The 71920-nt window shown below is 41.2% G+C and overlaps 1 protein-coding gene across 5 annotated transcripts; it reads left to right on the top strand.

Annotated features, from left to right (window-relative positions):
* The first annotated feature begins 27363 nt into the window (after positions 1-27363).
* On the top strand, positions 27364-71355 carry TAB3 (TGF-beta activated kinase 1 (MAP3K7) binding protein 3). 5 transcript variants are annotated; one of them, XM_038156244.1, is made up of 8 exons: positions 27364-27680; positions 53072-53260; positions 56193-57324; positions 57469-57642; positions 60670-60830; positions 62935-63028; positions 64583-64666; positions 66831-71355. In XM_038156244.1, exons 2-8 carry the CDS (start codon positions 53159-53161, stop codon positions 66977-66979), a joined length of 1896 nt encoding a protein of 631 aa, XP_038012172.1. In that variant the 5' UTR covers positions 27364-27680; positions 53072-53158; the 3' UTR covers positions 66980-71355. The 5 variants fall into 5 exon arrangements, with proteins under 5 accessions (XP_038012172.1, XP_038012201.1, XP_038012182.1 ...); XM_038156273.1 differs by having other exon boundaries at positions 27365-27680; positions 56193-56430; positions 57565-57642; XM_038156254.1 differs by having other exon boundaries at positions 27365-27680; positions 57565-57642.
* Positions 71356-71920: the final 565 nt, after the last annotated feature.

Genomic DNA, 71920 nt, shown 5'->3' with positions numbered 1-71920 from the left:
GGTGCATAAATCATTAGCACATTAATCTATGCAATAACTTCATATTTACTATAGCTGTCTAAGGAAGCTTAATTTATTCTCCTTTTGCTCACAGAATAACAACAGGTTTGGCCACAGGTCTTTCTCATCAGTTATCTGCATTTGGTTTAACTTATTATCCAGGAATATGCTCCCTGATACAAAATGGCCAACCCCATTTCTCCTCTATTTTTAATACATTTTTTTCAAAGGAAACTTGTCCCTGTGAGAAGATCACCCAGCAGCACCCAAACCAACAAATACTACTGAGCTGTCAGGCTTGACACCCTCCTTTGGTCTTTCCCATTTCATCCTCCCCCAGCTGTTTTCCCTAGTGGTGTAATGGACAGGCCAATTGATTTTAGTTTTAGTTTAATTTCCTTGCAACTGCTGTTTTTAAGTATGAATTGGTCACTGAAACCCAAGGTCATCATTGTGCCCAGCAGTCCTTCCTCTAGGTAATGTTGCCAGACTTAAATGTCTTTTTCAGATGCATTTAGTAAGCTTTAGCATTTGAACCAAAAATTTCAAGACTCAAGGCTTGCTTTGAGTTGTCATTATTGTTGATTTTAAGCTTAAGTCACTGCGATCCAGCTGTTTCAGGGAATTAAGGGAAAGTGTTGGTTGTAAAAAAAAAATGAAGTATGACAGAAAGGGTCATTCTGGTGTCAGCAGCGTGTCCTGATCACTGTCAGGAAAATCTACCCACTCAAGTGTTGTAAGTGGTGAGCATTAAAACAGCAGAGTTTGTTTATAGCTGATGAAGACTCATTAGGAGGTTAACAGTGAATTTTCCAAACATGATTTAAACATTTCTGAACAGTCCATGGCAGCAACAAATTAAACTTTTAAGTGGAAGAAGGGAAGAAGGAAAGATAGAAAAACAGAGGTAGAGAAGAAAGATCCTGGTCACCCCCAGGGTTCCAGTGCTGTCTCTGGTCCACTTCCTCTGGATGGTGGGTACACACACAGCCCCCCCAAATAACCCCCTTCTGCTATTTTCAGCATATGCACATTTTGTTATTCTTGAACCTGGAAGGGGGTTGGGAGCTGCTGTGGTTTAAATTCCCCCCCTTCCTGTCGGGGAGGCAGATGCAATGCTGTCTCAAACTTGTTTTTGGTGATAGTTACCAAGGAAGTTGGTCCCCAAAAAATGCTATCCCTACCTCCACAAGACTCTCTTTTCTAACCCCACTTTGTCTGATTGGTGTGATAACATTCCCTTTCTCTTCTATGAAGTGTTTGAGGCATTAATTCCTTCAAGTTTACATTAACTCTTTCAGGTTTTCAGTCTCTCACAAATAGCACATCCACGACGACCCAGTATGCCCAGTTTCACTTGACACCATACAGCTGAGAACTGCTGAGTGTCAGTCTACTATCAGATTTTCTTTTATTGAAGACAAACTATTTTTTGCAAGGAGTCAGAAACGTCAAGTAAAACTGAAAGAGAAATAAAACACAGAAGGGAGTTGGGGAACATACAGCGTGCATTAATGCTTTATGTCTTGCCTTGGATTCCACTTCAATTCATGGGAAACCGTGCTACAGCCTCAAGGTGTCAGGGAAAAGGGAACAAACTCTGCAACTACACGTATGATTCCTCACAAAAGGAAGAATTCTTGCTCCAGAAGCTGATCCAGTATACTGATGTGGTCCAGCAGGACGAGGCAGCCAGACAGCACTGGCAGCTTATGAAGCTTTTCAGAGTTTGGCACTCTGGTTTCTGTCAAGAGACTGATTAAATTAGGGGTGAGCACACATGAAGCTCTTCAGAGGTGCACTGCACAAAAAGCACTGCCAGCACCTTTTCACAGGAAAACACAGACAGAAAAGCACATTAGGACTGGGGAATGATCCTCTTGTCCGGCTCAGGAAATCCAGACTGTACTCTCACTGACTGCTCTCTGCCCTCAGTGGCTTCTCACCTGTGAAACTGAGGCAATGCTGCCTTTTGGCAATGTGCTTTCCATGTGAAAGTGCTGCCAAAGAGCAAGTGATTATTATTTATTGCTACTCACAGTTGATACACGTAATTGGGGAACCTGAGAAATGAGCACATGGATGTGTGGCCAAGGAGAAAGCTAAACTTCACCCTGTTTGGACCTCCACTCCTGATGTGGGGCTTGGAAGATGTGGCCAAACACACTCATCCAGTTTCAGATGAGTCTGTGTAGCAACTGGCCTCAGCCTTCCTCCCTGATAATTGAGACATTTTTTAGAACTGAATTTCTATAAATGAATGGAACTTCTCCAAGAGTACCAATCTGTCTCCAAATGCTCAGAATTGGACACATGCTAGAAATGCAAGTTGTGTAGACTTTCCACTGTTAAAATAGATAAATAAGAATCTAAAAGTAAAAATGCTTTCCCATGTTAGGCATTTTCCTTAATATTGTTCTGAAAGAACAGATATACGAAATGAATTTATGCACCTTATTGAAAGTGTCTGAAAAATGTCACTGCATGCCACCAATTCTGTCAGAAGCACCCAGGGAGCAGAGATTGGATGATTTATGTAATGTACTGACACAGATTGCAAAGTACATAGCACAAACATCAGTTTAACAAAAGATGTTAAAACTGTCTTCTAATACAGTTTTCAGGTGAGACTATGAATAAGACAGCTAAATAGAAAAAAAAATAATCAAAAAAAGGTAGAGTGAAGGCAGGTAATACGGAAAATTCTTTTTTTACTTAATGTTTTTCATTTAGTAATTAGAGATCCGTGTGCCTCTTAAAACAAGATAAAATGTATAAAAGCAGCTAAAGGAGTCATCCTATACTGATGTTTTCATGACAGTGAAAAACAGTGTTTTTCATGACTGAAAAGGCTGTCGCTGCTCTCTCCAGGAGAACTGAAGGCGCAGGTTGAGCCCAGGTGAGAGAGAGCTGTGCTGGACAGAGCCCTTTGCAGCAGGGCCGTGCAGCCGCCGCAGCGCAGCCAGCACAGCCCCGCCGGGCGCTGCCCGTGGCCCGGCAGCCGGGCTGGCTCAGAAAGGCAGCGCGGCTTTGGCGTGGGCCAGGAGCAAGGGCTGCTCCTTGCCGCGCTTGCTGGGCCTGTCAAGGTGCTGCCAAGGCTCTTCTCCCCATTCTCACTTCTAGTTTGCACACAGAACATCGCCCAGAAGGAACTTGCGGCTGCCCCTGTGGCTGAAGCCTTGCCCCCTCTGCTGCCCTGTCCCTGCCCAGGGCCCGCTCAGCAGAAAGCAGCTGTGCAGTCACTTCTGGAGTCCCTACAACTTCTACACAACTCAGCGGCTGGGGTCGGCAGGGACCTTGCAGCTCATGGAGTTCCAGCTGATTATCTCCAGCTCCGTGTCTCCTCTCTCTGACAGGAGCTTCCTCTTTCTTTCTCTCTCCCTTCCTCACACTTCTTGGGCAGTCAAATCCGTATGGGTGAACAAAATCCCTCTGTTGCCACCCCATGGTCTCAGTTGCCCCTTAACTGGGGCAGAGCCATCTCTCCCTCATGGCATCGTGCATCGTGACACGTGGGCAGGGACACCTTCCACTATCCCAGGTGGCTCCAAGCCCCATCCCTGGTTTTTGTTGCTTTAGGATAACCTTCCTGCCCAGAGGAGAGGCCTGGGGGCCATCAGGTGTGGTCCCACCTGCAGCTTGGCACTTCAAAACTGTGCCAAGAGGGGAAAAGCTGTGCCAAGAGGGGAAAATTGGAGAGAAAACAGATTCTCCAGAACCACCCTTGATCTGTCTCCTCTCACTCATCGCACTTGGAGGAGGCTCTGGATAATTGATGCAGGGCAAGCCGAGGAAATCAGGAGGAGCTCTGGTTTTACTCCTTGTGTGCCGCCATGCAGCCTGGGAAAGGACAGGTGCTTTGTGCACGGCTGAAGGAATAAGAATAAGAATTTAAAACTACTTAGAAGCAGCCGAGAAGACTAGTAAGAAGAAGAAGAATTTAAGAATAGAAAAATGAAGAGAAAATTTAATGAATTAGTAAAACTAACAAATAGTTTATTTTTATTCCATATTGCATATTTACATTACAGTCTATGAATAAGCAATGTGTTGTAATTACAATACATTATAATGTCGTGACACTGGTCCCGTTATTGAAGAATATTTTTATTTTCTAATAAAGTTTGTAAGGCGCAAGAACAGAGTCCCCACATTTCATTTCCTGTCTCTCAGCGGTGCTGATGCATTTTCACACCCCGTGCCACTGAGTCCCTGGTGAGCAGTGACTGCTCAGCCCCAGCCCAGCAGGAGAGTTTCCAGCAGGGCTGGCACAGCTAGTGCTGAAGGTCACTGCAGGCTTACTGCCACTGCCACTGAGAGGAGGATTTGGTTAATGAGACCAACTACTGGACTCTCCATTGTTTCTAATGCTTTTCAGTTCATGACTCCTTCACTAAAATGAACTTTCCGAAGACAGGGTGAGGATATTCTTTTTCAAGATCTGACATTTACTCTTCTCCTCTTCCAATACACTGAAGTAATCTCTCAGTGGAGATCACAACAATACACAACTGGATAACCCAGCATTTTCTGCCGTGTTCTTCGTTTTCTAATTCGTTTTTGCACACGCCTGAACTCAAAAAGGTCAGCTCATGAGCACTGCACACTCCTTTTGCTCTTCAGAACCAGGCAGGTTTGGAGTGCTGAGCGCAGGTTGAAAATGGGCAAATGTGAGCGACATTGCAGCTGCATGGGGCAGCTGGGCACTTGTCCCCTCTGATGTCACCAGAGCCTCCCAGTGACAGCTTGGGCTCTGGATGGAACTCAGGTGGAACTCACATAGAACCAGATAGTTTATAACCTTTGGAAGAAGGGACAGCCACTTGGGAAGACTACACAGCCTTTGTGGTGTTGGGCAGAGAGGAAATCAGAAGGGCCAATGTCAGACTGGAAGTTAATTTGGCCAGTGACCTAAAAAAACAATAAAAACTCTTTCCATAACTACAATAGCAACCAAAGGAGGGCTCAGGAGAACCTTCAGCCTTTACTGGGTGGGGGAAAAGTGACAGTGAGAAAGGAGGACGAGGAAGGCAGTGAGGTACTTAATGTAAGGCCTGCTACAGTACCCTGATCTCCTCCCAAAACAAGATGACCCACTCAGCAGATGAGAGAAAGGCTGAGAGTCTCGATTCCCTGGAGTTTAGTCAAGTCTTAAACACTGCTTTTAACAGCAACCTCCTGGAGGAGCTGACTGCTCATGGCGGTGCTCTTTGCTGGGTAAAACACTGGCCATGGGCTGGGCCCAGAGTGTGGTGGGGAATGGAGTCACATCCAGCTGGGACAGACACCAGCAGTGCTCCCCAGGGCTCAGCATTGGGGCTGTTTTATGAGGAGTGACTGAGGGAGCACAAGGGGTTTAATCTGGAGAAGAACAAGCTCAGGGATGATCTCACTGCTCTTTACATCTTGCTGAGGAGGGGAGGTGGAGAGGGAGGTGCTGATCTCTTTTCCCTGGGACCCAGGATGCAGGGGAACACTCCACCTGTTCCTCTCTGCTGCTCCATCTTCATCATACTTGTCCCCTGCTCTGGCATGGGGCCCCTTCCAACGGCTGTAGTGCTTCAGGAAAACCTGCTGCTGCAGGGGCACTGCATGGGCCACACGTTCTTCAGGAAATGTCCATGTGCTCCAGCACAGGAGCTCTGTGACAGATACACAGATCCCTACTCTGGTGCAGGGAACACCTCATCTTCCTGCTCCTCCTCCTCCTCCTGCTCTCAGGTTGCTGTTGGCAGGGCTGCTCCTTACACTTCTTTCCTCCCTCCTCACTCCCCCTTACAGCATTTTCCCTCTTCTCCCAGCCTCTCCTGCAGCTCCACCTCTGCCAGGCTTGGACACCTGGGCCAAAGACACTCTTGGTCAAAGCTCTCTGCCTGTGCCAAGAGTGACTTCCCAGAGGCCTGGGAGACACAGGCAGGGCTCCCACTTTGGAAGGGGAGTGCAGGGAGAAAAGCAGAAGGTCTGTGTGCACAAGGGGGTCACCCAGCACCCATCAAACCGTGTCCAGAGGTGGCTGAAGCTTCAGCTGTGGGTCAAGATCTGATGATCGGAAACAGGTGACACAATGGTCTCTGCAGGCCTTTGGGTGTTCCAGTTTATGGGACCAGCCTCCTAAAAGGAGCAGTCTGAAGGGAAACAGGGGATCCCCATGATGGAACAGCCAATTACAGCAGCTGGAGCATATCCAGAGAAGGGCAACGAGGCTGGTGAAGGGTCTGGAACACACACAAGGTGAGGGAGCTGAGGGTGTTCAGCCTGGAGAAAAGGAGACTCACGGGAGACCTCATCATACTCTACCTCATCTTCCTCCTCCTCCTCCTGCTCCTCCTCCTCGTCCTGCTCTCAGGTTGCTGTTGGCAGGGCTGTTCCTCACACTTCTTTCCTGGAAAGGAGGGTGTAGCCAGGTGGGGGTCAGTCTCTTCTCCCAGGCAACCCGCGAGAGGACAAGAGGACATATTCCTAAGGTGCACCAGGGGAGGTTTAGGCTCGACATTAAGAAAAAGTTCTTCACAGAAAGAGTCATTGGGCGTCAGGGTGGGCTTCCCAAGGAGGTGGGGGAGTCACCATCCCTGGAGGTGTTTAAGAAAAGACTGGATGTGGCACTTAGTGCCATGGTGTCTAGTCAAGAAGGTGGGGTTAGGTTAGGCAATCTTTGACTTCTACTCTGTCGACAAGGAGTTAATTATCTGCTGAGTCTCGAGGACCAATTAAAAATGGACAAATTAGAACAAAATGTGGCTGCAGAGGAGGAGTGTGCAGAGATAGGGCAGCATTTTTCTATGAGGCCAGGAAAGGAAGGAAAGCAGCTGAATTATTACTGTTACTGAGGCAGGTGCAGAAACAGTTACAGGAAGAAATTGAGAAAAAACAAAAATTGAGAAAAAAGGTAGAGATGATGCTGAAGCAGACAGATAATCCCACAGCACTGTCTGGATTAAAAAACTAATTACATCTCCTGAAGGAAATGGAAAGGGAAATACAGAGAGTGATGCCTGTGATAAGGAACTAGGGGAAAATGATCCTTTATCTCTTTCAAATCCCCCCTGCCACATGCATGAAGCCAGATCCACTACAAAATCTTGGGGTGGATGGGGACACCAGGAAATTACCCAATTCAGGTGGCTGATTTGCAGGAGCCCTAAGTCAGCCAGGACTAAAATCCAGCAAATGGAATCCTATCAATGCAGACATAATAACAGCCCATACATTCAGATTCCAATTGGTTCCTGTCAACAATAAAATTTCTAACAACAGATATAGCAGAACAGCACTTAATGCAGCAGGATGCTGAGAAGTTGGGTGTATGACCCAGATAGCAAAGAGTTAAAATCCCTGGAGTCAAGGGAGCAGGAGTCACCTGATGAACTGCAAACTTAGGGCTCCTGGGTGAGAGCAGATGTCTGCCACCCACTTTGCAATTCAAGATCACAATGAAAACACTGGGTTTCAGTGTTCTGAACTATGGAGCCTGGCATCTGCTGGACAGCAGTGTGTGGTCCTTCAGCTTGGTGTTAACTCTGACACTAAAAGAAATCCAGAGGCTGCAGTGCACCTGCTCCATGGGGTGCCTGTACTCTCTGGTTCAAGGACTGTGGGTGCATCACAGTGCTGGATTTTGTTGTGGTGCAAGACAGAATTCCTAAACCTGATTTAGCCCCACTAACAGCTGCAGTACCAACACTGCAAACCTAAACCAACAGGCACAATAAAAGCAGCCAAGTGCTGGGGCATTGATGGGGGGGTACCAGACTGCAATACAAGCTGTAAAGAACGCCTTGTCTCTGAGAATTCCTGTTAAACCTGAGATGACAGACAGAAGCAGTCACTAGAGGGAGACAGCGCAATTTTATAGAACAACTCCAGAAAACTTTTCAGTTGGAAAATTACTAAAAAGCCAGAAAATCTATGCCTGTGGGTCTCACGGGTTAATTCACTGGTATTACCTTGCCTAGTGAACTCAGAACTACAGGATCAACAGCAATATTTGCCCATGTTGGAAGAAGATAATAGATATTATGAAAAAAAAAAAAAAAGAACTAGCCTGTCCATTTTTCTGTCACAAACAGTATTCACTTTTAAAACACTTTTTCTGAGAGGCTAAGAGAAAAGATTGTCATAGTCTTTGTACCTGTGTATCTATTGCATGACTAAAACCTCTTCCACCTCAAGTGATAATTCCTTTTATTTTGCTTTTTTAGCCTCTGAATTCATTACTGTTCATTTAACCATGAAGAAATTAAAGGCCCTGGTATACATTTTCCTAACTCCTACTGACTTCTGATCTATGAAGTACTTAGTGGTGTACAAATTTATTTGAAAGAGAGAGACAAGCTTCTTCAGAAACAAAACTTTGTGACCTACTAGGAATCGAGGAAACATGATGAGGCACTGATGGAAATATATTTGTTATGTATTGGATTTAAAATACATTCAATTTTAAATTTTAAGGTTGAGGCAAGAAAGTTTACAAATTCACAAACTTCAGTCGTTCCTCTTCTTCCTTCTCAACTCCTCCCTGTAGCTCTGTTTCATCCCTTTCCCCACTCTTCTTTGCCTTATGTTGCCTGTGTCAGCCTCAGCGATGACCTAAGGTTTAGCCTTGTGCATACGTCCAGTTACAGACTGATCAGATGAGTCTAATCAAAGATGCTAAGAGAGAGGCAGTACAAATGATGACCATTTCACAAACAGCTTCATTGAGACTGGATAAAGCAAATTGCTTGCTGGATTCTTTGCCAAGAGTTCCTGGGTCAGTGAAGTCAACAGGTTTAACAGTAATGAGGAAATGCTGACAAAACACTGAGTGACGATTGGCAGTAAAATACTTGTCCCTGATAGGGACTGTAAAAGGACTGAAGGTACATTTGCCTCCAGGACCTCCTCACACTTCTCAAAAGTTTTTCCAATACAGAAAATTCCTATTAGTTGAGCTGTGCTGAGTTAACAATATCCTTCCATGAAAAAACTGTTCATGCTAATCTAATCACTGTTAATCATTTACAACAGTATTTACACCAGGGCCTACCTAGCAGGGCTATTTCAGTTTTTATGAAAATAATATTTAAAATGACACAAACATGACTTTAGATGGACCTAGCAGTATGCAAAATCAGCACTGGATGCACAGGGTGCTAGTCCAATACAAGACATTTGCAAGATACTTTACCAATATCTATAAGTGTCATTTATGGAGCAAATGCTGCTGCCCAAGGCCTGATTTCTATCTGTCGTTCAGACACTTTTGAGAAAAACACTAAAGCATAATTAGCTCTAAACTATTTTGTGTCCTTCAGGGGAAATAATAATTCTACATGCTTCTCCTTCTGCCACTCATGATAGCACTGAAAACATCATCCTTGCTAGTTCTTGCAGCCTCCAAGGGCTACCCTTGAGTGTGATGACAAAGAATGTCTGTTGTTTTCCTTTACTAAAATCACAGGTTTACCTTTACTGTTAAAACTTCAGGAAAAAAACCCTTATCCTCTCTTCAATCCTTTCATCTGCTTAAATCTTATCCAAATGACAAAGGTAATAACATAAATTACAGACAGTGAAAACCGGTGTACTCATTTACTCAAAGCTGAAAATGAAGGGAATGAATATTCAAAGCAGTGTGATGTCCCACTGTGTGAGGGGAAAAAAACACCTCAGCAAACTGAATTAACTGTTTATTGGCAGCGTCTTCGAACTGCATCTGGCTTTTATGAGAAATAATGTCACTTGCCACCTAGTTCTCACTGATGTCAGCAATCAGATGGAAGAGCGAACTGCCAGCTCCTGCCTTTCACCAGAAGCAAAATCACACAGAGGAGTCTCCCTCCTAAATGCACAGGATCTGGACAGATTCTGTAAGAATGAACAATATTTCTTGTGGAAACACAGTTTCTGCTAAGTTGGGTTTTAGATGCACTTCTGCCTCAACCCCATGTACTACACATTCTCAATACATTTTTAAAAATTCAAAGAAAAAGCACAGTTCAGAAACTCCGCAGTTGGCATGCCTTAGTGGGTTTGTTTTTTTTTTTCCTCAAATCCTTGCCCCTTGTGATAATATTGTGCATTTTTCTTAGTTTGGAAGATCACTGTGGTGCTGCCTTGGATGGAGAGGTGAATTCACCTGCCTGATCCAACACAAAGAGCATGAAGGCTCTATGATGATGGGTGTGATTTTTGAAGGAAAAACAAGGTCAGCTAAGCCACGAGTGAGTGGTACACTCCTGAAGCAGTAAGGATTGGAAATCCTCTGCAAAACAGACCTTCCTTGTCTCCGAGGAAGGATCTCTTGCTCTTTTCTCCTTGAGCTCTGATTTGTGGTTTTGCTTGAGGGAAGAAGTGAAGAGAGGCTGCTTGAATCATTTCAACAAACTGGTTTCCATGCCTTTAGAGCTGCTAGAACAGGCTTCTGTGCCATTTCCAGGACTCTGCCTGTACATATTTTACACCAAAAATTCTTCAGATGGGAAAGCAGATCAGATTTGGGTGAGAGTTTGCATGAAGATCCTAAAGCAGATGAACAAGCTGTCCACATGAGTGTGCAATCCACTGGTTATTCAGGCATTTGGCTCTGCTCCTGTTTCCATCTTTTTAAAGCCCTCTCTTCATGGGTGCCTCTTTGGCACAGTAATAAAATTTTACTCACAGAAATACTTTCAATGTTTATTTCAGAGTAACCTTACTGGATTTACTTACTTTTGGACAATTACTTCAGGGGCTTCAAAACAGTTTTAATAACTCAGATAAGTAGCAAGAGAAATGCATCATTTATTTATATTCACTTGCTACTCCAACTTATTTCAAGGTGTCATCTACAGATAAAAACCACTGTCACTAATATCATACCTTCTGTATGACATGGTAGACATTTGGAGAGATCATTAGGCTGCCAGTCTCTGTATCCCATGTTAATTCTGGCTTTTCATTGCTTCTGAATGCCATTCATTTATTACTGTGGATGCAGTTTCTGAAAATGCATTTGTGTTGGAAATCCCTAGATTGTTGTAAATTAGAAAATAACCCTTTTTTTTCCAACAGGTGTTATTTGAATGTCATTACAAACCTCTATATCCCTGTTGCAAACTGCAACATATTTTTTCTCATTATTTGAAGGTATTTATCCAAAATTCCATGCTACCAAACATTAATTTGTTACAAAACCAGTCCGGTTTTCTTCTACCACAATGTTTTGTTTAGTCATTGTAATGAATACTCATATCCTTGCCCTAATTACCATTTACTAACATGGCCTCATATCCTCACTGCTAATGCTCCAGCTACCACATGCAGAATAGCTGCTCTCACCAACAGGTAGTTACACTGCTTCGTTGGAAATTGTTGTGCTCAGAATTGCACTAGACCACTTCAAAACCCTTAAAACGAGGCATCAATCTAGCTTTTACCAGAAGTGCTTCTGAAGTGTTTCTTTTTTTTTCTTTTTGTAAATTGTTTCTTTTCTCTTCTGGTTCTTCCTGAGTGGGAAATTAAAAGCAAGGAAGCAGCATCTGCGGCCCGTTCTGCAGTATCTGCTGCCCTCTGATGGGTGCAGTGATAGAGCAGCTTTGGGAACTCCTTTTTACTGATTTTACTGCGTTGAGTTAGCTCAACGTGAGGGATTGAAGCCCCTTTTTCTGCTCCTCAAGTGAATACTAAGCAAATACAAGGGAATACAAGAGTTGCTGTTTGTGTCCTCTCTTTCTCAGGTGGTCATTTGTATTTGGGTAAAGGAAAGGAAAAGAAAATATAGCCATTTGTTTCTTTAAGAGAAGAAAAGTAAAAATAGGGGATTTTAGGTTTCAGTTTTGGCATGGCTCTTACTTATACTTCAGCTTCAGTGTGTGGCCTCTCTGAAATCAGTCTAAACATGGTGCACCATAAGATTAAACACTGTATGCTTGCTCTCCATCACAGAGTAACTTAGCAGTTTCAAGCTGCCCTTGTTAGGTTTGAAGCCTCCCAAAGACACTCTTTTTTGCCACACTTTTTCAAATGGATCTTGCTCCTGTTTTAAAGTCCTTGCTCCTCCTAATTGCATGTGTTGTAGGGGCCAAACTCCTGTCTGCAACACGAGCCTTGCACCAAGTGTTGATCCACTGAAGGCTCCCACTCCTGCCCAAACATTTCCCTCTCCCTGAAAGGGCTGAGAACTCCACTCATGCCCCCTCCTGCACCATATTGGTAGTTACTGCTGGTAAAAAACCACTTTTCTTTTTTTTTTTCAAAAGCTACAGACTTTATGCTGCATCCTTGACCAAGTCATGTATATAAACTCCTTCATGAAAAGACTGGGTGCCAAAGCCCCAAAAAAAAAAAAAAAGCTGTAACGCTAGTGGCAAATTTCATAAGCATCAGCAAAGACAACTGTACGTTAAACATGATCTTAATTTGTGACATGCCTTTGAAGCTATGCTACATGCTGAGAATGCTGACACCATATACGTGGCATGTTCTGTGCCCTCATCTGCACTGCCCTGCACACAGCATCAATGGGCAGTGTTGCTCAGCGTGGACAGAATCCAAATCTAAGCCAAGTCAAATATATATATTTACTCATATCCCTGATGGAAATTACCAGGGTAAGAAAGTTTAGAACAGCAAGATGTCTTCCTTCAAAATAAATAAAGCAAATTTCCATGGTTTACTTTTAACATATTTTCGTTCTCTTGAAGGACTTCTAATAAGGCTTTTCAATGAAATCTCCTGTTTGCTCTTATGTGACAAGAAGTCAAGATTTCTCTCTGCGACTCATTACAGTAGCCAAGCCTTGGTTCTAATTATGACAGGTACAGTACTTGCTGCTGATAGCTCTTTTAGTCCATCTGGATTTCTGTTAAAGCCAGTGGCAAGGATTTATTTAATTAACTTTCTGGACACCACTTTCAATGACTCAACTGTAATTACTCCAATCTAGACAAAGACTTTACCTACAGAATGTACTAAAAATTATTTCTGTCTGATAACTTTTCCTCATCTCAATCAGCTTTAGCTGGTAATCTGTATATAGTTGTTTACTGTGCTGCAATTTTTCCTTCTTTTTGGTTTTTAAATTCCTTTGCCATGCTTGGGATGTGTTGAAGGCTTCAGAGTAAAATGTTCTGGCCTGTAATGAACTTCTTTCAAACTTGATGGGTATATAAAGAGAAGACAGGATACAACGAGAGCCAGACAGTTATTAATACAAGTTAGGTTGGTTGTTTTTGTTGTTTTTTTTTTTTTATTTCCACCACTGAAAAACAGAATATAATCAAGGATATTGGTATAGCCCAAGCAATCTTGTATGTTGCCCACACTTTGACCATAAAAAGAATCACCATGTTCACAGAAGCGGGAAAAAAAAAGGATTAAGGCTTTTTGATTTGCAGTTAGAAACCTTACACTACAAAGAGGTAAATGAAAAGGAAAGTGAGCTACTATTTGTGTATAAAGAAGATGAGATGGTGCCAAATATGGAAAGATTCTTGCAGTGAAGAGTCCAAGTTTCACACTAAAGCAACTAAAAGCAACATTTTCAGTACTTCTAGAAAACTTTGGAAATCAAAACCATACAAAACAGGTGAAAGATTCTTAGTGGCCTTCTGAAAATGAAGCAGCTACTGAAGGACACCATAACACAAACACAACCCTCTTTAAAAAGCCCTGGGGTGGAGCTAGGAAATTATAGGCCAGTTTGACCTTGGTGGTAGGCAAGATCCTAAAGATGTTAATAAGAGATGAGATCACAAGGAACACAGACTGGGCAAAATGATTAATGGACATAATCTACTTGGATTTCAAAAAAGCATTTGACATAAAAGTGTAAAGTAGATTAATGCACAATGGCAGCAAGCATAACATAGAAGGTGTCATCCTTGCGCGACTAACGAGAAGCACAGGTACACCATATACGCACCCGTGCCATCTGCACTCTTGGAGGAAGTATGATAAAACATCATTCATTTAACATACAGACTGCAGACTGAGGATAATTTGTTGTTCCAAGGCTGCTGGTCTCTTAAAGATATAGGGGACACATTTTCTCTCAGTGTCACAAGCACAGTCTCTAGAGACTTCCCACAGTGGGTGCTGGAGGCTATATATATTCTGTTAGGTATCATAGATTCCTGTCAAACTAAATTATTTTGATTAGTTGTTATGAGTTTGGGTTCACAGCAGTGGAGATAAGTATTTAGCCCTTCTCCCACAGCATTGAGTTCTTTCATGGTCACTTTTAGGAACCTGATTTGGTATCCTTTATTTATATCAATTTTAATCCTGGGCAAACCCAAGGAAGCTGTTCCATTAAAATGAATTAAAAAACCTAGCACTGAAAGCATTGTATTTGTACTTTGGGCCTGATTGTCTGAAAAGTCAATTGCATCAACTACAAGAGAGAAATTGGCTTATGTAGCTTCTTTACTGCTGATCCCTTGTAATGCCAAAAGGAAGTTGCAACCATTTACAAGCTGACGTATATAAAATGTGAATCCACTGGGATGCCGTAAGTCTCCTTTGGAAACCCTGTCACCATCAACAGCTCAGGCTAATATCAGCAACTGCCGTGATAGTTGTTCAGAACAGTCATTCCTTTTCCAAAGTGTAAAGTTGAAATGGCAAGATGAAGTGTCTGCTTACCCTCGTGTTGTTGCTTCAGCCAGTTATATTTATCCCATTACTACTGGAGAGCTTGGCAGGCCGCTGAAGCATCGTGATGAACCGAAGTTAATGATAGCAGGGAAGCCAGCCCTGTTCCAGATTTGTCATGTGGACGTGATGCCACGTGCAGTGGGCCGCAGTATCAATGAAAGGATCAGAAAGGAGTCAGCTGATCGCTACAGATTCAGTCCCTGAAACCACCCCACATCCACAGCCTGAGTCTACCTAGGGCAACAGGCAATCCCAATATGTACCTCTGGAACTAGGAGGGACTGCCAGCGGGAACCAGCCCAGAAGGGTGTGTGTCCAAGTGGTGATGGATCTCTAAGTTCAGCTGGGTAATTGAGCACGAAATTTGACTCAAATCTGCTGACAGCCATTCGTGTGCAAGTCACAGTGGCACTCAGATGCATTCTCTTGGAAGTTTGGGTTATTTTGGTGGTGGTGATGTATCAGAACACCTTCTGAATTTGGTGTTGGGCTCTAAAGTATTATCAGCATTTGAAAGTAAAAAATTTCCAATAATTCTCTCTACATCATAGACCTCACACAAACTCAGTCCCTAACTTTGCAAAGTTGCACAACCTGGGTTGGGAAATGAAGGCTTCAGCTATTTACATCTACCTTTTTGCTAACAATGGTCACCTTTTGGATCTCTACCAGGTGAGAATTTCACACATACCTTGCCAAAAGGAAGAGAAAGCCACAGAAACAATGTATTCAATTTGCTTCTTGTCCACGCCACAGATTTCTTATACAATTTGTTATAGGGTGCCCTAGGGTGTGCAATCCGTGGCACCCTTTCTTGTGAACAAAATACACTGTAAAAAAGAACCTTACATTTTTTTTCTTTATTACATCTTCAGTCTTCATCAGAATAGTCATGAACTGTTGTAATTAAAAGAACGAATCTAGTTGCCAAGAGACTTTTGGAGATGACAAATAAAATACTCCAGTCTTTGCTCCCTGCAAATATTAAAAATGTCCAAGAGAAGTGTCTCTCTATACTGAAGGCTGGTATTTCAGTCTCTTCACTGGAAGCCTGGCTAGTTTCTTGGCTACTGTTCCTCTCAATCCTCCTCAGCATGTCCTTCATCGATACTTTGAGCTTGGGTCATTCTGATAGGGTGGATTAGAAATACCATGGAAAGGAACATGTATGTGTAGCAACTAATGTGACAAAGGAACTTTAAAAAAATGTAATTATGATGCTTAAGAAAGATTCAAAATCTTCACTACATGACCTAAAGGAAGAGGAAAACCAAATTCACTGAATTTTTTTAAGCAGAGAGAAAATGACCACTGGACAAAGAAATGGCACAACATTTATCCACTATGATACCTGCAAACACAGAGAAATCAAATAAAGCCAGAAGGAATCAGGTTTACTGTAATGATTCATGAGTATCAAAGGCCTGGGGAATGCAGGAGCTGGCACAGAATATAAGACGTTTCTGAAGAGTCATGGCTGGAACAATTTGTTTTCCCATGCACAAATAGACTTTTCTTCTCTTTGGGCAACACAGTTCATCACAAAGAGTTATCAAAAATATAATCAAAAGTGACTGTTGACCCCATGACAAAAGCATTGTACATTAGTGCCAAGCTCTGATAAGTTTTATTTTTCTTACACGGATTCTAAATTTGATACAGTTATGACTTTAGACTCTTGAGCTTTGAGGCCTGGAGCAAGGAGACCCAATCTAGCCCAGAATTCACATAGCACAGCGACAACATGAAAATACTTCTGTCCACCTTATTCTCTGCTGGAGCCTTGTGCCAGGCTAAACACAAATGGTCCATTGTTCTATATGATCTGAATTAGAATCGTTACCAAACTGACAGTCACTTAGGAAATATGTTCTTATTGAGAGTATTTCTGTTAAAACATTTAGACATCAACAATGTAGATAGATTAGCAAATGAAATGCTTTTCATCTGCATTCACTTAGCAATTTTATCAGGAAAAGGGTGCTAATCTCTAAACAGCTTACCCATAAAACATTTTATTGAATGAAAATTATCAAACTGCATCTTTTCATGTAACACATTAGAATACAGCAGTTACTCAGAAGTCAATTCTGCTGAGCCAAACCCGCAGTTTCAGATTCCTGCAGCACCATGGCCATAAAATCACCACAGCTAACCAGCAGGAGGGAGAGGCTGGACTTTTCCAGAGAACACAGAGAAGCCTGTGATGGGGAGAACAGGGATGTCAATATCCTGAGCCTTCTGTAAAGCTGTGGAAAAAGATACACATGGCTAACAGATCCCTCCATCTTCACAGATGCTTGCCCCCTTTTGCTGGAAAGTAATGACCGTGGAATTGCTCCCTTTTGGTGTGCTATCTATAAATTGAGGGCTGTGTTGCTGCGCTGGAGGTTTAGCCCTAAGGATACTGTGCTTTCTAAGTCCTTATGAAGGATTCCAGTGAGCAAGGGTACTCCAAACCACGAGTCTGCCTGAATCTGTCTGTTCAGACTTGTGACTAATTGAGCATCTCACAAAATGAGGGAAACCGAGGGAAGGCGGTACCAACCAGGCATGCAAATTAAATTGTTCCAAAGATGTGTGTTGAACAACTTCAGATAAAATGAATCACATTACTATGAAAAATTATAGGCTGTACAATTACAGAGACTGAAGATACTTTTAATTACCCAGTGTTAATTATCTACTTAAAATACTTTGGGAAGGATGAATAGGAGATCCGCTAGGAAGTACATTTCTGCTGCTTATTGTTTAGGAAGCAATTGTTGTATATAAACTAAACTGTCTGCTTTAAATGAACACTTAGAAAACAAAAAGCAAACAAAAAAAAAAGGTGTTTTGTATTTTGGAAAGCAAATGTCTCAATAAAACTATTTAACTGTACAGGCAAAATCACAAGCAAAAAAAATTAAACTTCCTCACAATTTCTAAGCCAGTTTCAGGATTTGGTGACAAGGATTACAAATGCTATGGTGGAACTGGTGCAGGTACTTTTCACCCTATTTAAGGAAAAACCATCCTGTGTATTCTTTTTTGCCAGTGTTAAATGGCTATGAAATTTTTCTATTCCAGCCCCATACACACTTTGACCCTGCTCTTTCCTCCTCACTTGGTTTCAGGGTATTAGACTGCCATAGTAAAATCTAGATAAGACTCTCAGCTTTCAATGACAACTGAGAGGGCTGAAATGGAAATACAAATTGGCAGTACAAGTTTCTCTGGTGTCTGTGGCTCCTGTCATTAACAACCAAAACTCACACAGCAAGGAAAAGCTGCACATGTTCTTAACTCACAGAGAAGAAAGCCCAGAAAAAAAAATTACTTTTAGGAAGAAAGATTTTGCATGATTAATTCTCTTTCAACTGAGTATATCTTTCTCTTGATTCTCTTCTCAGATATTAAGGGTCTGAGTGCACATCAAATCAGTGGAAAATCTTCTAGCTGTGTTAGGTTTAAATGTGCTCATTAAAAAAAATCCAAAAATAAAACCAGCTGTGATGGACTTAAAGAGTTAATTTCTGTCCACAATGTGATTTTTCTACAGTTACTTGAAAAATAATTAATGCTGGTCCCATTTGAATATTGTCTTCAAACCTGCCTCATCCTCACACAAAACCAAACCAAACAGCAAACCACACAGCTTTTACAAGTCCTTGCAGGCTTATTGTCTTTGGTAACATTTTTATCTGACTGAAGCTGCAGCGCTGACAGAATTCAATAGCACAAACTCACTCCTGGAACTACACCAGCTCCCTCTACGTGCACCTTGGCAGACACATCTTCTGGCTGAAGGACTGCAATGAGATACGAAACAGAAGCAGTAACGCCCAGCCCCAGGCTCCCCCGTGCTGCTGGCTTCCAGAAGATTGCTGGCGCTGCTGGGCAAGGCGCGGGGCCAGGCGCACTGGAGCCCTGTCCGGGGACACTCGCGGAGCTCCGTCTGCGCCTGGGGGCTGGCTGCCTTCCCATGCAAACCGTGCATGAGGATTAGCTTCCGTGCCAAAGGAAGCGCTGATAATTTCGCCTTGACTTGAATGTTAACAAGTAGCAGACCCTGCGCGAGTGAGGTTTGAAAAGTCATTTTTTACAGGCAGCTGTTTCTTTAAACTCCACTGTACTTTCCAATTAGGGGAAAACTGAATGGCTTTCACTGGAAACCACGTGCAATATAGTCTGGTAACTCTGGTAACAGTTTTGGAGTGGAATCCTTGAACCCAAGCATGAATAACACCGTTCCAGCTCTTATATTGCTGAAGGTACGTGTTCAAAGGCATATGCAGATTCTGAAACAAAGCATTTCCTTGGGGACAAGACAGACAAAAAGGTAAGTTTTGAAACCTACAATAGTAGTGGCCGTCAGCTGCTGTCTGATGTGGAAAAAGTCAAGAACAAGCTTTGTGTTTTATTGCAATAAAGGATTGTGTGACAACATAAATTAAAAATACATAGTTATCTGTCTTTGGAAATGAGCGGCTGCCTTGTTTCACATATAATTGGAAGTGTTTGTTAAGAAAACAATTCTTGCAGATGTTGAAAAATATGATTTTTTAAAGTCACGCTATTATTAGTGAAAAGTTAAATACTTACTGCTAAGTTAAATTCGTTTACTGATTCACTTCATTCCCTGATATTATTTGACTGAAATATGAAGTATTTACTTTCTCTTCTCCATTAATTTCATCGTAATAATGAAGACTTTTATTCTTTTTAAATTGCATTCACTGTGTTTACTATTGTGTTGGCACAGATTTGACACAAAGGAAAATACATTGCTTGGAAAAGATGTTCAGTTTCTGTGGTGGAAAGCTGCATGTCCAGTTAAAGGCCTATTTAAAAGGTGTTGGTTCCCTGAGGTATTTCTCTCTGAAAGTCAGCATTCATATTGTTTTCTTTTTTTCTTTTTTTCTGGTTGATTTTTTCCTCTGCCCCCTGTGAACTTTGCCTATCTTTTCAAACTACTGGCTTGAAGAAAACCCACCCATCCAGATTTTGCCTGGTCATATAACTCAGGAGAATTGCTGGAATTTTCTGCCCCTTTTTTTGCTTGTTCTTATTCTTGCAGTACCTGACAGAAGGTTAATCAGAACTTGTTTTCATGCTCTGATAACCCGAGTAGAAAAAAATACAGAAGGCTGGACTATGAAAGTCTTGATTAGTACAGAACAAATGTATTTGAAGCTATGCATGTTAGAATAGTTGCCCAATTTTATAAAATTTAAATATTCCATACAAAACTGGCAGCAAGAAGTTCTTCCTTGTCTTCAGAAAATTTACTTCTATTCATTAAGGAGAAAAATGGTGGAATGAATTTCAGGAGCGTGTATTTTCAAAGAGAGCAGAAGGTGTTGAATCTTTATTATTAGTGTCTCAGGGACAACCTTTCTGCAGACCATCTGGAATTTCCTAAAAAGGAAACATTAATCTAATTTCACCTGATGACAGCAGGATTTGTTTTCTGTTTTCATATGCTTTATAGTAGGTCCTGTAACTGGAAAAAGCCAATGGTCTGTGGATCAAAAGACAATCATAGTATTGATACTGTGTGGCTTAATACTTAATGGATTTAAAGTTACTACCAAGGAATCAATGGCAGCTAGCAAAAGGACCTCAGCAAAAAGACAGATGTAAGAAGTTTTTTTTTCATCAGTTGACTTCCCATTCCACTTCAATTATGGCTCACCTCACCAGAAATGTTGGAAGCACCTGCTACTATTGACACCAGCACCACACAAAAAGAAGGGCCAGTGCTTTTCAGCTGGCTGGAGACAAGAGAAGTCCCTTGCTTATAAACTAGTGCCCCCAGCAAGCAAGTTAACCTAGCAGCAAAAACCCCACACATGACCTGGTGTCACTTTGGAAACAGAAGCTGTTTGTCCCCAGCGCTCCCGTGAGAAGTGCCTGCGAGTGACTCTGCAACTCTCCTTGCTGCACACACCAGTCCAGGGCGTTCCAGCTGCAAAATCACCGAGGTCATGCTGTGCACAGTCCTTGTGCAGCACCAACACTGTCTTGTGCTCTGCCCTGGCCTTACATTATCCTTACACCTGTAAAACATGGCCCAGGCTGCTGGAAGTTCAGTACTTTACTGATTATTGTCCTGGCATGTGAGTTTGGAACAGGAGTCACAGATGCCTTCAGAATTGTTAGTTTCTCAAGAATTGAGGGGAACTGTTTCAATAAAGTGTTGCAGCACAAGCTGTGTTTTAGAAAACTTCTTGACCTCAGCTATTCCCTGAAGTACCAGTGCTCTTCAGCCACCTCAGTCTTCCTCCAAAAGTGGTGCAGCTGAGTTACAGAACTGTTGTAGGCTGTTCTGCACTACTGCAAGATGTCATAAGCTGCAAATCAAGAGCCAAGACACTTTAAAATATTTAATTATAGGGCTCTACCTTAAAGCTTCTTCTCCAAGAAGTTACATGCTTTGCCCAGTGATTTGAGACAAAATTCTCCATTACTATTTAGGAACATACGTAGGTCATAAATTACATTAATCTCTGGCTACTAATCCAGTCTGTACTATGACACCACTGCAGCCTCTCCGCAGATGCCACTGCCACAAGAGCTGGTTCTGGTGTAATGGGCACACTCACATGAACTTTCATTTACTTAGAAACAGCAGCACACACTACATCACTGACTCTACAAACCTGCAGAAAACCCTAAATATATGGATATATAATATATATATATGAAGTCTGTGAGCCCTCACTAGAACCTACAGTGCTGCATTTGAATGATTGTCAAACTGCATGCTAGCTGGATTAAACTTGGTGTGGTTATGCCCATCATTTACTGAGTAAAGATACTCCGAGTGCTGACTCAATAGACTGATGCTGAAAGTGTTTTTCACACAACTTACGCTCTTTCTGCTGGCCCAAAATATTTCAGTGTGGCTGAAATTAACTTAGCATAGCAGGCTATAAAATACAACCAAAACAATCACAGAATGAGATCTGTTGTATTTTCTATAATAGGAATCTTGCCCAAACCTCATGTAAGTAGCTGGTTTTCACTCATATCCCGCAGCAGGGTTGCACCTTTATGTGGAATTACAGAGCGTGGTTTGAAAATCATTTTCTATTACACTTGTGCATCTTTCACAAGGAATATAACAGAGAATAAAAGGAAGTATTCACTTCACAGTCAAAACACACTGCTCCTTCCCTCTGGAACAACTTACAGGGCTGTAACACCCCTTGTGTCTCTCTTACCCAACAAATGAGTAGGAAAGCAAGAAAGAATGCAAAGAACACTTGATCCTTAGGCAGTAATGCTTTCTTGCAGAATTCTCTTGCACTCCCATAAGGAGGAGTATTTTGTTTCTACACACAGTTTTTTTCTGCCCCGATCATTCTGACTGCTTTCACTAGCAACCATATCTGATGTGATGTGGTGCTCTGCTATCTGCCCCCGTTCCTGTTCACAGGATCAGCCAGCACTGAGCAATGGCTGCGCCACGGACAGTATGTGATGATGAGTTTGGACAAGCAGTCAGTACAACTCAAAAGCATGATCTCCTTTTCAAATGTCACACTTGGGTGAAAAATCTAGGAACTGGAAAAAAAAACACCCTGATACTGTTAGATCTGATCACAAGAACTGAGGCAAAAATGTTGCTCTCATCCTGAGGGAATTGCAAACCACCAAAGCATCCTAAGTTAAGGAACGAACAGAGAGTCTTCTATTATGGTAATCTGCAAATGTGTTTCTTTTATTGGCAAGAATTTAAAAATCCTTAAAAGCAATTTTAGAAATCAAACTCCCCAGTCTAGGTGCATCTGTGTAAGACATAAAGGGCACAATGGACTCACAGCAGGGGCATTGTGTGCGCTGCGGAAGGACAGCCACACCTAGGATAAAACCGGAAGCTCATCTGATAGAATACACTAGTCCCACACAATAGCACTGGCACAGAAGGAGTAAATGATGTCACTCATCTAAATTTCTGCTACCACAGGGGAACTCTAGGTATTTAGAAACTACATCTGACCAGAGGACCGAAATTAACAGCGATGAAAATCACCCCCAAGGGAATCAAGTATATTTATATATTTAATCCAAAAGAGAAACGCAGTCTTCATGTCACTTCAGGGGAAAAAAAATTAGAAATTCTGTTTGAATTATTACTAAAGCCTTTGAACCCTAACAAAAGTGCATGTTCATGAAAGGCATACACACAAGGATGTCTTTTCACTTTCCCCACACTACATATCCCATTCAAACACTGAGAAAACACTTATGCCCCAATCCCTTATATGACTGATTTAATTCATCAGTCTTTCAGCACCAGCTTAACAGCTCTAGTGACAACAACTATGCCAGGACTGCAGTTGGTAAGGAGATTCTGAAAAGGAACACTTGAAATGTTCCTAAGTTCTTAAGCATGCTTTTGAAGAATCTGTTCTTTGAAAAGTCTAGTTCTTCCAAGTCACAGACTAATCTGTAAAGCGGCAAACTTAATTACAGAAATTGCAAACTAAAAGTGATGACTGCAAGCCAAAGAAGAGGTGAGGGCTGCACCCTGGGGGAGCAGCTCTATGGCTCTTCCCAGTGTCTGCCTTGTTCTCCAGATCAGAAGACCATTCCCAAAGAGCAGCAGAGTTCTGTCCCTGCCTGCTGGAGTCACTCACAGAACTGCAGAGTAAAAAGGCATTCCTTGAAAATGTTCTGGTACAAAAAGAGATGTGACCACAGTGCTTTATGTCTGCAGTGGAGAATAAGGGGAAAAGGGAATAGTGGGGGATAATACCTTATCCTTCCCTGGACACGCATGCACACTTAAACATCCACCAACAGGTTCCCCAAAGCATGCCAGGTGACCTTTCTTAGGGTCTAACAATATGCAGATATTTAGATCTCCACTTCATAAGGCAGCAAAAGATTCCACCTCAAGATAAAGCAATAACATTTTTGACTGCTCTTGGGAATATTTTCCATTTTCTCAGAGGTTTGACTTCTCAGTTTCAATATTGCAGTGCTTACTAGTAAGTTCCAAGATATCTTCTTTGAGCTCAACTTCTTGATCCACGAATCCTATTAAAACAAACATTTTCTGCTGCTACCTTAGTGACATGGCTGACACCAATCTGAAATGAAAAAAAAAACCAGGGTATCCAGCAGAGTCAAAACAGCGTTGTGACAGCTTTGCAAACAGCTTTAGCAGAAGGAAAAGTACAAAGGATGATGTGTAATTCCAAAAAGTTTTGATTAAATTTGGAATCTTGTAGAGGAATTGTGCTCTAGAAATTGTTTTTAGGGCATAGAATTCACCTTAAGTTGAGGAAAGGCCAAGGATACATTCTTTAAATGTAATGAAATACAGAGAATTCAGGCACACTTACAAACCAATGGCACGGGACTTGTTAAAGAATAAGCAGGCAGAATTAAAATTATCATAGAAAGGATATCCTTGACTGTCAGCTCCAGTTCCATAGGCTCCTACATAATCCTGCTTAGACCCTCAATTCTGCAATTTCTTGAGTACAAATTACCACAGGGGTCAGCAGGACCTGACACCAACACAAAGTACTACCACAGACCTACACATGACTGCTTAGATTTTACCCCTTGGTGATTTCCTTCCATAAGGAAAATAGTATGAAAAAAATGGTACCTTCTTACTCTAGGCACACATTCCTGGGTTTTGGTTTTTTTGCTGTTTTGGTTTTTTTTTTTCATGATAGTGTTAAATACTTAAAGTACTTTAGGACCAAAAAATATAACTTTTTTTTTACTAAAACTCTGACAAATGGATGCACTCCATTCACACATGGCAGGACTGTATTCCCCTTTAGGCATCACCAAATAAACTGATTTGGTGCATTTCAGTGACAAAACACCGACCATGGTGTAACAGGGCGATTCAAGACTCAGTTTAGAGTGCTTACATTGAAAATCATGCTTTGGATTTGTAAATGGAACTGAGTGAGTATAGGAACTGTTCAGAGAGAAAAGGTACAGCAGGGCCATTTTACCAAGATGTTTTTCTGACTGCAATTTCTAGGCACAGACATGCATAAAATTGCTTTCTTCCAAAACAGGAAAATGGGTCTCTTGGATTGTTGCTCATAAAGAGAAAAGGGGAGCAGAAATAACTCCATTTTTGTTCTGCTTAAAAATGAATGTAGCATGGAATTTAAATCCAAACCTGAGGCCTTTCAAAAATGGGCAGTACTAACTGCCATAAGCATTAAATAAAAAAAAAAAAATCACACAGAACCCAGGGGCATTTTCATCTAGAAGTTATTACAGAACTGGATTTAACAATGAATTCCATTTGACTTCGAGTTAACTGTCTGAGCTGCAAGTATTGAGAGCTAGCTTACAAATTCTTCCTTGCATATATTGCATATTTTAAAATACAGGGGGAAAAAGGGTGATTTATTTCAGAGCCCTGATACTCTGGTTCCCACACAGCTGTCTAAGAACAGCCCTGATTACTCAGTGCCAGCTCTCCTTGTTTCCAGCTGCTAAATCCCATTAGAAGCAGCTAAAAATGCATTAAGCGCTTTCCTAACATTCCTTTTCCGTATAATCAATTTTTGTAGTTGTCACATGGCTAAGAGACAGAAAAGCTGGATCAGCAATAAAATTAACTGCTTTCAGAGATGTGTTCAGCAGAGTCAGAACATACACAACCTTTGATTTCTGGGGTAATCAGGCACCTAATAACCATAAGGATTTTCTCCCTTAAATTCTTGAGCACAGCCCTGGCTGTGCTGTGATTAATTGTGAAGTTTCAAGACCGATTAATTTCCCAGTCTCACAATCCTGCTCTCAAGCCTACAACTAGCTAAGGGAAGATGAAAAATTCTGAGTGCCTGCAATTTCTGTTGGAACACTCCTGCTTTGAAAGCGGGATAAAAGTCAGGCAGTTGCTGGATTACAGTCCTCCGCTAGTCCCTTGCAGAGAATTGCAGAGGAAAAGCATCATTTCCAAACAAAAACAAAGCACTGGCTGCTTGTGAAGTGGAAAGGAGCCGTGGAGCCCACTTGTATGAAGCCACAGTGGTTTGCCAGGACTCACCGGAGCTGTGGCACGAGGACTTCACAGAGGGGCAGTGACAAAGTGACTCGGATGCTGATTTGGAAAATCTGGAACCAGCAGTGACAGGATGAATTAAGACAGTAGCTGGAAAACACAAAAAATGCTGAAGAAGCCAGGGCCAGCATGTGTAAGTCAGGCCACAGAGACTGCCATGTGCACAACATCAACAGCTGTACCAAGGGCTGCTTCTTACATTTTAAGTGAAACTACATAAAGCTATGGGAACTATTCATTTGCATTAACAACACACACTTATATTTGGAAATGATGGATTTTTGCTGAGGAATATGCACTTCAGCACCTTGATAATAGCTCCAATCAGAGGATAAGAATCAAACTCTTTCAGATAAAAGTATTGTTGCACCGAGATCCTGTTTACTTCCAGTTTTGCATCTTGCTTCTCCAGAAATGTTAGTCAGGCTTGGCATGTTTCCGATGTGGGGATCAGAATACAGGAATTCCTTAATTAACTTCACACAACCTCTGACACAGGAGCCGAGGCCTCTGCACACGGAAAATGACGTGGAGAGTTAGTGATGGCAATACAAGACACACGTCCCCCCTGCACCTCCAACCCTCTACCAGAGAGAGACAGAAGGTGGTTACAGGGCTCTGCATCTGCTCCATCAGTATCAGTGCAATGGCGTTTCTGTGGCTCTGAAACTGTAAAAAAAGACAAAAAAGTAAAAAAAGATGAAAAAACTACACAAGACAGATGCTGTTTAAACAAAGAAAAATACCTAAACACACACACACACAAACCCTGAAGAACACAAATAATAGTCTTTATGATTTGTGAAAAGATGCTTTAAACCAGTTTATGCTGGCATACAAACCGAATGTAATCTCAAGGCCCAGGATGTGGATGAAAAATCAGTGTACACCCACTAAACCATCTGCAAGGCTCTGCCTCAACAGGAAGATTTCAGCCTCCGGAGATGTCAATTAAAAGTTCACACTGGATCAATCCATATTAATCATAACAGCCTCGAGTCCATCCTGCAAGCAGGGGGACCAAAAATATTACTTGGACTGGCACAGGATCATGAGACATTTGGGTGGGAGCACAGCACACCAGCGTTTTTCTGCTCATAGCTGTCCTGTGCTACCTAAGAACACGCGCTGGAACAGATCGTCCATGGAGAGTCCCCCTCACTGGAGACATTCCAGCACCGTCTGGACACAGCCCCGAGCCGCGTGCTCTGGGATGGCTTTGCCCGAGCCGAGGGGCTGTGCCAGATGTCCCACTGTGGCCCAGCCGGACCCGTTCTGCGATCCTGTCAATGTGCCGGAACCACTGCGGGCACGCACCGTGCCGCTGCTGCCAACACTCAGAAACACCTCAGTGCCCGTCACTGCCCAGCCACGCTTCTCCAGAGGGGAACCCTGGGACGAGGGTCGCCAGCCACCTCTAGCACGCAGCGCTGGGTCCTGTCCCGGCTAGGGGAACGCTTCGTTTAAAGGCGCTGGGTAACCCCGGGCGCCGGGGGAGCGACATGAGGGAGCGACATGGGGGAGCGACAGGGGGGAGCGACATGGGGGAGCGACAGGGGGGAGCGACATGCGGGAGCGCAGCGCGGAGTCCCCTCACGCCGCCCCGGCCCCGCCCCCGGCCCCGCCCCCGGCCCCGCCTTCCCCCGCTCGTTGCCTTCGCTCCCCCGCTCCCCCCCTCCCACCGCCGCCGCTGCCTCCGCCAAGTCTCGCGAGAGCCGCGCGGTCCGGCGCGCGCGGGCCGCGCCATGTCGGATGCCGTTGGGCGCAGCCGGGGCCCCGCCCCGCCCGGCGGCCCCCAGCGCCCCGCACTGAGCCCGGAAGCGCTTCCCGGCCGCGCTCTGCCCGGGACCCCGCGCCCCGCGCCCGCCTCCGCCTCCCGCGCCCGCCGCGGCACAGCGCCTCTCCCTCTCCCCTTCCTCGGGAGGAGCGGGGGGGGCCCCCGCAGCGGCGCCCGGGGCAGAACCGGGGGGCGGGAATGCAGCCGCCGGAGCCGCAGCCGGAGCCGAGCCCCCAGCGCAGCACGGTGAGGGGGGGCGGTGGTGAGGGAGAGCTGCGGGGGGTGAATGGGGGAGCGGGCGGGGCCGCCCCGCTGCCGGGGGGCAGTGAGGGAGGCTCGGGTGACACCCCCCGCTCCCCCATCCCGCCGGGCTGGGGGTGTCCCCCCCTGCCCGTGAGGGAGCGGCTGCAGCCGTCCCGGGGGACGCGGCCGGGCTGCCCCGGGGAGCAGGGGCTGTCCTGCCCTGCGTGGGCCCGGGTGTGGTGACGGGAGGCGGCTCGTGTTGATCCTGGCTCCTGTTTTGCTGCCGCACTCCCACGCACCGAGCAGGGAAAACTTTGGTCTTTGTTTTTGGAGCCCTCTGCGGAGCGGGGCGGGCGGACTGCCCGGGGATCCCGTGCGGGTGTCCCCTGAGCGGGGGCTGTGCTGCGCGCTGGGCCACCGATGCTGCTCTTGCTGCCTAAAAATCAATTAATTAATGAGAAGCGAATGGATTCACAGGTAAACGCTGCCACTGCCCCTCGGACGTGACTGCAGCGCGATGCTGCTGCTGCTGCTGTGCCTTGGCTCTAGAAACAGAAGGCCCCCAAAGGTAGCGAGGCCTTGGCTGTGCTCTGTCCAGAGTCTTGGCTTCAGGTCGGGTTTGAGATCTTATCGGCTGCTCGTATTGGCTCTGAGGAAGATTAACTCCAGTTTCGTTTTAGTTGGGTTTTTAAATGTAAGTGGATATGGTGGATGGATGCAGCTCTTATTTATACCGTTCAGTGTTAGTGTAGGACTGTGCAGTCGCTGTGCTTTTCCCCTTGTTCAAACATTACTTGTAACATGATATTGGCCCTTGTTTCCCTGGCTTTGGCAAGGAGAAAACAAGGAGAGGAAAGACAATTGCTGAGATGGTTTGGGAGTGTCTGTACTTCAGGTTTTGGTTGAGATTCCCTGTGTTCAAAAGAATTGAATGGCTTAGATATGCCACACTTGGAAAGTAATGGAAAAACTTAAAGTAAGAGCCTGTGTTGAGGTAAACATGCATAAAACTGCTGTGGAAGGTCTCAACGCTAACAGGTTTGAAGACACTGTTCTTCAATTCTAAATAAATCTTGAGAGTGGTCAGGTCAACCTATCCAGCTGATGTGTCAATATGTGTTTGTTATTTTTAGTGCTGTTTACTGTGACAAAATTGAGTAGTATTCCTTTATGGGCTTATGTTCTCTAGCAGGTCCACCTGATCACTAATATTTCCAGAGGACTTAGTATGACAGAACTCTTAAGACTTACAGGTAAAGCTTGCATGGTCAAAGGCCAGTCACTGTTCTGGTAACTTTAATTTTGTTTTCTAGCTCTGCAAGAAAAGCAATACTTTCTTCTGCCCCTCCTTGAGTATATTTGCAGTTAAGATCTTCTGTGTAAAAAGAAGAAATGTTAAATTCATTTCCTCTTTGTAGAGAGAGAGGAACAGGATTCTTAAAAATAAAGTATTTCACAACATTTGTTAAAGCTTGCACTTTGTCCTGCCTTATGAATGGTGTCTGTTGACAGCAGCAATCTGAAGGGTTCCTTAACAACCTGTATTACTGTATATACAGACTGTCTCTGTTTGTCCATAAAATTACCATCATACCAAATTGTGCACACATTAGTAAAGAATAATAAAATCGGCATTTAAGCCTGCCTTTAATCTTGAATATTTCGATTTAAACACAGGTAGCCAGATAAGTATGATGTGTTCTTATTATGAAATTGTGCTTTTGTGGTGTATTTTTTTTTCAGCTTGCCTCATAACCTTTGCATATAATGATGGCAGGTAAATGTAATGAGGGTATTTTGAGATCCGTGTCCATTCTTGTTTCCTGAATCTCACTGAGGCTCCTTTTTCTTTCCATGACTTTTCATCTTGAGGAAGACTAGATAAGTTGAATAGATATTGTGAAAACATATCTGACTTTCAGCCAGCTTTGGTGACGTCTGTGCTCGTGTCTCTCTGCTGAGTTGCAGAGTAAAAGGTAATCCTAATGGAGAAAGACTCCTTTGAAGTCATCCAGGAGAGCACATTGATGAGATTCTTTGGGTTATCTGGCAGTAACTCTGCTCTGTCCCCTCTCGAGAATTATGTAGGGCTTGAATGAAGGTTTTGGTTGCGCTGGTCTGTAGAGGCTTTCTCTTGGATTTCAAGCTATGATGATTCATTTTGTATGTTTTGTAAACAGCACAAGCATCCTCAGAGTATGACCTGCAAAAGTTCTCTTGGTTAGGGCAAGAGTTACATGGGTATTTACTGCAGTTCATAAAAAACAGGAAACCTAAGGTATTTTATTGAATTACTTTTCAAAGCACTTTGTCTTCAACTGGTATGATTTTCAAATCCCTACTTTCACAGCTTCAGTGTTGCAACAAAATCACCAACACAAGCAAAAGCCTTTGATTTACTTTTTTGATACCAAAGGTGTTTTAGTGATGATCGAGTCGCTGAGTAAATCATCAAATCTAGTAAATTTTGGGTACCATCAAGTCTGAGTGTGTGCTTAGTCATCCAAGTCAACTATGCCATGACACATTCTGCTCTGGGAGCGTCTGTGGTGCTGCTGTTCCCTCTGCTGTGAGCTGCAGTAGGTGCAGTGCCTGTGTGCTCACACACAAGCACAAGTTAAGTGTAACTGAAGGTTTTCGCAGTGGGAGTTATTTTTGTTACGTGGTATGGTTAAAAGGCAGGTGAAAAACAGTGTGAAACTGAGAGGCTTCGTACAGAGCCCAAAACATTACCATGAGCACCTTGTGGGCTACTTTTGACTGCAAGATATGTGGTACAAATATCTGTGACTTGTGGTTTTGCAATATCTTTTCCTGTCCCTGTATTTACTCTAACAGAAAAATAAAGCCAAACTGAAAAATATTAGTGCTACCTAGTGCAGTAAACTGATATTAGGGATTTACTTTCAAATCTCTGGCAAAGTTTTCTATTACTATCGGGTTTTTTTTTCCAGGTTGGAACTCTTGGTTTTCTCTATAGTACAGATTTTCTCTAGGCTTATTTCTGGACATAGTAGACTGAAATACTGTCCAGAAGGCAATATTGACTCTCGTGTTTTTGTGAGAGATTGAGAACCGCCGTGCAGAAGTTGAATGTGTGGTGATGTCATGGTGCCAGTTCTCACGTGTGAAACTCTCTCCGTAAATGGAAAGATGAGTTTTGAAATACTTGTTTAGACTCGCGTGTGCAAATGTTGAAGGTGTTGGTTGAAAACGCTGCTAGGATAGGTTCTTGTAGTCTGCCAAAGCCTTCCAGTGTCAAAGTTGTCCTTTGAAAGGATTCAAACTGGCAATGTGCTCGTAGTACTTAAACAAAATGCTCTCTCCAGCTCCAGGCAAATGGTGATAGTGTGGGTGGTTCTGTGGTTCTGAATATCCATGCTGGGTGTCTCCCGTTCTGTGAGAGGAGGGTGGTTGGTCAGCAACTTCTGTGCTGTCTCAGTCAGTGTTTAGGAAGTGGCACTGTGGTATTGGGATCCAGGAGACTCACTGCACAGCTTCCAGAAAAAACATCACTGGGGAGTTTTCGTTGACTTGAGAAGCTGAAATACATGTCACAAAATTCAGTATGTAATATGGTGAGACAATGCCACAGTGTTGCTGCTACAATTCAAGTTCTGCAGTGAGTTCTTATTGTTTAGTATTTTGCTTGTTCTTTTCTTCTTTTCAAAGATTAATTAGATAGATAACCAGATAGATCACAAGGTCTGTCTCAGCTTAATGTCACAGTGGAAGTAACGTTTCAATATTCTTACACCCCATTGATTACTATGTTGAATGTTTCTCCCTTTTCAAATATTGTTTTAAAATAGCCAGCATAGCACTACAGAGTAAAAATGAAAACTGCCATCTCTGTTGGTGTTATATACAGTTTTGTGTTTTTAAGAAGCATTCGTTCTTGAGTTTCTGGTGGGCTTTATTTTATTAAGGGCCTGAATTCAAAGTAGTGGTATTTTAAAAGCATTGAATTACCAGGTTTTGTCCTAACCTGGCTCTTTTGTAAGGAAAATTACTGCTCTTTTCAGAGAGTTGTTTAAAGCAGGGGGTTTGTAAGCAAATAGCAAAGTCACAAAGAGCAAGAGAGAGAGGTCATTCTGGTGTGGCAGTGCTGAGCAGCTGGCTGTCACAGCTCAAGTAAGGATGTTTCCCTACCTGCATGTGGGCTTGCTGGTGGATCATCAAGAGTGTTTTCTGGAAAACACCTTCCAGCAGATTCTGTTCAATCAGTCTTGTTCCACACTCAAATTCAAACACTTTCTTTCAAATGAAATTGCATATCTGCTAAAGTGTATATTAATTTAAAAAGTAGATCAATTTATGTGAAGTCATGGTTGATCTAGGGACAAACGGAGAGTTTTTCAAAAAAGAAATCCTGTTGCTATCAGTATGTGTCTTGGATGTTGTGGCAGGAAAAAAACTTGAACTGCATTCAGTATATTGACTGTTTCTTACCAGATTTGGTAAAAAGAAACCCAGCAGTGCTGGTATTTTAATCTTGGCAGCTTTACGCTTAAGCATTTTTCTATTCCTTGGTTATGTTCTGAGGTGATTTGCCCCCAAGTCTCATCTGTTTGAACAACTTTTCCTGGCTTACAGTGCCGCAGCTGCATTAGGAATTGGCTGGCAAAAGGCTTTGCTTGTTCCGTGTATGTTATTTGTCACGTCGGGATAAATCCTCGAGTGTAATTCTGTGTCTTCAGTGGGGAGGTTGTATACTTTGGCTTGACTCAAGATGTGGGCATTTTTTTTCTTAGCACTTGAAAGAGTTACAGATTTGTTTTGTTCTTTTGTGTTGGGCATTGGATCAATAACAGTTGATGAATAGGAGATGGTTGCTTTTTGTTGTCTTTTTTTATCTAGATGTTGTGCAAGTTATGAAAGAAATATAGAACTTGGCTTTCATGTGGATGTCTCGAAGATCAGCTTGCAGAAGTAGTAAACTGGATACTAGGCTCTTGCAGAGCATCGCATTAAAGTGTATCTGCTTTTTTTTCTTGGAATTCTTATGTTTGTCTTGAAGGAATAGTAATTCTTGCTGTAATCCTGCTAATGTTGGATCAGATAAGATCCAACAAGTAGATAAGACAAAGTGTTCATTTGGTACAATTTCTCTGTTGCTTCATATTTGCTCAAAAAATACAAATAGGTTAAATTTCTACTAGTGAGCATTACATCAAATATCATCTTCTCACTGCTGGTTTGAATGTGCTAAAAACTTACTCTGCTGAAAAGTCACTTTATGTTCTTTCCTGGTAAAAATCAAGTTTGAGCTGCTGGGTGATCTTGACGTTTGCAAATGTAACTTCAGTAATTGCTGAGTAAGTCTTGTAGCTGAATTCAGAACACTTACACGAAATTATATTTTAAAACTTTTGTCAGTGCTCTTGTACATTAGCATGGGTTTTTTTTCAACTCATTAGTCGGTTTCAAATGGGCAGCACAGGGGAGCAGGTATTTTAGTTTTTTATCTACACTTTGTTTCCTGCTGTTTGGGCAGCATCATGAAAGTGTGGTTGTAAAAATTTGTGTGCTGTTCCAGCTTCATGAGCATCAATGTTTTATACGGGTGTTTCACAACAAATCTCATTGTTGGACTGAATGCTTCATGCATTGTCAGTAAGAACTTTTTGAGTAATTGCTCAGGAATATGTTTGCAGTTTTGTGCTTTCTCCTGCTCTTACACTGTTACTTTTCAATGTGTGCTGGTTTCAGTAGCAAGCAGTGACAGGGAGAATTACTGCTGTTCACAGCCAGCTTCCTTCTGTGTTGGTTTGAGTTCACTGGCATTTTCTGGAACAAACATTTTTTAATTATTGTTTTCTTGGAATATCCAATTTAAAGGAGGAGAGGTTAGACAGGGAAGAGAGGGTTTGTACCACATCTATTGCAGCTGAATTAAGTTCATAAATGGCAGAATGTAGGTTCTCTTAAATGAAATCTGCCTCCTTGCTTTTGAAACCCAGCCTCTAGATGCCGTAAATACTTCTCTCACTTTAAAGAAAGTTCCAAGTCAAGTAAATGTTCTACCTGCCAATCGCTTTCAGGATTTGGGAGTTGAGGTAAATGAGGCTGAAGGTAGCCTCAGGCCTAAGAGAGACCTGAGTAAGATCAGCTATTTTGGTCTGTCTTTAGAAATCGTGATCTACTGTATCAAAAAAAAAAAAAAAAAAAAGAGAGGGAGAAAGTCAAAAATCACTTAAGTGTTGAAATAAAGTTCCTTGATCTAGGAGTAAGGGGTCTGTAAGAGGGAAGTGGCTTCTGTAGAGGACAACTTGAAGTTTTCCAAAGAGAAGAAAGAATCCTCTCAGCAGCTCTGTGCAGCAGGTCTTGATGGTCTTAGTCCCATCAGGTGAGTGACATCTTTCTGTAGCAGTGTGGACACTGAGGCATCTTCAGTGATCTCTGTTGTTGTTACTCATGGAGGCACTAGTACCAACAACACAGACGTTTCTGGTACAGTGATAAACAGTACTTCTATTTCTGTGGGAACACTCAGTCACTTGAAAGCTGCTTTGCCTTAACTGAGACATTTTTTCTGCAAAAGTTGTAGCAAAAATTTATGACACTTCTCCTAGGAGCATATGTTACTCAAGATGTGATCAAGGCATGGAGGCTTGTGCTGCTTGGTCCTTATCTGTACCATTCAGTTGTTGGGTTTTGATTTCAGAAATCCCAGTGCAGTTTGTTCTCGTGTCTCTGTTGTGGAGAGGTTGAAACACAGCAGTGATGGGTGTCTCCAGTCTGGTGGAGGATTCCTGTCCTGGAAACACAGAGGAGATGGAAGAAGAACTCCTGTTTCTCTTAGCTTTTAAGAAATCCGTATCTTCTGAAAGAAGGATTCTGAAGGATTCTTCACTCTCCTGGTGGTTGGATGACGTGGAGAAAACTTCTTGTTGCCAGTCCTGGGCTCAGTGAAGATGTGCTCCCTGTGGGTTTTCAGTTCATGGACTTGATGGCTCAGAGAATAGCTGAAGGGGGATTGGTGTTGGAGAGCTGACAGCAAAGGATCAAAAGAAGTCTGACTCCCTTCTGTGAATTGAGTCTTAGAACCCCCAAACCAAGCAGTCCTTATGTGCTTTCCCCCCACCACTGAATCCTGTTAAAATCTATACCATAGATCATTGTTGTGTCCTGCCTCCTGTTAAGAAGTTTAAAAAATGAGATTCTGAAGTCTCTAAATGTCTTGTTTTTTGAAAGTTTTGAAAAGTAAGGCTTTTGTGAGCTCTAAAAGAAGAGAAAAAGAAATAGGTTTAAGTGTTAGAATTTCTGTGATTCACGTGAGAGGAAAGTAGTTATGACATTGGCATTTTGATACGGTTCTTGTGTTTTGATTAGAAAGAACAGATGTGTCTTTTGTGAGAAGTTGTGTTCTTGTGACAGTAGCAAATTTCTGCTTTGGGGTTGCTCTGAATAACTTCTCTTGAGCATAATCCTTGGATTACTATATCCACTTGACAATTCATGGAATATTTGACTTTAAGCTTTACCAGTAGCCTCACTTAGTCGGCCTTGGAGTAGGGACCGTAGGTATTTTGAATTAGTTCCCGAGTTCCACGTTCTGAACTTTTTTGCCTCTGTTGGCTGTAGTGCCATCAGTAAAAATGGTTGACTGCCACAGGCTTATGTAAGCTGCGCTCATTTCTTTAAGTTAAACTGTTTATGGCACAGGCTTGTTAGTCTGTTCAGAAAGTGAACACTCTACATGCTTAAGGGAAATGCATTTAGACTTGCTTAGGGCTTTCTTTTGTGTGCTTTTCTGAGTTTGGTTTTGCTTTGTTTGTTTCACTGTAGATGGTTTTATGGGGGTTGAGGGTGGTGTTTGTTTTGTTTTCCCAGCAAGTGTATGGTATACTTACACTTGTAGGGCAAGTTATTTCTGTGTACAGTAGGTTTTGTGACTTATGTAAGCATGTTACATAATCATAAAATAATCCTAATTTTTATTGAACTATAATAAAAGTCAAGGAAGGAAAATAACTTGATGCTTGGGGTTATTTGTTCAGTACTGCTAATGATCCCATGTGCTGTACTATGGGCATCTTAGTTGTTTGGTTACCTGATAGCATGCACAGTGTGGCAGAATGCCTCTAAAAGACTGTCCAGTAGACAAATACTCTACCAAAAAACTGGATTTTTTTTAATATTCAGAAAGTATTTTGGTGGTTATTTGAATAATGCATTCTTAAAAAGCAGATTAACGACTTTATTGCATTTGTAGTGAGCAGCATTTAATTTGGGTTCCTTTAATGGTTGATGATTTTACTAGCTATGAAAAAAGACTGCTTTAACATTAAATGAGTTTGCTAAGGTGCATACCTCAAGGTTGAATTATAATAGGTTTTTCTTGCACATATATTCAAGTACATCAAATTTGTGTTAGTTTAAGTACTCAAAGATGAGTAACTTCTGAATATATTACTGTGAGTGTAAGTCTTTCTGCAGAATAACTTTTCAGGAGGGATCTGTGAGGATTGCAATCTTTGGATGTGTATTTTTTAATTCTTATTTGATACTGGATTAAACTCTTATGAGTTCTATGTATCTCAAAATTCTAACATTTTTCAATCACAACGTTTGTATTTTCTATAGTTTGCCCTGGCTTTTGGATTATTTTCTCTGTTCTGTGCTTCATATTTGCTAATCCCTGAAATTCATAACTAATCTGGTTTGATGGCTTTGTTTTTCCTGTGGTCAAGGCTAAGAACTTTTCCCAGTTCTTCCAAATAAAAAAGAAAATGAAGATTCAGGAAGGCAGGTTTCAGGAAGTTGAGAACAATCAACAGTACTCCAAGGTTTGGGTTTTTGGCTTGCTTGAATATATATCATCTGGATTTCAAGGGGATGCTGGTTCTTCTGTCATTTCACATGAAAAATAAGACTTACAAATCTTACACATTTTCAGTGTCTAAATCCCTGGGTGAAGTGTGACCAAGCAGATGCGTTGGTTGCAACCAGAACTGTTGGTTGCATAGTTCTTTGCAGCTATGAGGTTCCTGTGAGTAACAGGAAAACTGCTGAATGGAATCAAAGAGTTCAGCCTCAGCCCGTGACTTGGACTGCTCTCTTGATGGGCAGGTCTAATTTCTAATAAGTTTTTGTGCCCTACCTGAAGGAAGAGTCTGCTCTGAGGTCTTCGTGGTCAGATCTCATCCTGACACTTTGGTCTAACACTTCTCTCTCTCACCCTGGCTGCCTGCTTCTGTCTCAAAGTTTTGTGTCTGTCTGTGACACAAGATGCTGGGGGGTTTTGAGGGGAATCAGGGAGCTGATCCAGTTTGGGTGACTATTTAGTGTTTGTAAATCAAAGTTTAGCTTTAGTGCTGTCCGTGTCACCGTTTGGTCTCTAAATTTGTGATGGTGTGTTGGGAGGAGCAAGCATTGAAAGAAAAGGAGAAGCAAATTCTTTCTTCAGAATTATTGTGTTTTTATTGGTTTAAAGGGATTATGAAACAGCCAGATGAGACTTCCTTTGTGACAATTTCTCTTGAGGAAGCACCCAGAGTGTGTGCTATTGGAGAGCATTTCATGATGATAAATACTTTCGCTAGACAAAGATTCCCCCCACCACCCCAGCTTATTTCCTGAAGTTAAAGGGTTTCTGTGCCTAATACTCACTTGTTTAAATTTTTAAATGCTTTTTAGAGGTCAACAGCAGTATAAAAATCCCCTCTCTTTTGCTGGGGTTGCTGTTTTCTTGGTGTTTTGAGTTGTGACTCTGTATGGTGGACAAAAGAAATGATGAATGTGGATGTTCAGTATTGCTTTTCCCTTGTAACTGTGTGTTTTTTGCCTCTGCATAGAAGGGAATTAGATTGCAGCCCCCATGTTCCCAGTTAAAGTTTGTAAGAGGCTTGGTATTTGAGTGTGCTATGTTTGCAATTTTTGGTGTGGTTTTTTTCCTTCTGTTATTTATTTCACACTTTTGGTATTTTAAATTTTTTTTTCTGGAAGTAACATTCAATAGCATCTTAGTAGTTCTAATATTCCAGAATTCACTGCTAAGTTGTCTTTCTACTGACTTCCAGACCAGTCTAGGGTGTTTGTTACATGGTCTTCATTAGAGATACATTTGTTTTATGCTATTAATTTAAAAACTGCTTTTAAAATGTAAAATACATTTGGCAGTTCCATTTTATTTAGATAAAAGCTAAGGTATTTAGCTTTTATTTAGGTAAAAGTTCTATGAAAAATTTTGTAAATTAGGAACACGTACTTTTGACTTCTAGTAATGAGATTTCCTTCAAATATTTGGTTCTTATTTGAAAATGATAATTTGAATTTTAGAAGTTGTTTTTTTGTAATAAGTAATGCAGATTGAGAATTTTTAATAGAATTTTATCATGCTTATACGATTTTTTCACGATGTCACTGAAAGTTTCTATAAAATGAATAAGTAGAAAGTCAATACTACAGTGTTTGAATCTGTGACTTAATCATGCACCTTTTTTGGGGTTTTCTTATGTATTTCTGTATGTTCTGGACTTGATTCAGTTGAATTGAGCATGTATAACTAAGGAATGTCTTTACTCTTACACGTAATTGGAAATACGTTATTATAAGGGCAGTTTCTCATTAGGCTGTTTTGTCTGTGGACTGTGGGCAGTTCGTCAACGTCTCAAATACGCAGAAAGTTTCTCTTATCAAAGTGAATGGCTGGGTGTGGAAATCTGACAAATAATCAAAGTAATGGAGGTGATGTACTTGAGGAACCGGGTACAGAGTTGAATGTGCATTGTCTTCCGCAAATGTTTACATTGGTGTGGAGTTTACTTTTAATCCATTTGAAAATTATACAAAATATGTAATAAGATTTTTGAATTAAGGGTAACTTCGTAGGCTAAACTGTGCAGACAGAAATGGAGAATCAGTGGGTGTTGAGTATCCAGAGTCTTGTGTATTCCCTAACTGGAGCCCAGTAGCCCTTCTTAGAAGGTGGCTAAAACAGAGAATCAGTAAGGTTGCATGAAATGGTATTATAATGTAAATCTGCTAACTGGACGTTCTTTTGATTGTGGTGTTCAGGTAGATATTGTTTAATTAAAAAAAAAAAATTCATCATTTTTCAGCCAATAAAACCCCCAAACTTTAAATAGTACTGAGTTTGGTTCACCATAATGGAAAAGTATGCAATAGCCATGAAAATGAACATCAGTTATTGTTGTATTGTCTGGGATTTTTTAAAGCATGAATTACCTTTGTTTTTTTAAAGCTGATGCTGAATCAAAGAACATGCTTCTCTGGGGTACCTAATTACTTAATCTGCATATTTCTCCAGCAGTTAGAAGGAACAGAAAATCTGCATATGATTTATAGTCAGACTTAACAGGTCTGTTGTGGTATTGCTCAGCTCATCTGGCCATTCACATACTGAACGTGTGGCATTGCTTTCTATCCTGTGGGGGAGGAATGACTCAGAACAAAATCAAAGAAGGCTTGTGCTTAAACAGCACTAAAAATGTCAAAGGTTTTCATCTCCTTACTTCTCCTCTCTCTCCTTTCAAAGCAGAGAGAAGCCAAAGCTTACACTTGAGTCTGGGTTGTGTAAATGCCTAGAGCTGAGTTTGTTTGCAGTAACGTTGTGAGAATTCTGAAACAGTCATTGGGCTGTTTGGTGAAGCAGAAAGTGTGACTGCTTGTGCTGTGATTTTGGAATCAAGGCATCAAGATTACAGTGTTATTTTAATATAAGCTGGTTATGGTAGTTTTTATTCAGAAATGTACAAATCTCTCACTTTGTTCTCCTTTGTCCAGGGACTGGCATTTTATGTCCCTTACTGGTCTGAGGGGAATGCTCTGGAGGCAGTTGTGCTTGGCTGGCCGGGGGAGACAGCAAGTTATTTTAAACTTCAGATTTTTCTCCTGTCCAACCTCCTGTTGTATATAAGACTGCAATGCATTTCTGGGAAGATATGACCTTGATTTGATTTTTTTCTTATTTTTCCCCTCTGTGTTTTCTGTACACGATTCCCCTCTGAGACTCAAAGCAGTTAAACGAGAAGACTGGTTTGAAAAGGTTGAAATTCTTAGTTACTAATTGAAGAGCTGGGCATGCTCCACATTGTTGCTTTCCACAAACCATATGGACACTCCCACTTTCTAACAGTAGAGAAGCTGGGAGATTGGTTCATACCACGTCTCTTTCTTTGCTGCAGTATCTAAGCAAAGGAAACCGCTGTGACATATCAGGTGAAAGAAAGGTTTTTGCATTCTTGTGGTGCATCTGAGACACTCAAACTGCTGGGTGGGTGTCAGTTCCAATCTTCTGTTCTGATGGAGGTGGAGAGCCCTGAGCGCAGCACAATTCCAGAGCAAGCTCAGTGTAGTGTAGGGAATGTTTCAACAGTTCTTTAGCTATTGCTTTACTGAGTTACCCACCAAACTCCATAAATCCTGAAAGAAGAGCGAGGTCTGTTAAAACAAAGGAGGATGTAGATTTTGGAGGCTGCACCTGCCTTGAGCTGCTGCTGGACAGCATCTTTTTGGTTTTGAGTAGTGAAATAATCCAAACCTCTTAAAGAGAAGAATGAGTTAGTAACTATTTTGGGTTGAAGCTGCCTTTGAGCCCTAGTGTTTTTTTCTTCTTCTAAAGCAGGATTATGAGGATAGCTTCCTAAAAGGGAAATGAAATCAGTGCAGTTTATCCTACCAACCTTAATGGAGTGCAGTAAGGCAGATCAGTGTGGAAATGATTTGGATTTAGAAAGATGCTGATTGCCTAAAGTGTTTAACTTGCATGTGTAACTTATATTTGGAAGGATATTTGTCATGTAGAATAAAAATAAAGTATTGTAAAAATACCTTGAAATGATACCCTTGAAATTGTGAATAGGGACTTTTGGGTGAAATGCTTTGAAGAGTCAAGTACTACTTATTCATGAAAGCTCCAGAAGGTGGGCCTCATTAATTTTGTCTCATATTCAGATTCATACCTTTTTTTTCAGTATCTCTGCCTGATAAAAGTGATATTTACTTGTAGCTTCACCATCAGCCAGCTGTGCAGTGTCAGCTGTGGACTGTCTAGTAGTCAAGAACCTCTTTCCCTCTACTTTGCATACTACAAGGCTGATTCTATAAAGCCACAGGGTTGTCCAGCATGTTCTTGCTATGGGTTGCAGTCACGGGCTCTGTGAAAGAGCATCCAGCTCCATCATCACAAAATTGGTCTTTTATGCTCAGCTGTATGTAAAAAGTTACACATGCTCCAGCCAGGAATTGTGTTAATCTCATCACTTGGATTTGAAATTTTCTGGCCTGGTGTCAGGCTAACAAAAATAAACAAATGTTGTGACTGATGGCCTGAATACTGCCAGCCTGCCTTTGCAGGCAGTGTCATTGAGTAGAGTAACTAAGGTGTCCAGACTGCAAACACAGCTTTGGTAAACCTACCAAAGTCATGACTTAAAGCCTTGGAGAGAGAGCTAATGTGTGGGTTTGAGGAGGAGTTTGTACTTCTCTGTAGCTATAGCTGACCTATGAGTGATTATAATTCATTACTCTTCCAATTTAATTTTAGAAAAATAAGGAAATTCGAATAAATGTTAGAAAAAAGTCAGTTTAAAATTGTACCCAGAGAGCACAGAAGAGCATGAAAGTTATTTTGACGCTATGAAGACTGCTCCATTATTAGAATAGAATATTCTAGCCATAAGTATTGATTGTTTTTTCAAATACACAAGGTTTGGATACTACACTGAGTTGGGAACAGAAGAATTTACCAAGTAGCTATTAGATTTTTAATTTGGCAGGAGCCATAAATACAAGAAATATAAATAATAAAAATATATTAACAAACATATATACATACACACACACGCATGTATAAATATAGTGAAAAGGTGTCCCATGGCAGTGGGTTTGAATTTAGGTAATCTTAAAAATCCCTTCCAACCCAGCCCATTCTATGACTCTACCAGAAATTAATTTTGTTCATGAAAACATTTAATGTAGGTGGCTGCAGTTTTTCAGCTGTTATCTGTAGTTTCTCAGGTGTTAAACCCGCCTGGTTTGGAGTTCTGTGTAGGAAGAGGATACTCTGAAGCTTTCATTAACCAAAGGTACTGGATACTCTTCAAGGTCTGAAGCTGTACAAGAATTTTTGCAGGAATGCATTTTAGGATGAACAACTGTATTCATATTCTAGCTTTCCATTATCTCTTCTGGCCTATCCCATTTATGGCCAAGATGATAGAACGAGTGGATCTGAAATAATATTGAGACAGACTTATAGAGACTTGCTGTTCAAGCAGTTCCATAGACTGGACAGTTACATCTTTAGCTGAGTGTTGATTAAACACTGCCTCACATACCAATGCTTCTTGTTGCAACAGATGTAACATATGGAAAGAGGGGAAACAGCTTTCCTTTCACCTAGCTTTTTTATTTTATTTTTTTTTTGTATCCCATTAGTAATTTTTAATAGATAATGCTGAAGTTAGTGTAGAAAGAAAGCATTTCAAAATGTCTGCATCATGTAGTATCTAAGGCACATCTCCCCAGAAAGTCTATCTGGGGCTAAGAGGAGATACAATAATATTAATAGAAGATGATTGTGGTCTGATGTTGCAGAAACTGTTTGTTGTAGAAACAACAATCCAATTCTAAGGCATTCTTCTCTCTCTGCCCCCAAAAGCAAAAAGAAGAAAAAAACATGTAAAAAGCATCATCTAGGGTGCATATGACATCTGTATATATACATATATAGCTCATACACATACATGTCTGTATGTATTTATGTTGTGGGCTGATGATTTTTATTTTGCAGTGCCTCCTGCTCTGCCCAGGGAAGTCGGGCGCAGCAGTTCCTGACTGTGGCACGTGGTCGAGCACCATTGCATGTCCAGGTGTGAGCACGGATAACCTCAGTGTGTCAATGTGTCACATTGCAGTAAACATAAGTAATGTTAATATAAGATGGTGTGGAACCTCTTGATGTGACTGTCTTGCAACAGTCCCGTGAGCAGGTGTTCGTGCAAAGACTTGTCAGAAGATACCACAGAATCAGCAAGGTCCGTGTTAGATTTCCTTACGTTAACAAGTTCTTCTGGAATGATAGCAAAGACAGGCATGCTGCGTAACTTGTTCATCATATTTTATAGCAATTATTCATGTCAAAGAAATTTACACAGTCAGGCCACCTAAGTTTAATTCTAAACTTTAGAAATGGAAGTTGATGTTTTCTGCTGTAGTGAGTATGGTTCATTTAGAAGTTTTGTCCTCTTCTTTCTGCCTTGATAGTTGCTTAATTCTAGTACTTCAAGTTTTAATTCGAATAGATGAAATTTTCTGTGGTAGCATAAGTGATTAGATTTTATTCTTCAAATTTTGTGTTATAATAACTCATCCTATTGCTGGATCGCAGCATGGTTGACTAAGTGAATTTAAATTTTGTAGTTATTGCACAACTTCAGCTCGCTCTGAGAGGATGCCCAAGCTTTTTTCATAAAATTGTTTTCTGAGCCACCCAAGTAAAAAACTGGTTAAAATTTCAAATAGTATAGCCCTGAATGTGTGAAGTGCATTGGTGTGCCTTTTATAGAAGTATCTGCAGGCTTAGACAATCAGTGTGATTGTGTTGCTTTTACTCTGCAATTGGAGCCTCTTTCAGATTTATTGATAACAATTTGTTTAGAGCAATCATTTTTAATAGGGAGAAGCCCAAGTCAAAGTGAAAAAGTAAAGAAAAGTGAGGGGCACATTTAGACTAATTTTGTGACTAGCCATTGAAATGTGTAACAGCTGATTTATGAGTGTAGGTAACACCAAAATATTACAAGTTCAGTGTGAGTAACCCAAGTTTGGTGGGCTGTTTGGGTTTTTTTAAAATGATTTCTCTCTTGAGACTTTTTGCAACTTCTAGCTTTAGTGAATTCTTACTGATTTGAAGTTCTGCAAAAGTACTTGCAGTGATTCATTTTGTAGAAGTGTCTTGTGGAGAGACTTGTGTTTTGATTTGTAAATATGCCTTGGGAACAAAGCCTGTTCCGAATGTTTTACAGGTGAATTCAGTACATAGCAATGAATTTGTCGTGTAGGAGTTAATGCTGACAATCACCTTGTGTAGAAGCTACTAAGCATCTCAGCCTGGAACAATATTGAATTCCTGTTGTGCTGGTCAAGATTCAGGCTGGTGCTCTGCAGATAACTCAGCGTCCATCGCATTATTTGGAGACATTGTTTCTTTGAGAGGTGTTAATCTCAAACTTCTGAGACAGAAGCTCAGTTTATCAAACAGATTGTGTATGAAACAATAGTCCAATACTTTTGCACTTTGTTAGCTCAGTTCTCTCCTGTATAAACCTCAGCTTCTAGTAGTTGCTAAACTAGGAAATATGAGTAGCAGACTGTACTTAAAAATGAAGAAAAATCTGAAGTTTATGATCCATGAATTTACAGTAGACCTTCTCCAATGCTTTCTAGTATATACTCAGTTTCACATTTTCTTGTATCCTTTCTGGCTCATTTTGATTCCCTGAATAAGATATCACTATGAAACTTTTTGCATCATCATAAAACTGCTTTTATCAGGGCCAACACAGAAGTTGATGCATTAGGAAATCTGACAGTGTACTGTTCCCTGCAGGATTTTTCCCAGCCACAGCCTCATTTCACAAGTGTTCAGTCAGAAATCATAGATCATATGCCCTCGTAAGAACGGCAGCTCATTGTTCTCACAGCTTTGGGTACAGTTGTGATACTTGTGCTAACCTCAGGGTTATCTGTGACCTGTACCAACTCACTTGCATTTGCAGCTTGTAGTTATGCCTCGTGTTCTGCAGAGCCCTTCTGGAAGCTTGTATTTGTGGCATAGCAGCATCATTCCTGAGCTATCCCCCTGCCTTGGAAACTTTCTCTTTTGTAGCTTTGCTCTATAGTAAGAGCTGCTTTTACTTGCTCACTGGAGAGAGAGAGCCATCAGTTCCTTCAAAGGGTTCACTGCTGTGTGATGTGGCCTCTGAGCATACAAGAGGCTTAGAGGAAAGATTAGGGGAGGCTTCTTACCGAGGCCTGTCGTGACAGGATGAGGGGCAATGGTTTCAAGTGGAAAGACAGTAGGTTTAGATTAGACATAAGGAAGAAATATCTGATGAGGGTGGTGAGGCACTGGAACAGTCTGCCCAGACAAGTGGTGCTCCATTGCTAGCAGTGTTTCGGGTCATGCTGGACAGGGCTTTGAGCAACCAGGTGTTGCTCAAAGTGTCCTCTCAGCAGGGCTTTGGAACTGGGGTGGCCTTTGAGGGTCTCATCCCAAGCAGGCCGTGCTGTGACTTACTAGCAGAGGAATTACTGGCCAAGAACCTCTTAGCTACTTGCTAAAAGGAGTATCATTGTTCCAATTAAGTAGTCTTGTTGTCATTCAGTTTTTACTATTTCCCAGTGTAATGTAGGTATTAAAAGCAAATTCTGCTTTGTGGAGGTTTGGCTTGTATATGGGATAGGGATGAGTTTCACCCCTTTTGCTTCCAAAGCAATTGAATAAATTATGTCTCTATGTAAATGCTTAGTTTGAAAATTCAAGTTTTGGATCCCTCGTTGCAAGGCCTTTGAGGTGCTGGAGCATGTCCAGAGAAGGGCAGCGGAGATGAAGGGTCTGGAACACAATTCTCCTCAGGAGCAGCTGTGGGAGCCAGGTTTAGTCTGGAGAGGAGGCCTCAGGGGTGACCTTATTGCTTGCTTCACCTGCCTGTAAGGAGGCTGTAGCCAGGTGGGGGTCTGTCTCTTCTCCCAGGTAAGTAGAGGCAGAGTAAAGGGAACTGGCCTCAAGTTGTGCCTGGGGAGGTTCAGGTTGGATATCAGGAAAAATTTCTTTGCTGTAAGAGTGGTTAAACGTGGGAACAGGCTCCCCAGGGAAGGGTGGAGTCACCATCCCTGGAAGTGTTCAGAAAATGAGTATATGTGCCTCTCAGTGATAGGGTTTAGTGAGCATGGTGGTATTCAGTCAGAGGTTACTCTCGATGATTTTGGAAGTCTTTTCCAACCTTAATGATTCTGTGTTGTAGCTGGAAGAGAGGAAACTGTAAATGAGTGACACGAAACACTAGTTCATTTCAGTGTTGATGGCCCATAAAGATGGCAGAGTGTAATTAGAGGGAGAAAAGCAAAGCAAATACTAAAGCACATGAAACACATGCCTAAGAAGGAACAGTGATTGATAATGATTATTTGAATTTTTGTACCAACCTGTGTAATTAACATGCTTGTGCATAGGTTACAGATTAAACCTTTATATGCTTCAGTCGTGTTTCGGCAGTGTCAGTGTTCTCTCAGAAATGGGTTTCCTCTGTCCAGGTTTCTGTTGCCTCAGAGTTAGGTATTGGTTTTGTGTGACACAGACACCCCACACTGTATCACAATATTACTCATTTGTAGAGTCTGTGGAAAGAGTTTCAAACATGGATAAAACTGATCACTGCTTAAGTTGAAGCTATTGGGGAAAAAAAAACCCTAACAACTGAAGGAATGATTTTGTTGCTCTACCCTCCTTTTTGATGATAGTATTCTAATCATGCTGACTGTAACGATTAACGTTCCATTTCAGTTCTCTGAGCTGTTCTAGGCCATCACATGACACATCTGGGTAACTGTTGTATGGATAAATGGGCAGGGATATGGAATTGTCAGGAGAGCTTGTATAACTTTACCATAAGAGATCAATTGGTCAACAGTGATAGCTTGTCAGCTTTATTTTTAGTTTCGTTCTGCTGTTTACCTCTTTTTTGTGCTTCACATCGCCTTCCTACCATCCAGGGGTTTTATGATCTTTTACACAAGTAAATGACTGCTCATCAGAAGACAGCTTGCCAAACCATGAAGCTGTGGTTTTACTGACACAGCCAGTCATTCAGAACAGTGTCAGCAGCATGCTGAACTCAGATTTAAACACTGGCTGCTTGTATTTTGCTTTGTTGAACTTTATAAGTCTGTATGAGCTGACAAAATGTCTTTAAGTTCTGTTGTGTCTTTCCTACTGTGTGAAGCAATACAGTCACAAAGCTGTGGGATGTATCACCCTGTATATAAAGAAAACTTCTCTTAACAAATAGGCATTCTAATTTCTGAGGTGGAAAAGTTGTGCCTGGCTATATATAATCCTAAAAATTACTTTAGCTGGACAGTTGCAGGGAAAAATAATCTTTGGGGTTTCTCTTACGTTGTGTTTATACAGTGAGTGTGTGACTGAAAATGGTTGTGAGAAAAAATTGCTCTTGTTAAAACACTTTAGTTTCTTCTATTTCTGAGATTTTAAGGTCTTCTAGCTAGCAAGTCTTTGTGAAGGTGTCGCATTACCATAAAACCATTGTCCTGCCTTTCTGCAAGAGCAATCCAAGGTTTTAGCAGGATTGATGTAAGTGTTGTGATATTTGTGGGATGAGTTAATTGCTTTTGCTTATTTGAATGGTTAAATAAATGCAACCTTAGTGTACAAACCTGTTGTCTTCATTTTCAGCATTACAATTAATTGATTGTAATGATTTTTAACAATTACAGCCAATGTAATTTTCTAATGCAAGCAGGCACCTTAGAATTTAAGGTAACGATTCTAAAGGCTGCTCAAGGATTAGAGATGGGATTACATGATTGCATCTGCAGCCAGGTCAGATGCTGGGCATGTTTACAAGGCTATAATTGATGCCTATTAAATAATAGGTATGGGTGGGATGGGATGTTAAAAAACACATTTTTTGCATAGTTAATCGTTTCTGTGAAACAACTCAGTTTGAATTTTTATCTTTTTTCTTAAGTGTCGTGGTTCTATACAAGCTGATTTACAAAAATGTTGCTCTTCAGCAGCTTTTCTGTTTGCAGTCACTGTGGGAAGTACCACAATAATTACACACCTTAATATCTACTTGAGTACTGAAATACAGAAGTGGAACTGGGATGTGATGGTGCAGTAATGGCTGAAATCATATTTATTTGTTAAAACTACAGTAGTAACTAAAACCCCAAAGATACTAATACTCAGTCCAATAAAGTGCTTTCTAAATATGTTGTCTGAGCTAATTAGTCTCTTGTCTTCTCATGTGTTACTGTTGGCAAGCAGTGTATGTACAGTATCCTGGCCTTTGGAAATATTTAACCAGTGTGTCAGCAGGGATGTAGGGGGTAGAATCATTCCAGTGATAAAGAGCTGCTGCCTGTAATCAGTTGGTCTGCCACAGTGTTCAGAAAGAGTTTGTAGAGGACAGTGTTCGTATTGCCTGGATGGTGAGCAAGTGATGGGGAGTTTGAAGTGTGGTTTCAGTTCTGACCTGGTGTCTGGCGGTAGCATCGGGGCTCAGCTGACAGGCGGCTTTCCTGCAGAGCCACAGCATGGTCTGTGCTAGCTCCAGTGTTGACAGCACTTGGTACAGTCCTCATCCTGATTTACTGCTGTTTATACAAGAGCAGCTTTTGCTTTTGTTACAAATCTGCTTCAGGTGAAGGTGTCTTCTTGTTGTGGCTTTAACAGATCAGATGACTGACGTGCTGAAAAGAGGGGAGGTGTTGTGATGTTCTTTGTCCTGTGTCCTTTTCCTCTTTTTACCTTTTCATCTTCCTTTACACAATGGTGTGATGTTCAGTGGGTATGCATAGTGCAAAGAAAGCTTGTTAAACTAGTAAAAAGTGTTTGGTTTGGTTTTTAAACTGTTTAACGGGTCAAATTAGTACAGCTGAGTTGACTGAGGGTGAGAAGGAAGGTGGAGAAAGAAGGAAGGTGGAGAAAGAAGGAAGGTGGAGAAAGCTGTTCAGTTTTTTGTGAGTTGTAACTACCAAGGAGGCTGTGAGGAGGAGCACCTGAGGGCACTGGGCTTGCTTAGCCTGGAGGGGACTGAGGGGACACCTTGCTACAACTTCCTCCTGGGGGGAACAGGAGGGGCAGGCACTGATCTCTGCTCTGTGACCAGTGACAGGACCCAAGGGAATGGCCTGAACTTGTGTCAGGGAAGGTTTAGGTTGGATATCAGGAAAAGATTCTTCACCCAGAGGGTGGCTGGGCACTGGAACAGGGAAGTGGTCACAGCACCAAGCCTGGCAGAGCTCAAGAAGTGTTTGGGCAGTGCTCTCAGGCACAGTATGATTCTTGGGGCTGTCCTGTGCAGGGCAAGGAGCTGGACTTTGATATTCCTTGTGGGTAGCTTCTGACCCCAGTCTATTTATGATTCTGTAAGCTGATTTTTTATTTTTGTGTTCTGCCTCTTGAGTTTTTTTCTTTTTACACTTCAATGCCCAACTATTGTTATAAAAATCTTAACAATTAAATTTAAATTATTAAGGCCTAAAAAACTGCCTTCCAGGTAGCCTGTTTTCTGGAAATTCACTCAATAATTACTTAATTGTTCCATAGGTAGCATGTGGGGTTTCACCCCCGGATTGGGGTGACCCCAAAAGATGGAAAAGTCCCTCCTCCAACCCGTGCCTTCGAAGAAAGACTCAGTAGTCTTCTGTTGTCTGTTCTCAAGGTTGTTTATTGTTGGTTATCTACAAGATTCTTCTCCTGAGCTGCTGTGGCCCGTTCAGCAGCTCAGACAAAGGCACACTCTGCCCTCCCAGGGGCTGGTGCCATCTTTTATATCATATATTACGTACTACATGTTTATACTTTTTCCCCAATGCCTGCTATCTATATTGAATGGTGACTTTCTACTCTAAACCAATCTGTGAGTGCCAACACCACCAAAGACATGGAGGTTAGGAAGGAGAAAGAAAGAGGACAGGGCACACCCAAATCCCTCCATCTTAAAACTCCTGACCCCCATGTACAAAACTTGGACCCCTGTGTACAAGGCTTAAAACCCCCCTGTACAGCACTCAAAAATCCTACCCTTTACTTCGTGACTACTTCTACTATACTATCTAAACTTTTGTGTGTGTGGCTTGTAATTCTTCATACAGAGTTAGTAATTTGCTCCATGGGCTAAGATCAAAACCCCACGTGTGTCTTTGGCTGCTGCCAGGGTCTCAGAGCCCCCTGCCAGCGGCTCTGGCCATCCAGGGCACCCAGAGGAGAATCCTGGGTTCCGACAGTAGCAATTGTATGAGTGCACATCAGTACTTAAGTTACACATTTTCAGATAGTATTGATTGACATAATTTGTATTTATTGACATAATTTAGTTTCAATTGGATCTTCTTCCTGGTGATTTAGGTGTCTTTATCTAAATTGATTTAGTGCTTCAAAAATGACGGTAGTAGAATAGATTTCCTTCACTACATATTTTAATAGATCTTGAGGAGGATCAAGACTGTAATAGTTCTGCTTTTTTATTTACTCTTTCAGAAAAGAGGCATCAGTTGATTGATGGAACTGTTGGTTGTTTTCTTAACTCTTAATACACACAAATGGCTTAAGGAAAAGATTAAATGTAAAGATACTGTTTTCATACAGTACATATCATTTGGGCATGTAAAAGGTGTGAAAAGGCAAATTATTATATTTCTTTAGGATTTGAGTCATGGTTTGCTTAATCCCTGAGATGCACTGAGTGGCTCCTGAGGTCAGCTCTGCTTGTTAACACAGCAGGGCCAATTCTGTGACAATAGGCTGTGGTTTTGCCATTGGAACTGCCATGTATTTAGCACTGTTAATTATTCCATCTTCATGAGATACTTCTCATCTACAGTTTGGGTACTCTCAACTCCTTCCTGAAAGCTACAGATGAAACATCTTGTTTTCATTTTCACTTTGGATTGGTGTTTGATGCATTGAACTTTCAGTAATTACAAGGCTGGTCATGTAAGGCACCTCAGTGTGTCCCTTAGCCTGTGAATGCTGTGGAGGAAAGTCTTTAAAGGATTGCTTTCCTAGCGTGTAGTGGCTCAGCAGGAGTTCTCATCTAAGCATCTCAGCTGCACAGCCTTTCTGTAAGCCCTTGGCTCTCTGAATAACTTGGTTCTCTGCCTGCCGTGTGCTGTGGAGCAACATGGGAAGTGGGTATTGTATTCCAGCCAGTTCGTGCCTGCTTAGAGTGGAAAATGTGCAGTCAGTTGTAGTCAGGTCAAGTAGAATAAGCTGAACAAAATGCTGGACAATAGGCAGGACAAAAGGCTGGGCTTGTACATAATGACAATTGTAAATTTTGCAGTATTAGCTGGGGGAGGAAAAAACCGAACAAATTTTCACAGTAGCTTAGCAATGTAATCCAAGGACTTCACAATGATTGTGTGTTTGTTCATGCTCCCCAACAGTTATTTTGGGTTTCCTGTAGGCTTTTTAAGGCTTTCTGTGTAAGTGTAAAGGCTGGAAGCTTCAACTTTTCAAAATAAAAATGGAACTTTGTTACCCATTGTGTTTAGAAGTTTGATAAAATTCATAGTTGGCCAGTAACTGCCAATTACTTTGTGTTATGCCTCTGCTCACCGTGCATATTTGGGAAATGTTAGAAAACAAAAAGTTAACTTCTGTTATTTTAAAACTGTAGTAGAAATACATTGACTGTATTGATGATGGATCTTCAGTCCATATGTTACATTTCCAGTCACCCATGTTACATTTAAACTTTTAAGAGAGAAATGATGCAAAGACTCTTGCCTGTGCAAATTAAGTTTTTATAATTATTAGCTTGTGTTTCAGATGTCATCATTCCACAGAAGTTTTAACTGCAATTTATTCTGGTAGGGTACTCCTTCATTACTACATTCCAGCCTTTGCCTCCTGGGATAAGAAGAGCTGTCTAGAAACACATAGAGCTTGATTGCTGTCAGGTTTTCTTTGAGTATTCTTGTGATGCTCTGCCTTTCAGAGCATAATGTTTGTTCATCATTTACAAAAAACAACCAGTTTTATAAAAGATCCCCTGTTGTGAGTGTAGACAGGAATTTTCTGCTGGAAGCTGAATTTCCTTTAAAAAAAAAGGCATTACTGCAGTGGACAGAAATGAATTGTGATGTACAACATAAGTTTATTGCAGTATTTCCTAAGTCACAGGAAGATAATTCACATATCTCACTGTCCTTTAGACTTGTCTCATTTATCTTGAGAAAGTGTGTGAGGTGGCAGATGTGATCCTGGGTACTGGAATACATGAGATGGGACAGAGAGGGACCCTTTCTGTGAGCACAGGTGGTGTTCAGTGAATGCTGATGGCAGCTGAGAGCTGTCCATTTGCAGAGCCACACGTCTGGACTGGACTTGACTTCTGCCTTTTTTACCCCTAAAACTTTAACCAAAGGGGTTTTTTTACCCTAAACCTGACACTTTACTTTTCTTTGAGGATACATACTCTGTTTTCTTGCCTATGAAAATAAAGAAACTTTCAGAGGAACTGTTGGGATTTTAGTGCCTAGAGGAATGTGTGTGTTTGCTGGTCTGTTGCGCTGCTGGAGGCTGCTGCTGAAGTTGAACAAACAAATGAAATCTGACTGAGTACCTGTGCCATGTGCCACCCACAGTTGCACTGAGGTCAAGATAAGCATGATTTAAACTTGGGACTTTGGGTAGCTGATATATTATTAAACACCAGTTCTGCTGGTATCTGATTTTCATTTTCTTTTTGAACGCAGCAGTGCATTCTCTGCAGTTAAGAATTCCACTGAGCAGTACTGTTGGAAAGGCTTTTGAAGCTTAGCAGTGATGGATGTGTAACAGGGGCTGTGTCATGCAGCACCTCATGCAAAGTTTGTGTGGATCTTTGCTTAGACATCAGCTGCCTTTGTGTTACTGCTGTGATCATGAGCCTCAAGCGCAGAAAGCGTTTGTTGACTCACACTGTATTTGCCTTCCAGTAGTCCTTGGGTATTGAAGTCCAGGTAGAATATTTTTGTTGTTGAATACAAGAATTTTGAAATGGAAGGAGATTTAGGGGGTTTTGTTTGGCTTGGGGTTTGTCACTCAATATTTTAGTATGAATGTAACAGGTACTTCACAAAAATCTTACGTAGATGCCTCTCTAATACTGCAAAAGGCTCTTTAAATTCTGTTTAATTCTTGTTCAGTTTCCCAAAAATTGCTTCAGACTTCTTGGATTTGTAGTGATGTAAAGACAAAAGAGTTTGAACCCTGTTAATAGAGCAGCTACTTTGTTTTCCAGCCTATTATTTCTAGCATATTGTAAATGAGACATATGTAATTGGTAATAACTTCATTCTTTTCTGCAGACTGTTCAGAATTTCACTTGGAGTAAATCTATAACAGTTCTATTTTATGCAGGTCACAATAATTAAAGTTGCACATGGTGCCCCAGTGGGACTGAGTAAAGACCCGAGCTAGCACATTCCAGTGCAATGCCATATAGCCATACCTGTGGTATGTTAAGTGTTTTAATATTACTATTTGAGCCATGATTATTCCCACCCTTATGTTTCAGCTGTTGTCTCTCTCGGTAGTTAAAAAGCATGACAGCAGGTTTTTTTTACACAAGAAGTTTGGGAAGGACAAAAAGTTGTGATGGCTTAAAAGATCGTTTTCTTTCTTACAGAAAATGCCAGAAGCCTCAGAAGACCACAATCATTGGAAGGCCTGTTGACTTCTGTTCTCTGGTAATCTGGAACATCATCCATCTGGCATGGCGCAGGGCAGCCAGCAGCTCGACGTGCAGGTACTCCATGACCTCCGGCAGCGTTTCCCTGAGATACCTGAAGGGGTGGTGTCTCAGTGCATGCTTCAGGTACGCTGAACAGTCTGTGTGTTTTATTTGGGCACAAACTATGAGTTCATTATGAAAACCCTTTTTAGTAGTACATGTGGAGCATAAATTTTCATTCTCCTGGTTTTTTTTTAAAGGTTGGAAGACTCCACTACTTGCATTTCTGTCTTGTCTTTTAAGTACAAAAATTCTGTCTTTCCTCACTTAGGTTTGTGGAGGTTGTTTTACACTGATGTTTTTTCATTGTCTGTGTGACCTGTGATTGTATGCATATGAATAATAAAGAATAGGATGTTAATTGATGATGGCTACATAAATAATATACCTGTACTGGACTAGATTTTAGTAAACAGTCACTCATCCTTCCAAGATAAGGAGCTGGGCTTAGCTAGCAATCTGACAGTTTTCCCTCTTCATGGATCTTTTTCTCATGGCTCTCCAGAGGTTTAGTTGTATTTCTCTCTTACTAGGTCAGGTAGTGGTTCTTCTCTCTGCATTCCTTTTCCTTTCCATTTCATCCTTCTGCCTTCATCTCAAATCAGAACTTGGAAGTGATAATAGGTTACCACATGTAATAAGTAGTCTGGGAATACCTTCAGTTGATGGGAGGAATCAGGAATGGAATAGAAACACTCAGGATCTGGTTTGGCCTTGTCTGACCATGGCTGAGGTTGGAAAGCTGTACTTGCATCTTGCCTGTCCCTGGCAGATGAGTAGGTTTACTTAGAATAGGGGTTGCAATTTTTGCATTTTGTCTTCTAAACCATACAAATAAAAATTAATTGCTTTCAGACAAATGTAAAGCAGGGGAAGTCCTTCATTTTAAAGCTTTACTTATCCTGACAGGCATATCTTCTGTACTGTTAAGTACACAAGCTTTTTGATGAACTGTGTTTGTCATAGACATTTTTAAACTGATAAAATTAAAGAACCCATAATGATGCAGAAGCACATGGTGTCTGTCTCTATTATATGACATTCTGGATAGCTAGTTAACTTTGCACAGCAAATACTTGTTATGTTTTAAAGTATAGATTTTGTTTCCAAACCCACTTTATATTTTAAAGATGTGTGAGCTGATTTCCAATAACCATTTGCACTAAGTGCTCTAGATTTAAATCAGTTTGGAGTTTTAGACCTGTTAAAAATTGAGCATCCTTTGAAATGACAAATATATTCCATACTCTGACGAAATCAGGTCAGAGCCTGTCCTGTATATGTTCTCTTTACCTGCACCTGACCAAGTGACCTAAGGAAACTGAAGGCTCTGTTCAAGAAGTTCTGTTTAGATGGCAAGTGGCTGATGGTAGTGGTTCACTTTTTTGAGACTGCTGTCTTGGCATTATGGTGCTGGTTGTTATTCCAAGGTCTGGTTTCCACATATTCTGGTCTTCAGTTTTTAGTGCTCTGTCTGGATATTCCCAGTGATCAATGATGTCTAGAAGGAGAGCTCAGCATGAAGGGAGGCTGTCAGGGAGAAGTGTCTGTAGAGTGAGAGCTGTTCCTGTTTAAGTGCTGCACTCTTCTGTCATATCTAGTAGTAACTCCTTGCATGAGAAGATACAGAATATATGAGCTCATCTGATAGTGAAATCATACAAAATTTTGGGAAAATCATCTTCACTCTGGTATTAAGACTGACTAGGTATAGTCCATGAGAAAAGAAATGTAACGTGACTTTTCAGCCAGTGGCTGTTGAAAATTGTATTGCAAGGCAATATGTGTATATATGTAATATATGCATACAAATTTATATAGGGATAGTGATTAAAATAGAAGTGCAGCCATTATTAATGTCCATTCCTTAGAATGGTAGTTTTAGCACACTGAGGAGGGCAAGGGTGTATATGCATATATAAATATGTACACACTTGCTGTGCAAGGAGGTGCTCTCTTGTCACAGAAGGTACCAGTTTTGGGTCGTGTTTAACAAAGTTGGGGTGCTAAGGGTCAGATTTAGTTGGACCTAAAGTGAAATTTATTTTCTTTAGCTACTATTTAAAATTAAAATCTGAACCACAGCTGATGGAGGCTGTTACATGATAAAGTGGGGAGAAAAATAAATCCACCATCTGGAACGCTTTCTAGTGATTTTACTCATTTGAAAAAGCTATCATTTATGTTGTTCTTTTAACAGACTACATTAAGCTAAAATTAGTGGAGAGGGCAAGAAGGGAAAAGGAGTTCCCCGTTATATTTTTCATTTTATTCATAATTTATTGTCTCTATAGTTTCAACTGCCAGCACCACAGAACAAATCGAACATTTAAAAGGGTTATTTGGTTCCTCACTGATGTATGAATAAACCTTTTTTAGCCTTAAGCTTGAAGTTCTTAAAGGCAGTTTAAATTTGGTTGGAATTGTAATGTTCTGTACGGAATCCCTGGGACTTATTCAAGTAGTACTTTGACTTCATTGCTAAGGTATTAAATACTGTTCTACCAATAAAAGCTGGTTTGAAAATGCAGGGTTTTTAAACTTCTGGGTGAAGAGAAATAGTCAGGTAAACAGTAAACTGAAAGTGAAAGCAGTAAACACTCAGATAAACATTGAAATGTTATCTGCATTTTTGTTTTGCCTTTTCAGAGTTTGCAATTTTGATCTAGTTTATTTTGATTTGTGTTGTTACTAGAAGTAGTTAATTGTACAGACTTGTTCCTTGAAGAGCATGCACAGAGTTATAAACATTGCTTTCCTAAAACTGGACGTGGTTTTTTTTTGGATATGTCATAGTGTAACTAGTGTTACCAGAGCATTTTGCCAGATGCAGTGTGAGCTATGTGTTACTCGCATACCACATAGCGAGTATCATCTTTATTTCACAATACCTGTGTGTGAAACGCTACCCCAGCCGTGTCCAGCCTGTGTTGTGGCCTCAGCTGAATGCTGAGCACGGAGTGCTGGCTCTTTGCTGTGCTCTGTGACAGTAATAGGTGTCTGTTCTTGCTCCTAGAACAACAACAACCTCGATGCCTGTTGCCGAGCCCTCGCACAGGAGAGCAGCAAGTATTTGTATATGGAATACCACAGCCCCGATGACAGCAGAATGAATAGAAATAGCCTTTTGCACATTAATCTGGGTATTCATCCTCATAGCAGCTATCACGCGGGGGATGGAGCTCAACTTAATGGTGGTCGTACACTGGTACACAGCTCAAGCGATGGACACATTGACCCGCAGCGCACGGCAGGTAAACAGCTGATTTGCTTAGTTCAAGAACCACATTCTGCTCCCGCCGTTGTGGCAGCTTCTCCTAGTTACAATCCATTTTTTGTGAATGACCAGAATAGAAATGCAGCTACTCCTCCTCCACAGCCACCTTCACAGCCATCTTCCATACAACCAGGAATGAACACGTCTGCTATGCAAGGCCCTCCCACGTATATGCACATACCTCGGTACAGTACAAATCCCATTACTGTTACAGTATCACAGAACCTCCCCTCTGGACAGAGTGTACCCAGAGCTCTACAAATTCTTCCACAGATTCCAAGCAATCTTTATGGGACTCCTGGCTCTATTTATATTAGACAAACATCTCAAAGTTCTTCAGGACGACAGACTCCTCAGAATACACAGTGGCATTCATCGCCACAGGGCCCAGTTCCACATTATACTCCTCGTCCTCTACCTGTATATCCACATCAACAGAACTACCAACCTTCTCAGTATTCTCCAAAACAACCCCAGATCCCTCAGTCGGCTTTTCGATCACCACCGGCATCCCAGTGTCCCTCTCCCTTCGGCTCTCCTCAACACCAAGTTCAGCCTCCTCAGTTGAGTCACCAGAGTTCACACGTTTTCATGCCTCCTAGTCCTTCCACTGTCCCGCCCCATCCATATCAGCAAGCATCCCAGACTTTTCAAAAGCAAGGTGGTCACTCTGTATCGTACCTTCCTCCTTTTGCTGGGCCTAGTTTATCCAAAGGTTCCATGAATAAAATAGAAATTACAGTTGAGCCACCACAAAGACCTGGGACTGCAATGAACAGAAGCCCTTCACCTATAAGTAATCAACCATCTCAACGAAACCAGCACCCGCTGTATGCAGCCACTACTCCTCCTTCAAGCTCTCCATCCAGAGGTATGTCGGGACAACCCAAACCTCCATTTAGTGTTAATCCAGTATATATTACCTACACTCAACCAGCTGGACCTGCAGGTGCACCAACGCAGTCTCCTCGGGTAATGGTGTCTCAGCCAAACCCAACCATTTTTAAAATCACAGTAGGTCGAGCACCGACTGAGAATCTTTTAAATTTAGTGGACCAAGAAGAGCGTTCTGCAGCACCAGAACCTATTCAGCCTATTTCTGTAATCCCAGGATCTGGAGGAGAAAAAGGAAGCCATAAGTATCAGAGAAGTTCTAGTTCTGGATCAGACGACTATGCTTACACTCAAGGTAAATGTTTCACCCTGCAAATTCTGGTTGTTGTAAAATGCATTTTCAGTTTGATTTTGCTGCTTATTGAGAATTTTTGAACCTGTACAGAAAAAAAATAGAAACTGTGTCAAAAATCAGAGAGTTTTTTCTGATTTTTTTAAAAATACTGCCAAATTACACTCTCATACATAAAGAATTTCTGAGGGTCCTAATGTTGCTGTACTTCTCGTGTTAGGGGACTTCCTTAAAACACTGCAGTTAACAATAAGTAGTTTGTTCATGTACTGTGTGTCAGTTTTGCCAATTCTGCATTGAAGAACTGGGTCATAAATGTACATGTGGATTTTTATAATGTTTTGTATTTGTTCCATATTGAAGTGGTTTAGAACACCTGAAACACTGGCTTCTGCATTTGGTTTAGATTGAAGAATATTAAGTGAAAGAGAAGAGAGAAAGATAAGAACGCAGTTAAAAAAACTTTGTCAATACAAGTATTTTTTAAAGGTAATAAAATAATTACTTTGAAGAACTTAAATCAAAAGTTCACTTCTTCCACTTCAAATTTTCAAAGAGGAAGAGGAGATTGGCAGACAAATTTTAGGATATGTGTTCTGCTGCACAGGGGTAATACATAGTTTTAATGCCATATATAAATGAAGAATTTGGTAATTCAGTTACCAAAAAAAATGCGAAGTTAACTCTAAGCTGAAAACTAGTTTTCTTGGAGTAATCTGTTGTGTAGATTTGAAACATTTAAAATTGAGCAAGTGAATCAATCTGCAAGCATTCAAACCAGTCATTTGGGTAGTGACAGAATGATAACCTGCAACAGGCATTTTCTGGATTTATGTTTGGAAAGAAGAGTCTTTTCCTCTGTTGTTCCTTCTAGCCTTTGTTTCACTTCAGAGAGCTGAAGTGAGAACTTCTGGTGCTACTCTGTAGGTCTTGATTTCTTATTTCACCTGCTGCCTTTTGAGCTCTTCTAGCCCATCAGCAGAGCTGTTTTGTACCTCATAGACCCAGTTAGAAATTCTGTAGACCCAGTTCTTCAGTAAAAATGAGTGCCAGTAGGTCTGTAACTGAGGCCTTGTGCTTTGTTTGGTAGTGTTACTGTTACAGCTTCAGTAGAGGTTGTCATTTATGTGAGAAAAATGCAAGTAGCTTCACACAGCTGTGAAAAACATGTTCTGAAATGTAAGACCTGGTTTTGCCTTTGTGCCTTCCACTAGATTTGTGTCTCTGAAAAGCAAACCAAATAAATCCAGTTAGTATATGCTTTTTGGGGTGTTTGCATTTGTAGCAACAGATTTTTTTTTAATTGCTGCACTCTGAGCTCTTGATAGAAATAAACTATATAAGAATAAACATTTTATTCTTTACTACCACAAAGGAGTCCTAGAAAAGAGTATATTTAACAGCTTAATTTAGGGAACAAGTTTCTTCAATTTTCACTGGCATGTGAGCCATGAAAAGTGTAACCAGAAATTCATTCTGGTTTCTGTACTTTGCTTCTTTGTAATATGAGTCATATTTGATGAGTTGTACTAGAGTATAATGTGAAGCTCTGAAATGTAGTCACACCGTGTTAAGTAGAAGGAATCACACAGAGACAGGGTTTGCTAACAATAGTGGAAAATCATTCAGTCTGATATCTGTACTTTTTTCTTAATTTTGCTTGCATGACTTAACGCTACTTGAAAAAGTAGAGAACAGTTCTGTTCAATAATTCTGGTGCCTGTAATGTAAAAACACCTGGTGTTATTCTTGGCTAGGCTCTTTGGTGTTTATTTGTTGGCCATGAATTGGTGAATCCATACAAAATCCAAATTACAGTGCTACATTTTTGTGTGGAATACTGATATCTGCTTCTAACAGGTTGGGGTTTTCTTCTTTTGCAGTAAGTTGTCATGTTGTTACTTATTTTTCTAATTCTCTTTAGCTCTTATGTTAATATTCTTGGATAGTGTGTGCTTTTCCTTTGCCTTTGTTGGATGGGATGAAGAAAAGGGCAAGTTCTACCTGTGACTTTTCATGAAGTAGCATTTTGCAGATTCTACAGAGTCCTTGCTTTGAACATTGTTACATGAGCAGCATGTTTGTCTGAGTACCCACATCAAATGTCTTATTTTTCTCTGTCCTAGCAGACTTCAATCAGGTAAAACCAGCCTGATCAGAAAGGATTAAGCATCACACTGACTTGGCCAGCTTTGCATCATGATGAAATACTGAGAAATACTCTTCTTTAGGAAACTGAATATCATCTTCTAGCTAGTCAAAATTCTTTCCTTTGGTCCTCTGGGAGCCCAACATCAGTTTGTGACTGAGAGTCATAAATTTCAGTACCATGGTGAAAATGAGGGAGTAACTCAACAGCAGGGAGAGGGTGGAGAAATCGGTCTGTGATAAAATTAGGATCTGAAGCACTGAACTGACTCAACTTTTTATTTTCTGGATTCTCTAGTTTATTTTGTTGAAGCTCTATAGTTTTCCCTCTGAACTCTGGGGAACTTACAGTATTGAGGATTACAATATTTCCTGAAAAGCTAAGACTACTTAAAAGTTATACTACAGTTTATAATAGCAGTGAAAAAAACAAATTTGGGACTGACATTTGGCTGGTGTGTCAGCTGCTGTTGAGGTCTGAAGTGTGTGTTACCTGCTGATCTTCCCTCTGGTATATTTTTTTTGTCAGTAGAGTATTAGTGTAACTAGGTTGCTGTTTCATCCTGAGAAGCTGTCTCCTTGTACAGGTGCCTTTGTATTTTTGAGACGAGAAAGACCAAATGCAAAAAAAAAGGAAGCTTTGACCAAAATGGTAATAACAACTTCAAGTTACTGTATAAAATGTGTTTTTATTCTGGAAGAACTTTGTTCTAAATTGTAGTTCATTTGGCATGAAAGCATCTTCACACTGATATTTGGCTGCATGTCTGTGATCACTTTTTTTTTTCCAGAAGGGTCACTCATGAATCTCACGCGTAAGTTAAGAATTCAGTGTTCAAGTTTTTATGTGCTAGTAACTATTTCTTCTGTGTAAAACACTAGCCTTGCTGTTACATCAACGAGCAAGGATGGAGAGATTAGCAAAGGAACTGAAGCTTGAGAAAGAAGAGCTTGAACGCCTGAAGACTGAAGTCAATGGCATGGAGCATGATCTGATGCAGAGGCGGCTTCGGAGAGTCAGCTGTACAACTGCAACTCCCACAGTAAGCAATTTGTTAGTATTTTAATTCAACATACACATTTATTTTTTGTGTTTTGATGCAACTAAGGTACTGTTCAAAAATACTTCTAAGTATAAAATCTTCTGTCTTTGGGAATGCTTTAAGTACTTGACTTGTCATAAGCTAATTCTTGTCATTGATGAGATGGGTATGTGTGCAGTTTCTTGGTGTTCCCAACAAAACTTCAGAAGGTTGTATGCATGTGCTTTTATACTTGGTTTCTTAGCAACCAATAAAAGTATGTCTAAGTGTTCAATAAGCCTTAGCCATATGGAGCTTGGTGTTCATGCAGGAAGGTTTCACTTTTGTTTTTAAAAAGCTATTTTATTGTTTGAGTTGTTGCTTCTTATAGACAGTATTTCTCTTTTGGTATGTGCATGATGTGCCAAATAAGTTTTCAGTGATGGTGTTGCCTGAAATAGTTGGAACTCTCCTTTTTTCCTTGTTAGTTCTTCTTATCTGTGTGACTTCCACCTGCAAGTGACTCTAGCCCAAACATGTGTGTGGCTCTGATAAGGGAATTCATCTGGCTGAAAAATAGCTTCCACCGTGTGTAGTTGTTAAGCAAATCAGCTCAGACTTACTGGCTGTATTGACACAAACAATGCACACAGGTGTAGGCTGGAAGGCACAGAAGGGCTGTTGGCTGCTTTGCTGCTGTGGCTGTTCTGTGTCTCACCTGTTTCAGGGCAGCATTTGGCTCAGATGAACCTGGGAGAAGTGCAGAGGCACTGAGTGTGCCAGGATGAGGTTAGGGAAGCCAGAGACCAACTGGAGGTGAATCTGGCACAGGATTTCAAAGACCAAAAGAAAGGCTTCTGTTACCACCTAGGTGACAGCAAGAAGACCAGTGAAAATGTGGGCTCAGCAAGTTGGGAGGCATGGCTTTGTAGGACATGGAAAAGGCTTGAGATACTGAATGAACTTCTTGGTTCAGTCTTTACAGTCCATCAGGAATCCCAGGTCCCAGAGACCCTGGGCGAAGTGTGAAGCAAGGAAGGTACAGCCTTAATGGAAGAGAATCAGGTCAGGGAATGCTTGGGCAAAGCAGTCCTACACGAGGTCATAATCCTGAGTGAGATGCACCTGTGAGTGCTGAGGGAGCTGGCAGGTGTCATTGCAAGGCCACTCCAGGTAACCTTTGGTTCATTAACAGTGTTTGGGAAAGTTCCCAAAGGCTAGAGGAGAGCAAATATCACTGATGTCTGCAAAAAGGGGAGGACCCGGGGAACTATGGATTGGTCAGCCTCCCTTTGATCCTTGGGAAAGTGATTGAGCAGCTAATGCTGCTGGCCATTTCCAGGCACATGAAGGACAAGAAAGTGGTCAGCAGCAGTCACGTAGATTCACCAAGGGGAAGCCAAGCTTGGCCCATTTGGTAAACTTCTAGGATGCAAAGTCCTAGATGATCTCCAGAGGTTCCTTGCAACCTTGAATATTCTGTGATTTTGTGACTGTGATGCTGGAATGTACCCTAGGATAAAATACGTCAGTGATTGATGATGCTAGCATTAAGAAAGCTTTCCATTCCAGTAACTTAGGGTTTCTTAATGATATGCAAATATATGCACTTCAATAACGGATTATGCTGTTAAAAATAATTGCAGTCATTCATCATTGAATGATTTAAATATACTGAGCTAAAAGGTTGGGCTTCTCGGAGCTCCTTGGGTTGATGCAAATGAATAAACTTGTGACCTCATTCAGTTATAAGCAAGTAATAGTTAATGTGGGCTGCAGTTTATATTCTGTTTTTGATTATCTTGATGCAGACTTGGGTAGCAAGTCATCCATTTATACAGAATTCAGTAACGTGTGTGGTTTTATAAACTTGAGCTCAGCTATGTCATCTTACTAATGAATTTTAATGTTAAGTAACTTGTCTGTTTTCCTCCTCACATACCAATAGAAGAACGGTTTTTGAGGGCAAGTGAGTTAGGGCTAGTGGGCCAAACAGTTGGGCTTCTTTCAGTGCTTTATCTATACTCAGTTTTTAATAAAGCTGTTAACATATAGCAATGTTATTTCTATTTCAAATAAGATGCTGACTTTCCCACAATTACTATTTTGGGATGTTTCTTTCTAGCCTGAGGAAATGACCAGATTGAGAAGCCTCAACAGACAACTCCAGATAAATGTTGACTGTACACTGAAAGAAGTTGATCTCCTTCAATCTAGAGGTATTGAATTGATACTTTTAAAGAAACACCATTTGGATATGTTCACAAATGTCAGTCTGCTGGAGGTTAGGAAGGCTCTGAAGAGGGCTCTGGGCAGGTTGGACTGATGGGGCGCAGTCAATTTTATGAGGTTCAACAAGCATCATAACAACCCCAGGCAGAACTACAGGCTGGGGGAGGAGTGGCTGGAAAGGTGCCCGGAGGAAAAGGAACTGGGAGTGCTGGTGAACAGCAGCTGGACATGAGCCAGGTGTGCCCAGGGGACCAGGGAGGCCAATGGCACCTGGCCTGGACCAGCAATAGTGTGGCAGCAGGACCAGGGCAGGGATTGTCCCCTGTACTGGGCACTGGTGAGGCCACAGCTCAAATCCTGTGTCCAGTTTTGGGCCTCTCACTACAGGAAAGGCATTGAGGGGCTGGACAGGGTCCAGAGAAGGGCAGCAGAGCTGGGGAAGGGCCTGGAGAGTCAGTCAGATGAGAAATGGCTGAGGCAGCTGTGAGTGTTTAGCCTGGAGAAAAGAAAGCTCAAGGCGACCTCATTGCTCTTTACAGTGATGTGAAAGGAAGCTGTGTTGAGGTGGAGTCTCTTCTCCCAGGTAACAAGCAGCAGATGAGAGGAAATAGCCTCAAGTTGCACCAGAGCAGGTTCAGATTGGATATTAGGGGAAGTGTCTTCAGGGCAAGAGTTGTCAAGCATTGGAACAGGCTGCCTAGGGAAGTGGTGGAGTTGCCATCCCTGGAGGTATTTAAAAAACCTACAGATGCAGCTCCTGGGGACATGGGTTAGTGATTGACTCGGCAGTGCTGGGGTAGCAGTTGGACTCAATGATCTTTGAGGTCTTCTCCAACCTAAATGATCCTATGGTTCTAATATGGCATGTGCTTAAATGTGAATATTTGGAGTTTTTAGAGTTCAGTTTATATTAGCAGTGACAACTTACCTCTGAAAGGTGGGTGTTTTTTCAATTGCAGCCTAATAAACTTGGCTTGCTAATACTTTTGTTGGCCAAGTTAAATTCCATTAGCAGTAAAGTGGTGACATAAAGTGACTTTGACAAGAGCATTTAAAAAAAAATTACTCCTTTGTGAAGATACATCACTTATAGTTTTAACATTTTGCTGACAAAGGCTGTGGCCAAGTAATACACAACTGAACTATGACTTGCAACCAAGAGGCTGGCAAACTAAAATTTACTAGGGTTTTTATGTCTTTTTTGTAGCAGAAATTTGTCTTGAATAGAATCAAACAGATTAGGGTATGCAGAGTCCTTTTTTATCAAGGAAGTATCCTGGAGGAAGACGTGCATTTCACATGTTTTCACAGCAATGCAAAATGTTGAGCTAGAGTTGATTTTTCAATATGGGATTGCTCTGCTAAAAATTACTATGATTGACAGAAAACTAAAAATATGTGACAAAACTTGAGAAAAAGCTAAGATATAATGTCATAATAAGAAGAAGTATAAAATAAGAAGTCTTTGAATGTTCATGTCACTGGTATAGGCATTTAAATAATCTTCAAGTTACACTTTCTTTCTTTTTCTTTTCTGACAGGAAACTTTGATCCGAAAGCCACATGTAACTTCTATGATAACATAGAGCCTGGTCCAGTTGTGCCACCAAAGCCATATAAAAAAGGTAGGTCAACAAACAGGCATTAAAACCAACATGCATTGAGTGAGCTTTTCTTCTTCTTAAACAATCCCTGTGGTGACAGGAAGCAGCTCTAGTTATTTATCTTTTCTGTCTATAATTCAAACCAGAACATTTTTCTATAAGTCCAGTAATCCTGGCTACAACTTGTTTTCCTCAGGCAGATTGTTGTGAATGAATGTTCTGTTAATACCACCTTGATTATAAATAGTTATTCCCTATTAGAAAAAAGAGCTGAAATAGCCAGTGTGGGATCCTATGCTCTGATATGGAAAAAACAGCTGTCTTTTCCCTGAAAATGTTATGTGTGATAAGATGTATAATATTGTGTCTCCTCTTGCTGTAACTAGCATGCACTGCACTTGTTAGTGGAAAGCAAGCAGCTCTTCTGAATTAGTAATCCTACATTCTCCCTGACACTCCAAAGTTTGTAAATGAGTTCTGGTTGCTGATAACACTCCACAAAGTTTTCTGTAGGTGAATTTTGAATTCATATTAGAAATTTTCCCCCCTCTTTTGAAGCAAGTGTTTTACCCCTTAATGTAATAAAATTATTACTGTGTGGAAATTTAGAAGAAAGAGAAGGCCTATAACTGCTGCTTGTGGCTTAAAGAAAAGATAATGCTGGGAGGAGTTCCCTGCATTGAGGAGTTCCCTGCGTTAGGTGGTAGTGTCCAGAAAAGCAGTAGCATCAGGTGAGCCTGGTGTGCCTGCCTGGAGTCACCCTGAATTGCAGTGATCATGCGGTTGATTAAGGAGTTGTTAACTTTGTGGTGCTTGAAGGCATTCTCTGAATTACACTACCATATTTAATGTATTACTTCAAAGCAAAATAACGGGCAAAACTCACGTGAAATGAGTGATTTTATTTGGCACTTAGGAAGATAGTGCCTTGTAAGGATTTGTACAACGAGCTTCAGGGTTTTGTCTGCCAGCTTATTAGAGATCAGTCGTAGGGCTGTTGTACTGTATTCAGAGCTTGGATTGTTACATGGAGGCATCATTTTTTTTCCTAAATAATAAATATTGTTTAATATTGGGCTGTTGAAAGCGTGGGCAGACAGACGGATGTGGGCAGACAAGGGTGTGCTCTGTGCTGCCATCTGGCCAGTCACTGGAACGCAGTCGAGTGCCCACACTGCCTGGCTGACGAGGAATTTGTTGAGGTCAAGCACTGCTGATGTGACTGTGCAGCTTCTTGCCTGGAGACTGCATCTAAGCAAAGAGGTTACTTTTATTTCCTTTGTCTCTGAAGACTTCGGTGCTGTCTGCACGAAGGTTGTTGTCAGGGTCTGCTGCATTTCTTAGCAGGTGGGGGGCAGCAGCTGCAGATTACTTTGTGTGCACTTACAAACTGCAGGCTTTTATTAGACATGAGTTCACAGATGTTTAGCAGCTGGGTATCCTGGCCATACCTTCTGGGTATGTGTTAATGTTAATATTTATTAACGTTTTCTAACGTGTTTCCACATCCTGGGAGTATTCCTTACTGATGGTAGATGACCTGAGGTATCAAGGTGGTGTCAGGAGATATGGAAAACCGAATGTTTCTGTGGGTTAAGGCCTTTTGTGTCTTTGCCTACGTACTGATTTTATGAGTGAAAACAGACTTAAATGCTGATTCATGTACATATATCCCTGCTTCAAAGGCATGAGGAAGAATTGTCTTGTTTTGAAATAGGCCTGTCATTTTATTTTTAGACTGTATTCTTTTTCAGCCTGAATTAAGGCTAGAAATAATATGTGTTTTGTCAGATTGCTTGAAGCAGATAAGTTAGAAGTAGTTTTCCCTTTCAGGTGAAGCAAGGTTATTGTAGTTAAATATTTGGAAACAGACTGCTGTGTGTAAACCTTAACAGGGTGGTGCTGCAGTGCCAGTAGCAAACTTGTCTGCTTTAAGCTATTAAAGCTTTAGCAGCATCAGTGACCTAGCAGGGATGAGTTCTCTTGCTGGTTATAAGGTGTCACAGTTAAGTGGCTCTTTACAGAAGTGAAATACTTCAAATATTCAGATTTCACAAACTGAATTAGAAGTGCTCCATGTTAATTTTAAGATAGACTGTTTAATTAGGTGACCTTTCAGTAGTGTGATCTTGACCGTTGGTCTTTCTCTTCTGAAATAAAATGTTTTCTTTTGGCTTTTCTCTAGAGCATCAAAACAGCTCCAAACAGACTCCACGGACTCAGCCAAGAGATGAAGACTTTGAAGGGGCCCCCTGGAATTGTGGTAGCTGCACCTTTCTAAATCACCCAGCACTAAATCGCTGTGAACAGTGTGAAATGCCACGATACACCTGAAATTCAGGAAAGGGCTGCACTGGGTTGAACACAGGCTCTCAAGCCAACAGCTGTAAGAGAAGGAAACATGGGGAACCTTTCAGTCCACCTGCCTGGCCTTTGCCAGTCAACAATCTTCATACTGCAAGGGGTGGGAGTAATGTGTTAGGATGTTTCTGCTTCTGCTGCACTAGAAAAGAAATGAATTAAGGGTTAAATTCCTTCCCATTGTAGTGAGCAAAGCAGAAAATGAAACCCGAAAATGTAAAAGGATTAATTTTGAGAAGAATGTATGCAGGAAAGCAAATAACTACTGGTGTTTATTCCTGTGGTTATAGTTACTGCTTAGTGGCTCTAAAAACAACCAACCCAAAACTACTGTTTTTTAAAGAAAATTATAGGACTCTTAGTAATGGTGTGAAGTGTTACACTTAACCAGAAAAACTGAAGAGCCAGAGCTGACTTAACCTGGCCACAGCTAGCTGGAAAACAAAGGCTCCCTGTGCTTCTAGATTGTAAGCTACTGAAAAAGAAGACAGGTAAATGCAATGATAAATTTTGCAATGTATAAAAAAACAAGGAGAAGGGTATTTGTAATTGCTGCTTTTTTTCAGGGTAACTTATGTCTACAAAAAATTGCTGTTTGAAATAGTGACCTGAGGTGTCTAAATGAGGAACCGTGTGAGTGTTAAAGAGAGTGTAATCAGAGGTGATTTTTTACAATCCCGTTTGCTTGTACAGTGCCCACCTGGCTGTGTCAACACTGGTAATAAACCGAGAATGAATTCTGCCGCGTTGCGGATGAAAATCCTGCTGCATGCTTTCATTGGGCCGTCGTGTTTCCAAGCTCAAAGGATGCTTCTCTGTCCAACCTTCTGAGCCCGTGCTGTGCGTCAGCACACTGAGATATGCCATACACAGGCTACTCCAAATTCCATTGGGAAGACTTGGGCTCAGCCATAGTTGTGTTTGAGAAGAGTTTATACCCAGTTCCTTAGGCCTTTTCAGCTTCCAATTTGTGAAGAATTCATGGTGTTTACAGCACAGAAGGTACTTTGTGCCCCAGATCAAAGTTAGCTGAAAAAATGATTAATCAGCTCTTCAGTAAAGGTTTATTTGCACATTATTAATAAACCAGCCTGTACAAAATAGCAGATGCCAGATCCTGAAGAATTACACACCGCATTCTTTCTCTTTTGGTCAGGAAATATTTGTCATAGGTTAAAGAACACAAGACTTGCAGTTGAAAATCCTACTGGTACTTATCTGCCTACGAAACACTGTATTCTGAAGGTGATGTTCAATCTGTCTGAATGCTTCAGGCTGCTGGAATAAAGCACTCGATACTTTGAGATCGAACTTGGGTTTGGGCAGCTGAATGATTCTGTGACACAGCTGTGTGACTGAGTAGGGTGTTCTGTGTACTGGTCAGAGGCTGGTACAGTGCATTTGAGTTTTTATGGTATAACTTCATCACAATTCAGAGATCAGCCAAGCACTTCAGCTGAATTATGGTAATTGACTTGATAAAGCAAAATTTGCTATTAACTTTACCATGAGAGTTCAAAACGACTTAATTTTAAGCTGTTCTTAGCTCATGGCAGCCACATCTATATTGTCAATTACCACAGTTCACTCGATGTGTGATAACATGCTAAGCTGTGGTAGAACAATCATATGTCTGAATCCTTATTTAAAATAAAGCAGCATTTGCAAGGGGTGGGTGGAGAAAAGCTCATCCTGCCTGCATTGCTCAATCTGGTGTCTTCTTTCCCCACAGTTTATAAAGACAACAGTAAGAACCAAACTGTTGATCTTAGATGAGGAACCAATATTTTATCTGGCATTTTTCAATATGTTCTTGCACTAAATCTTCAGGATAATTTAAAATAAGCTAAGAGATCTCCAGCAATCACTGTGCACCACCAATGAGCAAAACTAAGTCAAAGGCATCAGAGATAGTTTTCCTTCCTTCCTAGTGATTTACACTGTTGTGAGGGGAGCTCATCACATGTGGAAGGGGGTAAGAAAGTTACTGTCAGCTGAAATTAAAAGCCAAGTATTAATTTTGTGCATGTCAGTGGACAGTTTGACAAAACTGAGAACTAGAAAAACAGAGGAGCAGAAGCATTGCTGTTATCAGCTGTATCACGAATGACTCCAAACAATACCAGTAACTTCATGGCTTTTCTGTCCTGATGCCTTTGCCATTGTATTATTTCAATTTTCTGTTCCTTTGTACTTCTGGTGAAGTTCTAGAAGCATTTGTTTTTGCTGGAATTACAAAAAAAGATAGCAACTGAAGTGACAGTCAGCAAATGAGAGTAGGGGTGTCATGCAAAAACACAATTGTGCCATTTTCAGACAGAATAGATGCTACTTTCAAAGGAGGAGGTGCAGATATGCATTCAGTCCAAAAATGCCCTGAACTGCAATAACCTTACATGGAGACTTGCAATCACCAGAGGAAGAGAAGGAGGGCTGCCACCACAGCAAGAGACTCATTGGAAGAGTGAGCACCATTAAATTGAAAAATAAGTCCCTTGTACCAATGACTTTACTGGGTTTTTCAATTACTCTCATTTGTTGCTTGTACAAACAAACAAAGGAAACCACCACACCCTTCTGTTGTATTCTTTTACTTGTGAATGCCCATACTCAAACTTCAATAGTAAAGACTTGACATGGTGCTTGAATATTTCTAGTTTGTTAGAATGTAATTGTATTTTGAATATTGGAAGATCCATTTTCCTTCTGAAAGCAGGTGATGCCGTTCAAACCCCAACTGAATTGTAGATTATACCAAAAAGATTGGTTTATGGAATATTTATTGAATGCACATAAAACCCTAATGTCAGCTGGCAACAAAATGCACTGTATTGTATAAAACTTGTGTGTGTGAGTGAGAGAGAGAATGTTGGGATGCTGATGCTGTTGATTTAATGCACTACTTGTATTTTCTTTTCTCCTTAATGACTGAGCTTTCCCTCAGCCATGCTACTAGATTGGTAGAGTTTGTAACTGACTTGGACATTCAGTTATTCAAAATGATCTCACTGTTCATTGAAATTTTATAAAGCTTATTTTATATTTACTGTGCTATTAAGATGAATTCCCTTTAATTATAGGATACTACTGTAGTTCTTTAAAAGTTTATTTAGAGTGGGGCTTGTGGAAAATTATTCCGAACATAGTAAACCAAAAGAAATCCTGAACTTTGGATCTACTTTTAATTTGATGTAATTATTAGTCTTGTTTGGGTGAAGAGGAAGGGGGTGGGAAAGGAAAAGGAAAGGAAGTACTTTGTAAAATGTAGTCTTAGATCAGATTGAATTGTGTATCTGTGTGTCTGTGGTATGTGTGTGTTTCCCTTGAAAAATGGGAGGTGTGGTGAAAAGGTGTAATAATTCTTAAAAGAGCTGGTCTCAGTACTTTCTGATTATGATATGCTACTGAATCACGTTTGGTTTTATTTTTAAACCCAGCTTTTCTCTCAGTTACTTTATCTCTCCCAGCTATACATCTCTCACTTCGATTTCTAAATACTTCTGCATTTAATATTGATTGTAAAATCCCTTGAAACTGAAATAGAAATACTTGAGTTGAAATGGGGACAAAATAAAAACAATAAAGAATGTTTTTAAAAAGAATGTGAGAATATTAAATATGTTAAAAACAAGCTTGTCATCAGGATGATAGTTCTTTTAAAATCCCGTGATATGCCCTAGAATGTGAACATGACTATCCTGATGAGAAGTGGATGGTTGGACATAATGAATTCAACAGCCAGTTTGGTACCAGAGAATTGGTGTGCTCTGTACTGCAGTGACTCCAAATCCCACGAGGAAGGAAGACATGCACAGGTATCACATCTCACAGTCAGTACTGTCTCTGTGTGCAGCTGCATTTGTTTCTGTTTCAAAAAGTCAATCTTACATGAACCCAGACATGACTGAGTTTTGCCACATTTCTTCAGTTGGGGCTTTCATTGCTGTATATGTCCATAAATGCAGATATTTTTCTTGGAATAATCAGAAATCAATGGAGTTAATGCAATATTATAATCCTGGATTTCCAGTATCTTTGAAACCAATTTTAAAAAAACTGTGTTCTTGAAACTTATTTATTTATGGTGGCACCAGTGTATCTAATCCATACTTCCTGCTGTGTGAAACCCTGTTAAATTTTTTCATTAAAAAAGAAGACACGATCTTGTTTAATCCTGTATATATGGTGTCTACATTCTAGATTTGTGTATGCTGTGAATGAACTTATTACTAAGAGATGAAATTGTATAAAAGCATTCAGAGGCTATGCATGCATGGTACCTCCAGAAAGTGCATACTCCAAGTTGCAGATTCCTGCAAAAATAAATTAATAAAACTAAGCAAACATCACATCCTGCATTTGTTCTTGTATGTAGTAGGAAACGTTTTTAAAGTACAGCCTTTTTTGGCCTTCATAGCCTGATTGTTTCTGGTCTCCCACTTGGACCTGTAGCTGTAGCAAGTTTGTTTCAGGGCTTCTGGGGTTTTTGTTTTGGTGATCATTAGGCATTTGCTGAACACTGAACTGGGTCCAAGTCCTGTTCCCACGAATGCGAATGAGCAAGAATGCCATTTAGCTGATGGATATTCTGTGCAGCTTCTGGTGTGGGAACAGGACACGGCATGTTCAGAGTGTGAGGCTGGCCTCAGCCCTTGTCCCTTACCCTTGACAGAAGGTTGTTACGAGAGCAGCTCTGCCTGCTCTAGCACCTGGGGGCCGTGGCCAGTGCCTGCAGCACAGGAACCCTCTGCTGCTTTCACCTCTGGGACAGGCACTGCCCTGGGAGGGCGTGGGGAGGTGGAAGGGCACAAATGCGAGGGCAGGCACTCTGAAGGGCTCCGTGGCTCGGGCTCTCTGGAGCTGTGCCCTGCTGGGTTCTGCTCACACACACTGAAGCTCCTTCAGCGCCTTCCT

The sequence above is a fragment of the Motacilla alba genome, chromosome 1, assembly GCF_015832195.1.
Source record: "Motacilla alba alba isolate MOTALB_02 chromosome 1, Motacilla_alba_V1.0_pri, whole genome shotgun sequence".
In the NCBI taxonomy this organism is placed as follows: Eukaryota; Metazoa; Chordata; class Aves; order Passeriformes; family Motacillidae; genus Motacilla; species Motacilla alba.
This window is presented reverse-complemented; position numbering and strand designations above follow the sequence as displayed.

Bases quoted from the DNA above. Each gene is read 5' to 3' on its own strand.
- TAB3 (XM_038156234.1), top strand. From the start codon at position 53,159: ATGGCGCAGGGCAGCCAGCAGCTCGACGTGCAGGTACTCCATGACCTC. The intron at 57,643-60,669 runs GTAAATGTTTCA...GTAAAACACTAG, and splicing joins CGACTATGCTTACACTCAAG to CCTTGCTGTTACATCAACGA. The intron at 60,831-62,934 runs GTAAGCAATTTG...GTTTCTTTCTAG, and splicing joins GTACAACTGCAACTCCCACA to CCTGAGGAAATGACCAGATT.